The 72,089-nt window shown below is 42.4% G+C and overlaps 1 protein-coding gene and 3 long non-coding RNA genes across 6 annotated transcripts; 2 read left to right on the top strand and 2 right to left on the bottom strand.

The window, feature by feature from the left end:
- The first annotated feature begins 4,279 nt into the window (after positions 1-4,279).
- On the top strand, positions 4,280-6,116 carry LOC109910041 (uncharacterized). The gene is made up of 3 exons (XR_002257822.2): positions 4,280-4,466; positions 5,150-5,280; positions 5,429-6,116. It is a non-coding gene; the product is annotated as an uncharacterized LOC109910041 (long non-coding RNA).
- Positions 6,117-18,122: 12,006 nt separating this feature from the next.
- On the bottom strand, positions 18,123-32,087 carry LOC109864527 (stress-70 protein, mitochondrial). Its single transcript, XM_020452369.2, has 17 exons — positions 31,755-32,087; positions 30,580-30,638; positions 30,389-30,476; positions 30,076-30,257; positions 29,830-29,954; positions 29,635-29,708; positions 24,243-24,349; positions 23,962-24,124; positions 23,761-23,853; positions 20,746-20,955; positions 20,431-20,658; positions 20,218-20,322; positions 20,009-20,126; positions 19,811-19,905; positions 19,569-19,661; positions 19,265-19,405; positions 18,123-19,077 (listed from the first exon to the last, which is right to left on the bottom strand). Exons 1-17 carry the CDS (start codon positions 31,833-31,835, stop codon positions 18,985-18,987), a joined length of 2,055 nt encoding a protein of 684 aa, XP_020307958.1. The 5' UTR covers positions 31,836-32,087; the 3' UTR covers positions 18,123-18,984.
- Positions 26,285-37,954, top strand: LOC116355084 (uncharacterized). Of its 2 annotated transcripts, XR_004204314.1 has the most exons (3): positions 26,285-26,328; positions 37,508-37,615; positions 37,783-37,954. It is a non-coding gene; the product is annotated as an uncharacterized LOC116355084 (long non-coding RNA). The 2 variants fall into 2 exon arrangements; XR_004204313.1 differs by lacking the exon at positions 26,285-26,328 and having other exon boundaries at positions 37,401-37,615.
- An 8,300-nt stretch (positions 37,955-46,254) lies between these two features.
- Positions 46,255-53,494, bottom strand: LOC109864528 (uncharacterized). Of its 2 annotated transcripts, XR_002251461.2 has the most exons (4): positions 49,183-53,494; positions 46,997-47,079; positions 46,742-46,835; positions 46,255-46,395 (listed from the first exon to the last, which is right to left on the bottom strand). It is a non-coding gene; the product is annotated as an uncharacterized LOC109864528 (long non-coding RNA). The 2 variants fall into 2 exon arrangements; XR_002251460.2 differs by having other exon boundaries at positions 46,997-53,494.
- Between the last annotated feature and the right edge of the window lie 18,595 nt (positions 53,495-72,089).

Below are 72,089 nucleotides of genomic sequence, written 5' to 3'. Positions count from 1 at the left end.
TGACACAGTGTTCTCTAGACATAGCCTGGATTGTGGAGTGGCAAAAGAGTTCTGCCATCGCATACGGCTGACTGATGACCGACCATTTCGATGACCTTATCGTAGGCTTTCTCCAGCTCATTACAAAAAACTTAGGGAAACACTGGACGATATGGAGGAAAAGGAAATAGTCAGAAGATCCAGCAGCGAGTATGCCTCACCATTGGTGCTGGTATGGAAAAAGAATGGGGACTTGCGTCTATGCACTGACTTTAGGTGGTTAAAGGATGCTCATCCCCTGCCTCAACAGGGTGATGTTCTGGCTGCGCTGGGAGGTAAAATGCCTTTTTCAGCACAATGGACTTGACGTCAGGGTACTACAATGTGCCACTGCATGAAGAGGATAAGAAATACACTGCCTTTTCCTCTCCTTTAGGTCCGCACGAGTACAATCGTTTACCTCAATGCCTTTGCAACAGCCCAGCTCCTTTTATGAGAATGATGCTGACCATCTTTGGTGACCAAAACTTTCTAAGTCTCCTTTGCTATTTGGATGATCTGATGGTTTTTGCTAAGACGGAGGAAGAGAGTCTGCAGAGACTTGAGATGGTTTTTCAGCGGTTGCAGGAGCACAATCTTAAACGGTCTCAGAGTGCACGTTTTTGAGGAGGGCTGTTAAGTTTTTGGGCCACGTCATTTCTCAGGAGGGTGTAGCCACTGACCCTGCTAAGGTTCAAACCATTTTAAATGTGACTGAGAGTGGGATGATGGAAGCTGATGGTGTCACTCCGTCTCCTAGCAAAATCCGTTCTTTCCTTGGTATGGTAGTATACTATCAACACTACATTGAGAATTGTTCCATGGTTGCTAGGCCATTGTTTCAGCTGACTACAGGTCAGAAGAAGCCTAGGAGAGGCAAGGGCAGAAAGAGGCCTGGTCCCTCTCACAGGCTCACTGCTGCAGACTGGACTGCCGAATGTCAACTCGCTTTTGAAGCTTTGAAAGCAGCACTAGTTGACCAGGCACTGCTGGCTCATCCAGATTTTTCTCAGCCATTTTTACTTTCTGTTGATGCATCTACTAGTGGTTTGGGAGCTGTACTTTCCCAAGTGCAAGATGGGAAGGCCATAGCCAGGCCAATAGCTTTTGCTCGTAAATCTCTTAATCATGCACAATCCAAGTGATGCTCACCGGCTGGAATTTCTAGCCATGAAATGGGCCATTCATGATAAGTCCAGCCATTGGCTGCGAGGGCATAAGTTTACTGTGTGGACCGACAACAATCCACTCAAATATATTCTTACAAAGCCGAGACTTGATGCATGCGAGCAGAGATGGGTTGCAAAGCTGGCACCTTTTGATTTTGATATCCAGTACATACCAGGGACCAAGAATGTCGTTGCTGATGCTTTGAGCAGAGAGCCATTTGTCCGCTCCAAAGTTCTGCACCGACTGACAAGAATTCCATATGATGTCCTGCTGGAGGAAGCCAGAGGTCTTCGAGTGGATGATGTACAAGACATGTTCCGTCTCTCCTGTGAGCAGCCCGAGGCTGGCTGTAGAAGGTCTATGGCTCCTAGGAGTGAGTTGAGTAGAGCTGGAGACGATGTCAGTGGGTTGGTTTCCTGTGAAGAGGTGTCTGCTGTCCTCCATGCCCATCGCCGATGGGATGATGGTGTCACAGTGAGGGCAGTTTCACATGTGCAGCACCTTGAGAAGTTGATGTCCATGGGTCAGAGCCCTTTACCTGTCCTTACACACAAGGAGCTGTATGATAACCAACACTGGATCCTATCATCAGCAGAGTCATGTTCTTTGTAGATAGAGGCCGGCGCCCATATAGGAGAGAGCGAGTCTTTGAAGCTAAAGAAACATTTTATACTCTAAGACAGTGGGGAAAACTCACCACGCGGTTAGGGATTCTGTATTGTGTCTCAAAACACCCAAGTTAGTAAGAAGAAAATATTCCAGTATGTCGTACCCGTGTCTTTGAGAGGCCTTGTGTTGAAGGGAGTTCATGATGATGCTGGTCATCAGGGTCAGCAGTGCACATTGTGGCTCACGAGACAGAGGTTTTACTGGGAATCTATGGAGAAGGATGTCAAGGAATACGTGGCCCACTGTAAGAGATGTGTGTTGAGTAAAGCACCTGAGCCTGAAGCAAGAGCTCCACTTGTCTCCACTGTGACAACGGCACCTTTAGAACTTGTGTGTATTGATTTCTGGACTGCAGAAGATTCAAACAACAAGTCTATTGATGTGTTAGTAGTGACTGATAACTTTACTAAGCTGGCCTGTGCGTATCCATGTCCAAACCAGTCTGCTAAGACTGTTGCTCGTGTTCTCTGGAATATTTTTTTCTGCATTTATGGGTTTGCTGATTGTATCAGGGGTGCTAACTTTGAGAGTTCACTTATTGCAGAATTGCTTCAGTTATCTGGTGTTGAATAGTCCCACACCACACCTTATCATCCCATGGGTAACGGTCAAGCAGAACGTCTGAATCGCACACTGGGCGGGATGATTAGAGCCCTGCCAGCTAGGTCCAAGGCTAAATGGCCTCAGATGTTGAACACATTGACATTCTCCTATAACTGCACTGTTCACGAGACTACTGTGTTTCCACCCTTCTTCTTCATGTTCGGACGCACCCCAAGGTTGCCGGTAGATGTTATGTTTGAAAGTGTGCTGTTGGATGGGGACACAGTAGATGTGGATAAGTATGTCCAGTCTCTGGGTGAGGATCTGAGAGAGGCCATGACATTGGCCCAGCAGCATGCCAGTAAGCAACAAAAGAGACAAGCTGAGGTCTACAACAGACGGTCTAAGGGTCACTCGGTGCAGAAGGGAGACAGAGTTCTACTTGCTAACAAGGGGGAGAGGGGCAAGAAGAAACTGGCTGATCGCTGGGAGAGTGTGGTGTACACAGTGGTTGCGAAGAACAGCTCACTGAACACATGTCGTATCCAACACCCTACCACTGGACGCATCAAAACTGTGCATAGGAACCTGATTATGCCAGTCAACTTTCTGCCTTTGCCTTCGTGGGAGGAACCTGAGGGTCACGGATCTCTATCGAGTGGTGACGTGATCTCTGAGATGTCTGCGGAGTCCAGCCAAATGGATGGGAGTGACGCCAGGACTGTCCACTGGGTAGCAGGCCATCCTGAGTCTTCTGGGAGGATACTCCAAGAGGATGGTGAAGTCCCAGCTGATGGAAGTGAGGTGGAACAACCGTATGAAGTCCCCTTAAGTGATGTGTGCTCAGCAGAAGTGGACCAGAGAGATATCCCTGAAGCCTACAAGAGTTCTGATTGCGAAACTCCATTCAGTGTGGATGATGCTGTGACAGATGATGTTACCTTAGTTGAAGATGCTTCGTCAGTGGGGTCTGTGACAATCTACCAGGATTCTGATCAGTCGTCTGACACTACTAGTGTTGAGTCGGTAACTGAAAGTGTGCTGGCTCCAGATATGCGGATCTGTAATACTCCCCATCCTGAGGTCAGACCTCTGAGCAGGGTTAGTGCTGTCTGTGACATTCCTGCTGGGTTTTTGGGTGAGGGTGCTCGGACTTGACTAGGTAGATTTATTAAGCCAGTGAATAGGCGAATCCAAACTATGTCTACACAGGAAATGAAACAGTTCCTGGTTTCTCGGTGACGGTAGGATATTGCCTACCTTTTCTTTTTTTATATAAATATGTAGTAATCTAAGTGTGTCTTAGAATGATTTGTGGGTTTGTCTAATATACTTGACAATTCATGTAACTTTGTGTGTAGTCCATTGGCATAAAATGTATATGGCATTTTTCGTATACGGTTGAATAAGGGATTAGCTACCCCTTATTTTTCCTAATCCTTCGGGGGATAGTTTTTCAGTTGATCGACCATTTGTGGGTCTAGAATTAAGGGACTACACTGGGTTACTCTGTCACTCTGGGGGTGTGAAATGTTATTTTTTCTTTCTTTGCTTTGTTACCTTCGAGGTCATGTGTTTTGTGCCTATAATCTAGTGTAAAACAGTGGGGGTGAATGTAGCAGTGTGATGTTGTTCCCCTAGATTATACACCAAATTGCACACAAGGACCATTTCAAATAGGCCAGGTCAAAAGGGGATGTTAATAATTTGATAATAATAATAAGAATTCAGTGTATTTTTTAAATGTAATTACAGCTGCATAGCTAATGTTTTTCTTTGGTGTACAAACACTTTTTCATATTAATATTGTACATACAAAAAAGTTTGTATATTTTGGTTTTGCCCATCGCGGGTTAACTGTATTTCCGTACCCCTTTTTGTTGTCTTTTGCCTGTCCTTCGGCTAGCAAGGTGAGCTAGGACTGCGCCAAGGGTTAACATAATGTGTGTAGTCTCTTCGTGTGCAGGGCAAATAAAAATAATTCCACTAGTAGACCTTCAGTTGTGGCAGCGTCCTAATTAAAAGTGCAGAACGAACCACGCTACATTTGTATATGTGGGTGAGGGGTAAGTAGCCTATTTCAAGTACTACTTGACTTGTAGCTACTTTAGCTAGTTGTTTTATTTTGGTCTGGCTTTTTGAGAGGTTTCAGAGATCAACTGATTTGCATCCTCTCTTGAGTCAAGAGTTTGCTTACTGTACTATGGGAAGACTGATCTGTTTTCTGTTACCCTCTGGACAGCAGATCATTAGTATAGCTAGTAGGCAAGGTTATGTAACCTTATTTAGTCCTACCTCCTATGGTGGGTTTTAAATGAAATGGTATTCACGTTGTTTTTTTTAGGTACAATTACTGTTACGTTATTGATGCCAAATTGCAAACCTTAGTTGCACCTTCTGTATTCAAGAACCAATGGGTGTGCCTGTCTTATCACCTCTTAACTAGGTAAACTGTTTCAACCTGGAACACTATTATTTTGCTTTGGTCTGTTTCAGTCATTGAGTGTATGAAGGGTTTTGTCCCTGCCCATCTCTAACACCTGACTTAAATAACCAACATAATTAATCATGGCGATAGGCTATGATTTGTAATCATGTATGAGATGGGATGGAACAAAAGCTTCAGATCTTCTCCATGTGTAGGCTATTGTACTGGCCTGTGTAGTGCAGTCTTTCATATGTGTAGTTTTCCATTTGTGTCAACTTTAAACTCAATCTAAGCCACAGACTAACTTCCTCCATTTTGTAGTTGATCTTTATAGACACAGACCCGAAGACATTCAAGCAGCAAGCATCCCAAGTCTCTAATGGTCCCGGTACTGGTTGATATGCCGGCCTAAGTGACCACACACTCAAATTGACCTACAGCTGTTGGTTGGGGTAAGATTCTTCCATCATTCACACACAGTAGACATAGTGTAAACCACCATGTTATCAACAAAATGCTGTCTTGAATTCTTAATTTGTATTGTGTAAGGCTCAATTTGTTAAAATGCTGTGATCACTCATCTTTAATGTTGTGATTCAGACACACGATGAGCATGATTTGAATGCTGCAACTGAGACTGAATGACGTTGAGGGACACGCGCTGAGACCGTGTGAATGGACATGGGCCGGGTATTTGTGACCACGACCTACAAGGGGTGAAAAAGCACAGCAGCAACCACTTTTTTAATGTTTATTCCATCCCTCTAGCTACCCCTTATTCCACACTATGCCTTTTATGTTCCCTCAACTTCGGACACTTTGGAATGCTCCATCTTCTCTCAATAAACCCACCCTAGCTTCACCCATTTTCCCTATACTGGTTCCTTCACTTGTTCTTCCCCTCATTTGATAACATCTAGACTCAGTAACACATTTAAGTGTTGTGGTGTACTGGTTTGCAAGATTTTTTTTCACCTGTGTAATGCTGTCCTGCTTATTCTGTGGTTCAGACTGAATGTAGTGGTAAATGTGCTTCTCACAATTGATAGCAGCAACATGGAACTGTTAAATTGAGAAGATGAGTGTTGACATTACTTTAGGCATGGCTTCCATGTTTTGAGTATGTTAGATGATTTTCTCATTTGATCTAGTACTTTTTAAAATTAAACCTACCTTAAGCATCCAGTTGTTTTGTCCATTTGTAACTCACCCACCAAAAATCATAATATGCTGTTTTACGTTGTTTTATTTGTGGTGGTCTAATTCCTAAAAATGACAAGCAGAAGACTCTGTCAGCTCCCGCATAGTAATAATAGATTATATGGTGCTTTTCGATGTCACAGGTTTGTGACATTGATTAATAATTTAATCTTTACCTCAAATCAGATCTTTATACAATATGTTATGCATACATTGCTTGCTATTTAGATTTATTAAACAATGCAATTGTTGGAGTTCAGAAGTTTGACTTGATGGCTGGGTGACTAGGTGCATTCTTGTCAAATAAATTATGCTTATTTATTCATGAATATCTGCAATGAGTTAATCTGGCTTTGAATCTGCAACAGAACATGTCAACAAATTCGTTCTGAATTAATACAGCAGTGCATTCGACTCCATTACTTGACATGGATTTCATGTCATTCATATAGTATATAGTTGGCAGAAATGATAAATATATTAAATAAAGTTATGTTGCTAATATCATCTAGGTAGCTAACGTTAGCTTGCTAGCTTCTATGCAAAAACTAACCTAGTATTCGTGGCAAATTGTAAATATCTGGCTGCTACTAGGACAGTATTTTGTACAAGACACAACCAATTGCATAAAAGTTAAGAAATATTGAACAGTAAATTAAAATGTCCTATATCTTTAGTTTTGGATCAAGGTAACGTTAGCTATTAGCTAGATAGCTGACAGCAAAGGTGTCGGCTAGAGATGATGCAGGAGTTTGCAGTCTTGTGTGATGTGTACTTTGCTGCTAATGACCTTTTTTACAATCTGAGAGTAAGTAGAGCCATATATATTGATAAAAGTCACCTTGTCCGAGAGAGAAGTGGTTCTAAAATGAGTGTTAACCACGATTGGAACCATTTTTGTGTTTGACCGCTAGGTTTTATGGGTATTATTTTATTTGTCACATGAGCTGAATATAAATGGCGTAGACTTTACTGTGAAATGCTTGCTTACAGGCCCTTCCCAAAGATGCAGAGTTTAATAATACAAATAAAATAGTAACACAAGGAATAAAATAACCAAGAATGGAGCTATATACAGGGAGTACCAGGTGGCATCCTATGAAGGTGCCATGTTGAAAGTCACTGAGTTCTTCAGTAAAGCCAATGCTCGCTATGGAGATAGCATGGCTGCGTGTTCGATTTTATACTCCTGTCAGCAACAGGGGTCGCTGCAATAGTGGAATCCACTAACTGGAAGGGGTGTCCACATATGTTTGTGTGTATATATAGGGTATGTACATGAAGTGACTAGGTACCAGGATAGATAATGTGAGTAAAATAAACAACCGAGTAGCAGCACATGATGCGTGTAAAAGTGTGTGTGGGAGTGTCAATGTTGTGTGAGCGTGTACTTGTGTGTGTGTGTGTGTATACATAGTGAGTGTGCGAAGGATCAGTGCAAGAGAGTCAGGAGAGGTGTGAGAGAGGGATATAGCAGAAGTCACAATCAGATGAGCTCCTGCATTTTTCAGCATTTTCTTTAAAAAAGATAGATTAGGAGTTAGATAAACTTTGATTTTTTGTCAGGAACACATACTGGATTCTACCCTCTACAACATAACCCCTACTTCAAATCAAAACTTAAAACCTACAACCTGATTTTGGACGGAATTACGGAATCACCTGGAAGGTTCACAACTACCAAGATTTATTTCTCTATACAGCAAATTCTCTGGAAAACAACAGAAACCTGAAAACACCATCCAACCTGGAACTGAGTGAGTAATGCTTAGTCTGAAACTATATATTCTTTTTTCCAAAAGCCAAGAAGAAATATACACAACATTACTTTATAAGGACTGAATTCTAACATACTGAATTCTAACATAATTCTGCCAAGCTTGATACAGCTTCAAATAGCACTGACGTGTCAAGTGAGAGGTGTCAAAGAGACCTCCACTCATCACTGTAAAACGTTCCCTGAAACACTTCTGCGAACAGGCCTTTCTAATCGACCTGGCCGGGGTATCCTGGAAGGATATTGATCTCATCCCGTCAGTAGAGGATGCCTGGATATTTTTTTTAAATGCCTTCCTAACCATCTTAAATAAACATGCCCCACTCAAGAAATTTAGAACCAGGAACAGATATAGCCCTTGGTTCTCCCCAGACCTGACTGCCCTTAACCAACACAAAAACATCCTATGGCGTTCTGCATTAGCATCGAACAGCACCCGTGATATGCAGCTGTTCAGGGAAGCTAGAAATCATTATACACAGGCAGTTAGAAAAGCTAAGGCTAGCTTTTTCAAGCAGAAATTTGCTTCCTGCAACATTAACTCAAAAAAGTTCTGGGACACTGTAAAGTCCATGGAGAATAAGAACACCTCCTCCCAGCTGCCCACTGCACTGAAGATAGGAAACACTGTCACCACTGATAAATCCACCATAATTGAGAATTTCAATAAGCATTTTTCTACGGCTGGCCATGCTTTCCACCTGGCTACTCCTACCCCGGACAACAGCACTGCACCCCCAACAGCAACTCGCCCAAGCCTTCCCCATTTCTCCTTCTCCCAAATCCATTCAGCTGATGTTCTGAAAGAGCTGCAAAATCTGGACCCCTACAAATCAGCCGGGCTAGACAATCTGGACCCTTTCTTTCTAAAATTATCTGCCGAAATTGTTGCCACCCCTATTACTAGCCTGTTCAACCTCTCTTTCGTGTCGTCTGAGATTCCCAAAGATTGGAAAGCAGCTGCGGTCATCCCCCTCTTCAAAGGGGGGGACACTCTTGACCCAAACTGCTACAGACCTATATCTATCCTACCGTGCCTTTCTAAGGTCTTCGAAAGCCAAGTCAACAAACAGATTACCGACCATTTCGAATCTCACCATACCTTCTCTGCTATGCAATCTGGTTTCAGAGCTGGTCATGGGTGCACCTCAGCCACGCTCAAGGTCCTAAACGATATCTTAACCGCCATCGATAAGAAACATTACTGTGCAGCGGTATTCATTGATCTGGCCAAGGCTTTCGACTCTGTCAATCACCATATCCTCATCGGCAGACTCGACAGCCTTGGTTTCTCAAATGATTGCCTCGCCTGGTTCACCAACTACTTCTCTGATAGAGTTCAGTGTGTCAAATCGGAGGGTCTGCTGTCCGGACCTCTGGCAGTCTCTATGGGGGTGCCACAGGGTTCAATTCTTGGACCGACTCTCTTCTCTGTATACATCAATGAGGTCGCTCTTGCTGCTGGTGAGTCCCTGATCCACCTCTACGCAGACGACACCATTCTGTATATTTCCGGCCCTTCTTTGGACACTGTGTTAACAACCCTCCAGGCAAGCTTCAATGCCATACAACTCTCCTTCCGTGGCCTCCAATTGCTCTTAAATACAAGTAAAACTAAATGCATGCTCTTCAACCGATCGCTACCTGCACCTACCCGCCTGTCCAACATCACTACTCTGGACGGCTCTGACTTAGAATACGTGGACAACTACAAATACTTAGGTGTCTGGTTGGACTGTAAACTCTCCTTCCAGACCCATATCAAACATCTCCAATCCAAAGTTAAATCTAGAATTGGCTTCCTATTTCGCAACAAAGCATCCTTCACTCATGCTGCCAAACATACCCTTGTAAAACTGACCATCCTACCAATCCTCGACTTTGGCGATGTCATTTACAAAATAGCCTCCAATACCCTACTCAGCAAATTGGATGCAGTCTATCACAGTGCAATCCGTTTTATCACCAAAGCCCCATATACTACCCACCATTGCGACCTGTACGCTCTCGTTGGCTGGCCCTCGCTTCATACTCGTCGCCAAACCCACTGGCTCCATGTCATCTACAAGACCCTGCTAGGTAAAGTCCCCCCTTATCTCAGCTCGCTGGTCACCATAGCATCTCCCACCTGTAGCACACGCTCCAGCAGGTATATCTCTCTAGTCACCCCCAAAACCAATTCTTTCTTTGGCCGCCTCTCCTTCCAGTTCTCTGCTGCCAATGACTGGAACGAACTACAAAAATCTCTGAAACTGGAAACACTTATCTCCCTCACTAGCTTTAAGCACCAACTGTCAGAGCAGCTCACAGATTACTGCACCTGTACATAGCACACCTATAATTTAGCCCAAACAACTACCTCTTTCCCAACTGTATTTAATTTTTATTTATTTATTTATTTTGCTCCTTTGCACCCCATAATTTTTTTTATTTTTTTTCTACTTTGCACATTCTTCCATTGCAAAACTACCATTCCAGTATTTTACTTGCTATATTGTATTTACTTTGCCATCATGGCCTTTTTTGCCTTTACCTCCCTTCTCACCTCATTTGCTCACATTGTATATAGACTTGTTTATACTGCATTATTGACTGTATGTTTGTTTTTACTCCATGTGTAACTCTGTGTCGTTTTATCTGTCGAACTGCTTTGCTTTATCTTGGCCAGGTCGCAATTGTAAATGAGAACTTGTTCTCAACTTGCCTACCTGGTTAAATAAAGGTAAAATAAATAAATAAATAAATAAATAAAGCCCATTAGCCCAACAATGGCAGGAGAGTCACACAGTCTACCCCAACCAAATGGAGAGGCCTTAGAAGCTCCCTCCCGCTGTTCAGAGGCAATTAAAATACAGTACCCTGTGCATGTAAAGAATGAAAAGGCAAGAAAAGATTACAAAATGAAGCTCCTTATGGAAAATCAAGAGACACTTTTTGCTGACTATTACAAAAATGGGAACATCAGCAACATTATCTTCCACACAAACCATCCCCTGGCATGGCACAGTGCTATATTAGCACACTACCCCTCTGTCACGAGAGGGGGGATTAACGAGGGGTGGAAACTCAGAATACTTGACAACGAGGACTCTGAGTTAAGGAATATAAATATCTATAAGTCCGGAACAGTAATGGTACAGAGTAACCACAAACAGTTTCAGCTGGACTTTCACCTAATCAAAGAATTAGCTCAGCAGGAGAAGCTCTCCCTTGATAAAGATACCCCCACCCCGAGAGGATCAGACCAGACCTCTTCATTATGTAACCCCACAGATGAGCAACCCCCAGCGGAGGGTCAACCTCCCAGCACAGATTACCACTCCCTCATTGAAATGAAGGACAAATTCACCCAGCTGGAGATAAGGCAGGTGGAGCTGGAACAGCAGGTGATTACACTTCAGTCAGCACAGACCCAGACAACAGTCCAGCACAACAACAGCCCCTTAACCAGACCCGGAGAGCTGGAGGTGGACAGAGACATATCTGCACTTTGGACAGTGGTGAGACAAATACAACAGGAGAAAGAGGAGCAGAACAGAGCACTAGAGGAGAGTATCAGACTGCTGGTGGAGGAGAGGTTGAGGGGGGATGGAGGAGAGGGTGAGGGGGATGGAGGAGAAGTTGAGGGGGACGGCATGTGACAGAGAACAACCCACTAGAGAGGTGGCCACCCCCACAGAGAAGCCAGCAGAACAGCCCACCTCAGCACCCAACAAAAGTCTCGACACCTCAGCAGAACAGTCCACACCAGACCCTGACCATAGAGTCGACATCACAGCACAACAGACAAATGAAGAACCCCAAGCCCAGAGGCTCTCACCCCCTCTGAGCACCCCCCCTGATAGCCCTTCTGTGAACCCCCCCACACCCACTGAGGACAAACACAAGACACAGATTGTACTACTTATGGACTCAAATGGGAAATGGGAAATATATAACTTTTTCCCAAACACAGTGTGTCTAAACTCTGGTGTCCAAACACCCAGCGCGCCCTAGACCTTCTGTCTGAGGCCAAACTAGGCTCACCCAGCCACATAATAATACACACAGGCACAAACGACCTGAGAGCACAGCAGGAAAGTGTGGCCACAGCACTGAAGGGAGTGATTGAAAAGGCTTCAACTACTTTCCCCAACGCACAAGTGGTTATCTCCACCCTGCTACCACGAAAAGACTTCCACCCCGCCACAATACAGCGGGTAAATGCAAGTATTTCCCGTGACTGTGCCTCAAAACCAAACGTTTTCCTGGCCCACCACTCCACCCTGGACTTGAACAGCCTCTATGACCAGGTCCACCTCTACAAGGCAGCAGTGCCCACCTTTGCCCGAACTCTAAAGGACATCGCTCTCAAATGTATCCCCAACACTTCACACAGGAGCAACAGATCAATAGACACCCCACCCAGACCACCCAGACCAGCGAGACACCCTCCCAGATCTGCAGGACCCCCCCCTGGACCTACACATAGAGGACCCACACCAAGAGGAATTACATCCAGACCACAGTACACCCAGACACATCCACACCCCCACCCCAACCAATCAACACCCCCCCACGTCAACCATGCCCACACTCCATTTAGGCCCCCTCAGATCAGACCTATGCCACTCCTGCCCACCCCATGCACCCCACCCCCGCAAAGAGGGCCTCAACATGGAAGCCACACATACGCCCAGGTAGTGAGCGGGCAAACAGTCCCAACCCCCACTCTCACACTCGCCCAAGCCAATGGCATGTACCAGATGCTCAGCAGGCTCTGCTCACACTTACTGGCCTGAGGCCAAACCACGACCAACAACATTGGACACTCTATGGAACAAAAAGCCTTCACTATATTATCCTGGAATATCCAAGGCCGGAGGTCATCTGCCTTTGGCCTAAAGAGCAGAAACCCGGACTTCACCAAAGAAATCTGTAATACAGACATTGTCATCCTGCAAGAAACCTGGTATAGAGGAGATGGACCCACTGGTTGCCCTCTAGGTTACAGAGAGCTGGTAGTCCCATCCACCAAACTACCAGGTGTGAAACGGAAGGGACTCAGGGGGTATGCTAATTTGGTATAGAGCAGACCTAACTCACTCCATTAAATTAATCAAAACAGGAACATTCTACATTTGGCTAGAAATTCAAAAAGAAATTATCCTAACAGAGAAAAATGGCCTCCTGTGTGCTACCTATATCCCCCCACTAGAATCCCCATATTTTAATGAAGACAGCTTCTCCATCCTGGAGGGGGAAATCAATCATTTCCAGGCCCAGGGACATGTACTAGTCTGTGGCGACCTAAATGCCAGAACCGGACAAGAACCTGACACCCTCAGCACACAGGGGGACAAACACCTGCCTGGAGGTGACAGCATTCCCTCCCACATATGCCCCCCTAGGCACAACTATGACAACATAACCAACAAAAACGGGTCACAACTCCTGCAGCTCTGTCGCACGCTGGGTATGTACATAGTCAATGGTAGGCTTCGAGGGGACTCCTATGGTAGGTACACCTATAGCTCATCTCTTGGCAGTAGTACTGTAGACTACTTTATCACTGACCTCAACCCAGAGTCTCTCAGAGCGTTCACAGTCAGCCCACTGACACCCCTATCAGACCACAGCAAAATCACAGTCTACTTAAACAGAGCAATACTCAATCATGAGGCATCAAAGCCAAAGGAACTGAGTAACATTAAGAAATGCTATAGATGGAAGGAATGCAGTTTGGAAACCTACCAAAAAACAATTAGGCAACAACAAATTCAATCCCTTTTAGACAATTTCCTGGGTAAAACGTTCCACTGTAATAGTGAAGGTGTAAACTTGGCAGTAGAAAATCTTAACAGTATATTAGACCTCTCAGCTTCCCTATCAAATCAAAAAATCTCAAATAGAAAACCGAAGAAAATTAACAATAATGACAAATGGTTTGATGAAGAATGCAAAAATCTAAGAAAGAAATTGAGAAACCTGTCCAACCAAAAACATAGAGACCCGGAAAACCTGAGTCTACGCCTTCACTATGGTGAATCACTAAAACAATACAGAAATACACTACGGAAAAAGAAGGAACAGCATGTCAGAAATCAGCTCAATGCAATTGAAGAATCCATAGACTCTAACCACTTCTGGGAAAATTGGAAAACACTAAACAAACAACAACACGAAGAATTATCTATCCAAAATGGAGATGTATGGGTAAACCACTTCTCCAATCTTTTTGGCTCTATAACAAAGAATAAAGAGCAAAAACATATACATGATCAAATACAGATCTTAGAATCAACTATTAAAGACTACCAGAACCCACTGGATTCTCCAATACATTGAAAGAGTTACAGGACAAAATAAAAACCCTCCAACCCAAAAAGGCCTGTGGTGTTGATGGTATCCTCAATGAAATTATCAAATATACAGACAACAAATTCCAATTGGCTATACTAAAACTCTTTAACATCATACTTAGCTCTGGCATCTTCCCCAATATTTGGAACCAAGGACTGATCACCCCAATCCACAAAAGTGGAGACAAATTTGACCCCAATAACTACCGTGGAATATGTGTCAACAGTAACCTTGGGAAAATCCTCTGCATTATTATTAACAGCAGACTCGTACATTTCCTCAATGAAAACAATGTACTGAGCAAATGTCAAATTGGCTTTTTACCAAATTACCGTACAACAGACCATGTATTCACCCTGCACACCCTAATTGACAACCAAACAAACCAAAACAAAGGCAAAGTCTTCTCATGCTTTGTTGATTTCAAAAAAGCATTCGACTCAATCTGGCATGAGGGTCTGCTATACAAACTGATGGAAAGTGGTGTTGGGGGTAAAACATACGACATTATAAAATCCATGTACACAAACAACAAGTGTGCGGTTAAAATTGGCAAAAAAACACACACATTTCTTCACACAGGGTCGTGGGGTTAGACAGGGATGCAGCTTAAGCCCCACCCTCTTCAACATATATATCAACGAATTGGCGCGGGCACTAGAAGAGTCTGCAGCACCCGGCCTCCCCCTGCTAGAATCCGAAGTCAAATGTCTGCTGTTTGCTGATGATCTGGTGCTTCTGTCACCAACCAAGGAGGGCCTACAGCAGCACCTAGATCTTATGCACAGATTCTGTCAGACCTGGGCCCTGACAGTAAATCTCAGCAAGACCAAAATAATGGTGTTCCAAAAAAGGTCCAGTCACCAGGACCACAAATACAAATTCCATCTAGACACTGTTGCCCTAGAGCACACAAAAAACTATACATACCTTGGCCTAAACATCAGCGCCACAGGTAACTTCCACAAAGCTGTGAACGATCTGAGAGACAAGGCAAGAAGGGCATTCTATGCCATCAAAAGAAACATAAATTTCAACATACCAATTAGGATTTGGCTAAAAATACTTGAATCAGTCATAGAGCCCATTGCCCTTTATGGTTGTGAGGTCTGGGGTCCGCTCACCAACCAAGACTTGACAAAATTGGACAAACACCAAATTGAGACTCTGCACGCAGAATTCTGCAAAAATATCCTCCGTGTACAACGTAGAACACCAAATAATGCATGCAGAGCAGAATTAGGCCGATACCCACTAATGATCAAAATCCAGAAAAGAGCTGTTAAATTCTACAACCACCTAAAAGGAAGCGATTCACAAACCTTCCATAACAAAGCCATCACCTACAGAGAGATTAACCTGGAGAAGAGTCCCCTAAGCAAGCTGGTCCTGGGGCTCTGTTCACAAACACAAACACACACTACAGAGCCCCAGGACAGCAGCACAATTAGACCCAACCAAATCATGAGAAAACAAAAAGATAATTACTTGACACATTGGAAAGAATTAACAAAAAACAGAGCAAACTAGAATGCTATTTGGCCCTAAACAGAGAGTACACAGCGGCAGAATACCTGACCACTGTGACTGACCCAAAATTAAGGAAAGCTTTGACTATGTACAGACTCAGTGAGCATAGCCTTGCTATTGAGAAAGGCCACCGTAGGCAGACATGGCTCTCAAGAGAAGACAGGCTATGTGCTCACTGCCCACAAAATGAGGTGGAAACTGAGCTGCACTTCCTAACCTCCTGCCCAATGTATGACCATATTAGAGAGACATATTTCCCTCAGATTACACAGATCCACAAAGAATTCGAAAACAAATCCAAGTTTGAAAAACTCCCGTATCTACTGGGTGAAATTCCACAGTGTGCCATCACAGCAGCAAGATTTGTGACCTGTTGCCACGAGAAAAGGGCAACCAGTGAAGAACAAACACCATTGTAAATACAACCCATATTTATGCTTATTTATTTTATCTTGTGTCCTTTAACCATTTGTACATTGTTAAAACACTGTATATATATATAATATGACATTTGTAATGTCTTTACTGTTTTGAAACTTCTGTATGTGTAATGTTTACTGTTAATTTTTGTTGTTTTTCACTTTATATATTCACTTTGTATGTTGTCTACCTCACTTGCTTTGGCAACACATGTTTCCCATGCCAATAAAGCCCTTGAATTGAATTGAATTGAGTCAGTGCAGCTAGTTTGGGTACCAATCTGGCTACTTGGCAATTTTATGGCTTGGGGGTAGAAGCTGTCTCGGAGCCTGTTGGTCCGAGAGACGATGCTACGGTACCATTTGCCGGACGGTAGCAGAATGAACATACTAAGGCTTGGGCGATGGGAGCCTGGCAGATTTTCGGGCTTTCCTCTGACACCGCCTGGATAGAGGTCCTGGATGGTAGGTAGCTCGGCCCCAGTCATGTACTGGGCTGCCTGCATCACCCTCTGTGGATCTGCACTTGGATCTGCATTAAGTAGTAATGATATCTTTCGCCACTATTGTCTTACAACACAACAGTTCGAACTAGTCATGATAATTCAACAATACATGATTTTCAAGTTTCTCTCCAGCAAAGGTCTTAGTTACATGATTGTTTAAATAGCAAAGGAGTTTTGAAGTTGAGGGTGCAGTATCTATGAAGTTTAGCAATGAGGACGAAAACAACCATAGTTCAGCTAGCCAGGTACAAGGAAGGAATACAAGGAATACCGGGGGAAATTTTTGGGACGGCATATAGCTGGGCGGCCATGGCACTAGTCTAATTCAGGACACAGATTGTAGTTTTTCTTATCAACGGGCCAGAGTTCATGTCTAAGAAGCACGGCTTCGACTGCTCCTACTGTTTTGGTTCGGTACTGCAGTTTAACTGACGCCCTGCCCAGAAAGACAATTTCCATATATGGCAACATAGCGATGTCAGATTTGAACATTCGTAATAAGACACTTTAGTCAGCAACTTTGAGCACAAAACATTCATTGAATTATTCAAATGTTTTTTTGCTAAGGACGATTTTTTTTACCAATCACGCACAGCCAAAGATGTCAACAATGCTCCCTGTGCACGTGATGTTGGTCCATATAAACTAGATTTTTTTATATTTTTTTGTAGGGTACGAAAATGTGGTTTTCTGTTTGTAAATTTACATTTGTGTATATGAAATTTGGACAAAAGAATAATGAAATTAATTACATAAAAATGATATAAACTAGATGCAAGCCGGATATGCACTGTCCATGAATCGGCATATGCACACGTGAGTAGATTACACTGAGTTATAAGAACTGGACACTGTGTCCAAGATGTCCACCCGTTGTTTTGAAGGTAATATACCCAAATGCTGATTCATGAACTGTCTATATCCTGGTTTATATATATCGCATACGCGCCAGCACTCACAGGGAGCAGTGCAAACAGCAAAGCATTCCCCAAAAAACATGGCAGACAATGGATGAATATAAAATGTTAATATCTTCGGCCGTGAATGAAAATTACACTTGGCTTAAGCATTAAATATTTGAACAATTCAATGGATGTTTTGTGCACAAAACGGGATGATTAAACGGTCTTATTACAGTACATTTTCCAATCTGGCCATGTATGGAAATGCTCTTTCCAGGCTGGGTGTCAATTAATCTGCAGTACTGAAACAACTGTAGGAGCAGTCACAACGGTGCTTTTAGACCGGAACCGCTGGGCCCTTGGTGATTACATTGAAAACGGTTGAACATCTTGGATGCAGTCTCCCGTTATTATACTTCAGTGGTTTTTATGCCCTGAAGCAAAAACAATTACATATTTATGGAGAGCAAATCCAAATACAATCCTGAAGTCAAGCTGTAACTAAGTCGTAAACAAAGCTTAAAAGGATGTTTGAGTCACTTCCAGACACGGTAGACTTAGTCACCGATTGCCAAAGGAACAAATTCCTAATTTAAAAAGGAGACCAACACAACACCATTGAAATTTATTATTTTATTAGAAAAATGAGCAACAGCACAACCTCCTGGCTCACAAACCCACCACATACCAGACGTATTTTTCCCCTCTTCCACTGCGGTCAACTTTGTCTGATAGCTGTCCTGTGCGAAATGCTGCCTCTGGCAAAACAAAATCTCCAGGGCAATGACTTACATTCTTAACAAAGTGAGATGTGTTACTAATGTGCATCCTCATCCAATTACACTCATTGGTATAGTCCACATTACCGATGTAAAAACAAATGCATCATACGTCGATGTTTCTATTTGTATGCAAAGTATTCTCTCCCAGTTCAGACCCATGATAATGTCAAGAATGAGCCAACTCGGGGCTCCTCTGTACTGAAAGGAATACCAGCATTTAAGGATTCAAATGTCTAAGAACAGAAATAAAATGATACATCTTTAACCACACCTATGTGACTTAACTCGTATCACTGTACATATATATATATATACTGTTTTCATAGAGCAAATAGACTTGAGAAACAGGATGAAACTAGAGAATATCCAAGCTTCTTCTATTGCATTTCCACTGGAGTCGTCAGTTGACCGGACAGAAGCAGAGCTACATGTACAAATGAAACCCAAATGACATCACGGTACGACAAACAAATAATTGCTATAAACAGATGCAAATAAATGTTTTTAAAATGGACAGGATATTGTTTTTGACAATTAAATTAATAGGGGTCGAAGAACATACATTATACTGTATATTTTACTGCAAAAACACAGTATGTGAGAATGACTTGAAGGCAATAGCCGCCGTTCAGAACATGTATACGCTCCCAAGCCCATCAGTCCATGTTCCCATTGTCTCCATGACAATCGCAAAGGTTTTACTGCTGGCCTTCCTTCTTCTCTCCAGCTCCACCTTCAGACGATGATGATCCAGAGCTGTTGCCGCTGCTGCCTTCCCTCTCTGATGCCATCTAGGAAGAAATTGACAAATATTCAGTTAATAAATACGTAATATTTCAATTTACCCATTGTAAAAAAAAAAGTATGTTGGGCTCTTGATTGACAAGCTAAGCAAACAATCCAGGCTTATTCCAACTCTGTTAGAACTGCAAGTTAACAAAAAAAGATTTGACAATATTGGGGTGTTGAGACAATTACCTTCTTGTAAGCAATTTCAAAGAGTTTGAGTGATGCCTGCTGGAGGGTGGTGGCAGCCTGTTTGATATTCTCGCCAGTCTCTTCGTCCTTCCGTGACAGCAAGTCTCTCACTTTGGTAATCTCTTCCTTCAGTTTGTTGCACTGAAAGATGGGGGAAGAAAGTCAAATACTGGGACTATGGAATTTCCTGATATTTGGGATGTTTCAGATGCATATCTGTTCTTGTCAATTGTTGTTCAGTGTTTGTTTTTTTTAAAAAGCCCTTTAAAACCAATGTCTTAATATAATAAAATGTCCGACATGCCTCATCAGCAGGGAGCTGATCCTTGAACTCTTCCATCTTGGACTCAGTGTCATGGACGATGCCCTCGGCCTGGTTAACAGCCTCAACACGGTCCTGGGCAAAAACAAACGGATTCAAGGACAACTGTCAGCATTCACAGTCACACGGTTATCAAAACACACAACTCCAGCTGGGAGTAGCCTGCAGTTGATGTAACTGATAAAAGTTTAATGGATGCTTGATAAGAAAATTGTCAACCCTACCTTTCGCCTCCTGTCCTCCTCGGCATACTTCTCTGCATTCTTAACCATGTTCTCAATGTCATCCTTGCTGAGGCCACCGGAGGACTGGATAACAACTGGAGAAGTGAGGGAAATGGCAGTTAGACAAAGTAAATTCATACTATTTGAAGACCTACTATAAGTTAACATGTATTTCAAGGGCAGGTTGTTAGATCTTACTCTGCTGTTCACGGCCTGTGCCTTTGTCTTTGGCAGACACGTGCACGATTCCGTTGGCGTCAATGTCGAAGCAGACCTCGATCTGAGGTACTCCACGTGGGGCAGGTGGTATTCCAACCTGCATGAGAGAAACACCAGTAAGACAGTATCCTTCAGAGACTTAAAAGATACTATACTTAGTGTAAGTATGAATCAGCTAGGACACTTACCAGAGTGAACTGTCCCAGGATCTTGTTATCTGCTGCCATCTCTCTTTCTCCCTGGCATACTTTGATCTCCACCTGGGTCTGGCCATCAGCTGCTGTAGAGAACACCTAAGCACAAGGAAAAATGAATCAGTACCACTGATGAAGTACATACAATTAATATTAGGTTTCACCAGACTGCTTCAGACAGAACAAAATCTGACGTTTGTCCCTCACCTGGCCCTTCTTGGTGGGAATGGTTGTGTTCCTGTTGATAAGTTTGGTGAACACCCCTCCAAGGGTCTCTATACCAAGAGACAGGGGTGTGACGTCCAGAAGGAGCACATCAGTAACATCTCCAGCCAGCACACCTCCCTGGATGGCAGCTCCAATGGCCACAGCCTCATCTGGGTTGACTGACTTGCTGGGGGCACGGCCAAACAGGTCCTGGACTGTCTGCTGGACCTGGGAGAGAAGACAACAGGATGGGTGGTCAGACGGGGGCAGAGCATGATGAAGAGGTGGGATAGAACCAGGGAGAGATCTGCTCACCTTGGGCATACGAGACATACCACCGACCAGAAGCACCTCGCCGATGTCCCCCTTGGAGACCTCTGCATCCTGCATGGCCTTCTGGCAGGGGGCCACTGTCCTGCGGATCAGGTCAGACACGATGCCCTCAAACTGGGAGCGGGTCATCTTCATGTTCAAGTGCTTGGGGCCAGAGGCATCCATGGTCAGGTAGGGCAGGTTGATGTCAGTCTGTGGGAGAACCAAGGATCTATGAGTGTTTTTTTTCCATCGTCACTGAAAATGGGGTAACCTACAGTGAGCTCCAGAACTATTGGGACAGTGACGCACACATTGTTGTTTTGGCTCTGTACTCCAGAACCTTGGAGGGTATTTTCATCCATTTCCGGTAAACAGTTTCATTAAGGGTTTGGTCACATTCATAGCACGCAATGACTACAAATTTGTTGGATGCATTTACAGCTTGTTTTGGTTGTTTCTGTAGTCGAATTGTCCCTACCCTGACCGACAGTCAGCAACGACCATCCCCTGTCCAATCCCACTCCAGAGGCGGGACTCCAGCCCCTTCATCACCTTTAAATACCCACACCTGTCACTAATCAGTGTGGCAGACCTTAACGTTTTAGCTTGTAACCCTGTGTATTTTTTGGATGAGTTTAAGTAAGATTGTTCTTAATTCATACACTCGTTTGATTGAGCCAGTTGCTTTATGCATTTCCTTTACTCATGTTTAAACATCACTTAAGTTACTTCACTAATATTATTTTATTGTTGAGATTCATGTACATTTGTTTCCTTTGCATCCTTGTTAACCAGCCCATCCTTACATCCTCAACCTTATCTTCAACAATTCAACTGAAATAATAAACTGGGCAACAGCCCTTTGAACTCCACATCCCCATTAGTGTTTTAAAAAATGTACACAACCACAATAGCCCCAACTCAAACCAACAGTTACAGCAAGGTAGTCCTTTTATCACAACTCTGATCAGTTTTCACATTTCAGATTGTGCCCAATAGAAATGTTAAATAAATGCCATTTGAGTTAGTTTATTTTGAGAATACAATGTTTCTAAACACTTCTACACTGAACAAAAATATAAATAAAAAAATGCAAATTTCAAAGACTTGACCGAGTTAATTCATAAGGAAATCAGTCAACTGAAATAAATTCATGTGGCCCTAATCTATGGATTTCACATGACAGGGAATAAAGATATGCAGCGGTTGATCACATACCTTAAAACAAAAAAAAGGTAGGGGCGGCGTGGATCAGAAAACCAGTCAGTATCTGGTGTGACCACCATTTGTCTCATGCAGCGCAACATCTCCTTCGCATAGACTTGATCAGGATGACGATAGTGTCGGGAACTGGAACAAGCTGTCGTACACGTCAATCCAGAGCATCTCAAACATACTCAACGGGTGACATGTCTGGGAGAGCAGGCCATTGAAGAACTGGGACATTCAGCTTCCAGAAAATCCAAGTGTTCGTTTTCCGTAGCTTAAGCCTGCCCATACCATAACCCCACCATGAGACAGTGTTCACAACATTGACATCAGCAAACCGCTCACCACACAACGCCATCTGCCCGGTACAGTTGAAACTGGGATTCATCCGTGAAGAGCCTACTTCTCCAGCGTGCCATTGAAAGTGAGCATTTGCACACTGAAGTGAATTACTGCGCTGAATTGCAGTCAAGTTAAGACCCTGGTGAGGATGACAAGCATGCAGAGAAGCTTCCCTGAGACTGTTTGAGCAGAAATGTTTTGATTGTGCAAACCCAGTTTCCTCAGCTGTCCGGGTGGTTGGTCTCAGATGATCCCACAGGTGAAGAAGCCAGATGTGGAGGTTATGGGCTGGTGTGGTTACATGTGGTCTGCAGTTGGGAGGCCATACAGCCAAATTCTCTAAAACGACGTTGGAGGTGGCTTTTGGTCGAGACAAGACAGTCTGTACTTTTAACATCACAACAATTGTATCATTTCAAATCCAAAGTGCTGGAGTACAGAGCCAAAACAACAAATGTGTCACTGTCTCAATACTTGGAGCTCAATGTATATCAGTCTTACATACTATTACAACCTCCATATAGACAACATCTTAATTTGGTGTTAAGGTTTACTCGAGCTCCGTAGGGCTGGCCGATGTAGTCTAAAAATCTGAATTGTTGTTGGCAATTTTATGGTCGATTCACAATATAACTTTTTTTTTTAAAGTTATCTAAATAAGCTGTTGTACAAAGGTAAAATATTCTGCATTTCAAACAGTCAGCAATAATCTCATGAATTGAGGGTTTGTGAAATTATACCCAGGCTAAATATAAGCCTTCCATAGGGGTTGATATCTATACAAGCATTATACTCTGATTTGTACCTCTACATAGTGTACAATACACAAACAATAGCCTAAACTAATTAGCTGGGTGGCTATAGAGATTAGCCTTGAATCACTACGAATAGTGCTGTGCAGACCAATTTATTGAGTGTTTATGTACAGCTCCCTGAAGTGCAAGTAGTATGAATGTTCTGACTTCTGCAGAGGATGCATCACAGTAAATGCTGTATGGCCACTGCAGAGCCTTTAAAATGGGAACGTGCAGCCACAGCAGAAAGAGCATAAAACATGACTTGATTCTTACGATACAGACATTTGGAATATCGCGCAAAACCACATTTTAATATCGCCACGCCCTAGAGCTCTGCATTGCATGTTTGTTAGCCCTTTGAGTAGGGCTGCCCCAGTGTGCAGGTACAGCAGCTCTGCTACAGCTCATCATCCACTAAAACAGTTGCTCTAATGTGGCCTGGGCCAGAAGACTTCCTCACTCAGCAGTGTAGCTAGCTCAGGCATAGGGCTGGCCTGTACAGCCCACTACTGCTGTGGGATTACAGATTTTCAAATAAAGACAGAGTCCAGGGACTGTATAAATGACAAACAAGTTACTTCTGTTGACAATGGTCTTGTTTAGACTAATCATTAGCCTACCAAATAGGTAATGAGAGAAATGTCTGCTGTGGGATGATGAAACTCACCTGCAGGGATGATGACAGTTCACATTTGGCTTTCTCAGCTGCCTCCCTCACTCGCTGCAGAGCCATGCTGTCTTTGGTCAGATCAACTCCAGACTGAAAAGAAAAATCAAAGGTTTGATCAAAATGGTTGGCTTACGTGAATATGGCAGATGCGCTTGGTCATAGAACGGTGTGTATCCAGGATATTTTCCCCCTTCTCACCTCTCGCTTGAACTCCTTCACAATGTGGGTTAGTAGGTGCTGGTCAAAGTCCTCTCCACCCAGAAAAGTGTCTCCGTTGGTGGACTTCACCTCAAACACACCCTTCTGGATCTCCAGGACAGAGATGTCAAAGGTGCCACCTCCCAGGTCATAGACTGCGATGCTACAAATCAGGGACAGGTATGAAATATGAGCCAAAACACCTTTAGGCATGGATTTAAAAAAAAGTTAGGGTCATGGTCTCATAAGTTAAAAGCAGTTTGTAGGGTTGTTGTAGTTACATTCTGTCCTGAGTCTTGTCCAAACCATAGGCCAGAGCAGCAGCAGTGGGCTCATTGATGACTCGCAGCACATTCAGCCCAGCAATCTGACCGGCATCCTTTGTGGCCTGTAAACAAAATTAGCTACTCATTATACAACATCAAATAAAATGTTATTCGTCACATGCGCCAAATACAACAGGTGAACTTAGTGAAATGCTTACAAGCCCTTAACCAACAAAGCAGTTAAGTACTTACTAAAATAAATATAAAAACAAATAATTAAAAAGAGCAACAATAAAATAGCGAGCCTATATACAGGGGGGGGTACCAGCACAGAGTCAATGTGCAGGGGCACAGGTTAGTCGAGGTAATATGTACAGTACCAGTCAAGTTTGGACACACCTACTCACTCAAGGGTTTCTTTATTTATTTATACTATTTTCTACATTGTAGAGTAATAGTGAAGACATCAAAACTATTTTTTATTTATTTATCCTTTAACTAGGCAAGTCAGTTAAGAATAAATTCTTATTTACAATGACGGCCTAGGAACAGTGGTTTAACTGCCTTGTTCAGGGGCAGAGCGACAGACTCTTGTCAGCTCTGGGATTCGATCTAGCAACCTTTCGGTTACTGGCCCAACACCCTAACCATTAGGCTACCCGTCGCCCCAAGGTAGCCATGTGAGATAACACATGGAATCATGTAGTAATCAAAAGCATGTTAAACATATCAAAATATATTTTAGATTCTTCAAAGTAGCCACCCTTTGCCTTGATGACAGCTTTGCACAGTCTTGGCACTCTTAACCAGCTTCATTAGGAATGCTTTCCCAATAATCCTGATGAAGTTCACACATATGCTGAGCAGTTGATGGCAGCTTTTTTTTTTTTTTTTACAAAGACATGGCGGTTGGAACCAAATATCTCAAATTTGGACTCATCAGACCAAAGGACAGATTTCCTCCGGTCTAATATCCATTGCTTGTGTTTCTTGGCCAAAGCAAGTCTTCTTACAGGAGTCCTTTTGTAGTGATTTCTTTGTAGCAATTTGACCATAAAGACCCGATTCACGCAGTTTCCTCTGAACAGTTAATGTTGAGTTGTAAAAAAACAAAAACATTTTTTTATGTCAAGTTGTGTTACTTGAACTCTGAATTTCTGAGGCTGGTAACTAATGAACTTATCCTCTGCAGTAGAAGTAACTCTGGGTCTTCCAATCCCGTGGCGGTCCTCATGAGTTTCATCATAGCGCTTGATGGTTTTTGCGACTGCACTTGAAGAAACTTTCAATGTTTAACTTTTACGAATTGACTGACCTTTGTCTTAAAGTAATGGACTCTTTGCTTATTTGAGCGGTTCTTGCCCTAATATGGACTTGGTATTTTACCAAATAGGGCTATCTTCTGTATACCACACCTACCTTGTCACAACAACTGATTGGCTCAAACACATTAAGGTAAGTAATTCCACAAATTAACTTAAGGCACACCGTTTAATTGAAATGCATTTCAGGTGACTACCTCATGAAGCTGGTTGAAAGAATGCCAAGTGTGCAAAGCTGTCAAGGCAAAGGGTGGCTACTTTGAAGATTCTCAAATATCTTTTGATTTAACACTTTCAGTTACTACATGATTCCATATGTTATTTCCAGTATTATTCTACAATGTAGAAAATAGTACAAATAAAGAAAATCCCTTTTGACTGGTACTGTATATTTAGGTAGAGGTAAAGTGATTATGCATAGATAGAGGTCGACCGATTATGATTTTTCAACGCCGATAATTGGAGGACCAAAAAAGCCGATACCGATTAATCTGACGATTTTTTAATTTTATTTTTTAATAATGACAATTACAACAAAACTGAATGAACACTTATTTCAACTTAATACATCAATAAAATCAATAAAATCAATTTAGCCTCAAATAAATAATGAAACATGTTCAATTTGGTTTAAATAATGCAAAAACAAAGTGTTGGAGAAGAAAGTAAAAGTGCAATATGTGCTATGTAAAAAAGCTAACGTTTCTGTTCCTTCCTCAGAACATGAGAACATACGAAAGCTGGTGGTTCCTTTTAACATGAGTCTTCAATATTCCCAGGTAAGAAATTTTAGGTTGTAGTTATTATAGGACTAATTCCCTCTATACCATTTGTATTTCATTAACCTTTGACTATTGGATGTTCTTATATGCACTTTAGTATTGCCAGTGTAACAGTATAGCTTCCGTCCCTCTAGTTAGTGCACGCTAACTAGCTAGCCATTTCACTTAGGTTACACCAGCCTCATCTCAGGAGTTGATAGGCTTGAAGTCATAAACAGCGCAATGCTTGACACACAACGAAGAGCTGCTGGCAAAACGCACGAAAGTGCTGTTTGAATGAATGTTCACGTGCCCGCTTCTGCCTACCACCGCTCAGTCAGATACGTGTATGTTCAGTCAGATGATATACAGCGCAGGACACGCTAGATAAGATCTTGTAATAACTACACATGGTTGATGCTAACTTGTGATTATAATTGTTTTTTTATAAGATAAGTTTAATGCTAGCTAGGAACTTACCTTGGCTTACTGCATTCACGTAACAGGCAGTCTCCTTGTGGAGTGCAATGAGAGAGGCAGGTCGTTATTGCGTTGGACTAGTTAACTGTAAGGTTGCAAGATTGGATCCCCCGAATTGACACGGTGAAAATCTGTCATTTATTTTTTATTTAACTAGTAAGTCAGTTAAGAACAACTTTTTATTTTCAATGACGGCCTAGGAACAGTGGGTTCAGTGCCTGTTCCGGGGCAGAACGGTTAGCCTAGTGGTTAGAGCGTTGGACTAGTAACCGGAAGGTTGCAAGTTCAAATCCCCGAGCTGCCTAAAAACAAGAATGTGTTCTTAACCGACTTGCCTAGGTATATAAAGCTATAAAATGATATAATTTTTTAAATTTTTTTATTGGCACATCGGCACCCAAAAATACAGATTTCTGATTTTGAAAACTTGAAATTGGCCCTAATTAAATTGGTCGACCTCTAATAGATAATAAACAGAGCAGCAGCGTATGCAGATAGTCCTGGTAGGCATTTGATTAGCTGTTCAGGAGTCTTATGGCTTGGGGGTAGAAGCTGTTAAGAAGCCTTTTGGACCTAGACTTGGCAGCCCGGTACCACTTGCCGTGCAGTAGCAGAGAGAACAATCTATGAAAAGGGTGGCTGGAGTTTGACAATTCTTCAGAGGGCATAGCAGGATGTCTTATAAGTGTCCGGGATAGAGTCCCGCTCCTTGAAAGCTTCTCAATTCCATCGGAAGAATACCAGAATATATTCCAGTCTGCAAGCAAAACAGTCCTGTAGCGTAGCATCTGCTTCATCTGACCACTTTCATATTGAGCGAGTCACTGGTACTTCCTGCTTTAGTTTTTGCATGTAAGCAGGAACCTGGAGGATTGAATTATGGTCCGATTTGCCAAATGGAGGGTGAGCTTTGTACTCGTCTCTGTGTGTGGAGTAAAGATGGTCTAGTTTTTGTCCCCCTGGTTGCACATTTAACACACTGATAGAAATGAGGTAAAACAGATGTAAGTTTGCCTGCATTAAAGTATCTGGCCATTAGGAACGCCGCCTCTGGATGAGCATTTTCTTGTTTGCTTATGGCCTTTTGCAGCACGTTGAGTGAAATCTTATTGCCAGCATCGGTTTGTGGTGGTAAATAGACCCCTATGAAAAATAGATAAACTCCTGGTAAATAGTGTGGTCTACAGCCTCAGGCGAGCAAAACCTAGAGACTTCCTTAATATTAGACTTCAGCTGTTATTTACAAACAGACAGACCGCCATCCCGTCTTACCGGAAGCAGCTGTTCCATCTTGCCAATGCACAGAAAACCCAACCAGCTGTATGTTATCCATTTCCTAGTTCAACCACGACTCGGTGAAACATAAGATACAGTTAATGCCCCGTTGCTAGGTTAGTCTTGATCGGAGCTCATCCAGTTCTCCACTGATTGCACGTTGGCTAATAGGACTGATAGTAGAGGCGGATTACCCACTTGCCGTCGGATCCGTACAAGGCACCCCGACCTACACTACCGTTCAAAAGATTGAGGTCACTCAGAAATGTTCTTGTTGTTGAACGAACACCACATTTTGTCCATTAAAATATCAAATTGATCAGAAATACCATGTAGACATTGTTAATGTTGTAAATTACTATTGTAGCTGGAAACAGCATGTATTTTTATATATATATATATATATATATATATATATATATATATATATATATATATATATATATATATATATATATATATATATATATCTCTACCTACATAGGCCCATTATCAGCAACCATCACTCCTGTGTTCCAATGGCATGTTGTGTTCGCTTATCATTTAAAAAAGGCTAATTGATCATTAGAAAAACATTTTGTAATTATATTTCCTGAAAACTGTTGTACTGATTATAGAAGCAATAAAACCGACCTTTAGAGGACAAGTACATTAGTGTCTAGTTTGAGAAACAGACACCTCAAGTCCTCAACTGGCAGCTTCATTAAATACTACCCACAAAACACCAGTCTCAACTTCAAAAGTGAAGAGGCAACTCCGGGATGCTGGCCTTCTAGGCAGAGTTGCAAAAAAAAGTCATCTCAGACTGGCCAATAAAAAGAAAAAATTAAGAGATGGGCAAAAGAACAGACACTGGACAGAGGAACTCTGCCTAGAAGGCAGCATCCCGAAGTAGCATCTTCACTGTTTAACTTTGAGACCAGTGTTTTGCGGGTACTATTAGCCTTCTAAAATTATAAACTTGGATTAGCTAAGACGTGCCATTGAAACACAGGAGTGATGGTTGCTGATAATGGGCCTCTGTAGATATTCCATTAACTTAAAAAAAAAATGTTTCCAGCTACAATAGTCATTTAAAACAACTATGTCTACACTGTATTTATGATCAATTTCATGTTATTTTAACAAAAACGTGCCTTTCTTTCAAAAACAAAAACATTTCTACGTGACCCCAAACTTTTGAACGGTAGTGTACGTCCGATATTTCTCTTTTCCATGCGAATGACGGGGATTTGGATCTTGTTCGGTGTCTGAAGTAAATCCTTTGCGTCCGACTTGTTAAATAATCTTTGTCCAGTACGAGGTGAATAATCGATGTTCTGATATCCAGAAGCTCTTTTTGGTCACAAGAGACAGTGGCAGAAACATTATGTACAAAATAAGTTACAAATAATGCAAAATAAAAAAATAAAGGAGGAGCCCGTTAGGAGCCCGTAAAACGGCAGCCATTACATGTACTGATCAGTTGAGAGGCTTGCTAGATCACCATTCTGTGAGTCAATGGCAAAGGAATAGCTTTTGGCCACCCGTGTGTTCCAGTCAAATGATTTAGCAGACAAAGGCTCTTACCTGTCTCTGGGAGTCATTGAAGTAGGCTGGCACGGTGACAACGGCATTCTTCACACTGTGACCCATGTAGTTCTCTAAAACCAAGACAATTTTACAATGAGCAAGGTTTTTAGAACACAGGCAGGCGTAGTTGGGAACAGGATTGACATGCTAGTTTTCCCCCCCGGGGGCAATAAAGATTGATTGGTAGTTTACCTGCAGTCTCCTTCATCTTCATCAGCACGAAGGCACCGACTTGGCTGGGGGAGTATAGCTTTTCGTGGGCCTCCACCCAGGCATCACCATTGGAAGCACGAACAATTTTGTAGGGCACGTTCTTCCTGTAAAGCCACAACAATAACCATGTCATACATTCATCTCAAACGACAAAATATTTTCCAACTAATGATGCGTTACAATGGCTAGTACGGTCTGAGGCCTAATTTAACAAAACACACTCACAGGTCCTTCTGAACCTCTGCGTCATCGTAACGGCGACCGATGAGACGCTTGGTGGCATAGAGGGTGTTGTTAGGGTTGGTGACTGCCTGTCTTTTAGCTGGCATGCCCACCAGTCTCTCCCCATCAGCTGTGAAGGCCACCACTGAAGGAGTTGTCCTTGCTCCCTCTGCATTCTCCAGTACCTGTCACACAACAAACTAATCAGTAACAATCTAGAAAAGGAACTATAAGGAGGAGAATTTCAAAGGGATCTACGGTCTTTTCATTACACAGGTCACACAAACATAAAATGACTGGTAAAACTTCAACCGACCTTTGCTTGTTTGCCCTCCATGACTGCCACACAGGAGTTTGTAGTTCCCAGGTCAATTCCAATCACGGATCCTTTGATCGCCTCCGATCTGTAAAACAATGTCAAACAGTAAGTACAAATGCTAAGAGCTGCTCATGGATGTTAAAGGAATAAATGTTGTATAGTAACATTAAATAACTAACAATACTTACGCATAGTCACGTCTGGACATCGCTCTGAAAGCATCTTGTTGGAATCCATTCCAGCAAGCCTGGCAAAAAAAACAACATTGATTAGCTACCATGACTACTTAGTGAAATCTGTTTAACTTCTTCAACCAATATGAGAAGAAACTCAAACAATCTAGTTTCAATTCACACAGGGCATAGACACGACGCACAGTAATCCACATTTGGTATAAAGAAACGCAAAGGTGTCCATGAGTGAAATAGTTACATAGATAAGCGTGTGTAACAACATGTTTGGTTATGATATTTGAACAGTATGCCATAGGACTGCGGTGTACTAGGGTGGGTGGACAGGAACACCACAATGAAGGTCACAGATGTTCTCTTCACATAAAACAATGAATGACACCCCCATTCACAACAAGACCGGTAAACTTCAGCAGCTTGCTAATGCTAACATTATCTTGCGCAATAAAAATAACCGTGTCTATAACCAGCTAAAGGTGTTGACACCCCGCTTAAGTCAGTTTAAACCAACTTACTGATTGAGGATTTAGCTAAAATACATTGAAATAACACGAGGTGGTTATACAAACATCCATGTTAGGTAACGTTAGCTAGATGGCATTAGCTTGCCTGAGAGGACTAGCCTCTGCTGCAGTCTTCAAATTCAATCAGACTATACGAGGGAAGCTAGCCAACTAACGTTAGTTACTTACTTAACTTATCCCCACTGTGATCGTTAATGAACATGACTTAGTATGTTTAGTTCAGACGAAGGACACATGAATGAGAAAACATTCTGGCTAATCTAAAAGTGAACTTGTTAGCTAACATTAGTTAGTTACTACTAGTTGCGTCATAGCTAACGTTAGCTGGCTAGTTAGTCTACCTGACCAGGCTCAAGCCCAGGAACATAGTTAACAAGCTAGATAATTATTTAACAGTTACTTACCTACCATGACTTGACAATTGTTAACTAGCTAGTTATTCGTTTTATCCACTACCAGACGCTAGTTAACTTACGTTAGTAGCTAGCTAGTGTGGTAGCCAACTGCGACATTTATGTAACGTTTTTAGTTAGCAAGCGAGCTAACGCTTAGCCATCAGTTATCCTTCATTTCTTGTTACACCTCTTGGAAACATTTAATTAACCTAACATATTGGATATATTTGGGGGACAATTTTAACTGACTTACCTTCTTTATCAAGGAGGACACGCTTCTTGAGCAGTTCGGAGAGGGGAGAGACCTTGAAGCTGTTCTTGCAACACTTAACATTTTTGACAATTCTGGTAGCAAGCTAGTTGGCTTTAAAATGGAGGCCGCAATGATCAAATTCAAACTGTTGAGCTTTTGTCGATTTTAGCGAGGACCCAGGTATAGATATCTTATTTCGTTGGAGTGATGTAATTTCCACGACAAATCTAGGAATATATTTAGCCTGTCAGAACCGGTATTGCAGCACGGCTACTCTCCAACAATGCAGTTGAACTTCCGATTTTCTCGAATTAACTGACACATGAGTTGCTCCATGCATTGAGAAACGGACCCATTTTAGAAACTTAAAGATTGCCTGGGTAAAATTACATCCTTCAAAAATAAATTACAACGTTATCCAAGTATTATATTACATAATTATAGACTATATACTTACAAACAACATGTAGTTTATGTTTAGGGTGCAGTATAATTATTTAACACAATAAATTATGCTAAAACAAAATCATGCCCAGACCGGGGCATCACACACCACTGGGCTTTTGAAGGTCATTTTGAAAAAGCGGTGAAAATTCTCACGTGAGTTTCATCAGCGATGCCGGCACTGTACTGTTTTTGATGACAGTGTCTGGCCTGATGAAACATCTAGCTAAATGTGGACAAATTAGCTACATATTTAATTTATTTTGTATATATATTTTTAAATACATTAAATTACCAAATAAAGGGATCAGTCGACCATTTTGCTCATCGGCATATTGCTACTCAGTTTGATTCTATTGGACTTTGCCTCTCACTCATGTCATCTGTATGTCATTGCAGCTCATCAATTTGGCAGCTTGCTGCATTTAATTAATTGTTTTTACACCCTATCTAATGTAGTGGCAACATGGCAACATTATATATTGTAACGACCCTGGTTTTATAAATTGGATATCGACTGCCACTTGAGCTTGCTTTTGTGCCACAGTTGATAGTGGGCTGGAAAGTTGAGGGTTCGAGACCTGCTCCCTGCCAGTTTCATTACATTATGTTCCACCTTGGCAGCACTATCAGAAAGTACAGCATTGATTATGACTGTTATGCAGCTGATACACAACTTTTCATTTCCGTGTCACCAAAGGATTTTAGCTCCATGGATAAATTATTAGACTGTATTAGTGATTGAATTACTGTGATGGATCATAACTTCCAGCAGCTAAATCAAGACAAGACTGAGGTACTTATTGTTGGAGCCAAAACACAGAGAGAGAATCTGGCCACATATTTTAATTCACAAGCAATAAAGATAAAACACATGGTAAAAAAAACCTAGGTGTTATTTTAGACTGAAGTCAATTTTGAATCACACATTAGGAATGTGACCAAATGAGCTTTTTACCACCTGAGGAACATTGCCACTGTGCGACCATTTCTCTCTGAGGCTGATACAGAGGGACTCATCCATGCTTTTATTACAAGCAGGCTTGATTACTCTAATGCTCCCCTGTCTGGTTTACCCAAGAAAGCCATTGGTCAACAGCAAAACATACAGAATGCTGCAGCATGGGTACTGACCAAGGTCTCCGCACTGGCTGCCTGTGAGTTAAAATACATTTTAAGTTTCTTCTATTGGTTTTTAAATCAATCCACGATTGTGCACCCCAATACATGTCAGACATGCTTTTAAGTTATGTACCCAGTAGGTCCCTCAGGTCCTCTGGCACTGGCATTTTAACTATCCCAAAGCCTAGGACCAAGAGGCATGGAGAGGCAGCCTTTAGTTACCATGCCTTCAGCCTCTAGAATAGCCTGCCATGGAACCTGAGGGAGGCTGAAACTGTGATTAAAAACACACCTTTTTAGCTTTGTTTTTCCTTAGGGTGCTTTTTAGTCATTCAGTTTTGTTATTATTTAGTTTATCCTCTTGTGTTTGTGTAGTAAATATTTCAGTTTCTTTTTTCCTTGTTTTTATTCATTTTTTCCTGTAATGCACATTGTATTGCATTCCATGTCTGTCTATAAATAAAGCTTGATTTGAACACATAAAACCCAACATATGCCAGAGATATAAAACCCTAAACAAGAAAGCATTATTGGACATCTTCAGTAATTCCACTACTATGCCAAAAGATGGAGCCCAATTTATGCTGTGCGATCTTTCTGCAGCAGTCTATTTATGGCCCCACTCACCAACAACATGTAACATTGGCCTCTCCACAGGAAACAGTAACAGCAAAGCAAATGGATATAGGGTGACAGTGAACTTCCATGCCAAATAGGCTACAACTGATTTATTTTTTATTTTTTACATGTCCATTCACTACATCCTATTCAATGGAAATACTGGAACTTGACTCTCCATCCTGGTCCAGATGGGTGCTGAAATACATTGGGTCTATCACAACTTAGGATATGACCCAGATGCAGACATGGGAGGCAGATAGTACAGTTCTCAGAGTATTTATTAATAACACAGGGAAGGCAAAGGTTTGTGATCAGGTCAGAGTCAGGCAGGTACAGGACAGCAGGCAGAATGGTCAGAACCAGGAAAAACTAGGAAACAGAACTAGCGCAACAGGAAGGCGGGAAAGACCACTGGTAAGACCTGACCAGACGAACTGGCAACAGACAAACATAGAACACAGGTATAAATACACAGGGGATAATGGGAAGATGGGTGACACCTGGAGGGGTGGAGACAAGCACAAAGAAAGGTAAAACAGATCAGGATGTGACAGGGTCCTTAGGGCAGAGAAAACACATCTACTGTACCTTACTTATACCTTTTGAAAGATTTCATCATTTTAAGATTCAAGCATTTATATAATGAGAACAAAAACGCTGCACCTTTCTCTATAGCTATAGAGAAAGGTGCGTGATTTTACCCACGCCCCACTACTGAACACATTACAGGCAGTGGAGGCTCCTCAGAGGAGGATGGGGAGGACCATCCTCCTCAGTGAAATTTCATAAAAATAAAATTGTGAAACATTAAAACTATACTAAATATATTCATATGTCACCAAATAATTTATTAAAATACACTGTTTTTGTCACACACAGATCTGTTTCACCTGTCTTTGTGCTTGTCTCCACCCCCTTCCAGGTGTTGCCCATCTTCTCCATTATCCCCTGTGTATTTATACCTGTGTTTGTCTTGTTTGCCAAATCAACCAGCAGTTTTCTCCTAGCTCCTGGTTTTCCCCAATCTCTCTTTTTTCTCATCCTCCTGGTTCTGACCCTTGCCTGTCTTGACTCTGAGCCCTCCTGCCTGCCACCCTGTACTGTTTTGGACTCTGACCTGGTTATGAACTCTTACCTGTCCCCAACCTGCCTTTTGCCAACCCCTTGGAGTATAATAAATATCAGAGCTCAAACCATCTGCTTCCCGTGTCTGCATCTGGGTCTCGCCTTGTGTCGTTATATATCAGTTTTATTATGACATGAAAAGGTGAGGGCGTTCAACACTAACTCGAATCAAAAGTATAGCTGTTGAACAGGGAGCCTTTCATCAGGCGGCCTGTACTGCTGGCCTTACCTGCTTTTTGGAAAGTCTGAGCCTTGGTTGAAAGGTGGGTGGGTGCAATGACCTGAAGATAGGGCTGGGCGGTATAAAGTAATTTACTATATACCGGTATTGATGCGCGGACCGGTTTGGCTTTTGACTTGACCTTCTATAACGGTATTTGAATGTTTGGTTTGTTACATGTGATACGCCGTGTGTAACGTCCATTTAAAATAGTTTACTCCGTTACTTGAGCCTCCTCCTTCTCTCCATGCCGCTTACCACATAGACCGAGTCCCACCCCGTCACTCAAGGAGCGCATTTGTTGTTGCTTGACCACGAGACACTTTCGGTCAGTCTGCATGGTCAATGCAGCACATGCAACAATGTTGATGACAACGATGTTGTTTCCAATTTTATCTTAATATAAATCCACAAGCGTTCTATAATTACAATATTAGTTTGTGTGTCTTACATCTGCAAACAGCTAGTTTTTTATTTTCTTAGCAAGTTAAGCTAAATTGTGTTAGCTGGCTAATACAAGTACCGAGTCAGAGCAAACGTTGCTAGCTAATACAGCCTGTTACCAGTGCTGATGGAGGCCTAAATCAGCATGTAGTTTGTGCAACAGTATCTTCTAAATCAAAGAGGAATAGGCGAAGCATGAATATGTTGGCTACATGAATAAAGATTTCATGTAGGTAAAGATTATATGGTCCCCTAGGAAACACTGAACATCACTTTTGTTCCTAACCTGTCACAACTCGTCCATGGCATTTTCATTCGTTGTCATGTCAAACAACACTGTATTCAAAGTGGCCACTATTATTTATATTCTAACTATAGAATAAGAATAAACATTGATGATTCCAAAAGTTCACCCAAGTGTTTTGATCTAAATCGCAATTGCAACATTTGGTTAAAAATTACATTTTGGCCATATCGCCCAGCCCTACCCGAAGAACATTGATGGTTCAGCTAAACGAAAAAACAAAAGCAGGGAATGCAATAATTTTATTTTAGGTGGACACTACGATATGAAAAGTTCGGTTAACAAGAGCTTGCAGAGGTAATTGCACATTATGATGCTTTACTTGCTGAACATATGGAACTTTCGACTGTCTTTTCTGGGATGTTGAAAACCATTCCGAATGATTTGATAGCTTCCATCGCCTCGTCCATTAAAAGTTATATTACAGAGAAGTTGACCCAGGGCTTTTTTTCGCGTGCGCTCAGGTAGGCTTTCCACTTTCTTCCGGTATTTATTTAGCAAAGAGGATAACACATAATCACTCCGGACAGACACAAGCAAACATTCATGACATAGATGTTGCAGCAGCCTAGGCTACACCTAAACATTAGGAATCTGACATGCTGTATCGGATGAAAACGAGAAAATCTTTCAGTTTCTTCAACTGTTAAAAATTGCCCCACCGTTCTGGGACCTGCACCAGTTTTGCTTGCAGTTGTCAGTTATCTTCAGATATGTGGATGGTCAGGGCTTTATTCAGGAACGTTTCTTGGGCTACTTTAATGTGTCAAGTGGGCGACATGCGCAATCTGTGTTTGACTTTATGAATTTTGAGATGTCTGAGTTTAAGTTGGAGACTTTTATCTCCCTCACCAACTTTAAACATCTGCTATCCGTGCTTCTACACCTGCATTGCTTGCTGTTTGGGGTTTTAGGCTGGGTTTCTGTACAGCACACTGAGATATCAGCTGATGTACGAAGGGCTATATAAATAAATTTGATTTGATTTGATTTGATCTGAGCAGATAACCGATGCTGCAGCTGTATAGTCCATCGGTAAATAGCCCACCCAATTCACCTACCTCTTCCCCATACTGTTTTTATTTACTTTTCTGCTCTTTTGCACACCAGTATCTCTACCTGCACATGACCATCTGATCATTTATCACTCCAGTGTTAATCTGCTAAATTGTAATTATTCGCCTACCTCCTCATGCCTTTTGCACACAATGTATATAGACTCTTTCTTTTTTTTTCTACTGTGTTATTGACTTGTTTATTGTTTACTCCATGTATAACTCTGTGTTGTTATCTGTTCACACTGCTATGCTTTATCTTGGCCAGGTTGCAGTTGTAAATGAGAACTTGTTCTCAACTAGCCTACCTGGTTAAATAAAGGTGAAATAAAAAATACAAAAGTTCATAGAGAAACTCGTTGTCCAAATCTATGATGGCGCTGCTGTAATGGAATGTATCTGCCATTTGTATTTACAGCTAAGTCCCCTCCACTACCATTGTCAACTTTCTTTTGGCATGAACTGAAGCCAAGTCTCATGTGCCTGCTCATCCACTGGCACATTGAATGTTTCCCCTCCAAGCACTGTGAGTACCCTATCAATTTTCTCTCATTACTGCATGTAGAGTCAATCACTTACACAGTCACATTATTACACATCAATGATTTTACTCCTTGCTTTGGACTAATTCATTCTTAGCTCTTTTGTCTAACTGTATAGTGTGTTGTCTTATATATATTTTTGTCTTCCCAGTCAAATCCTGTCCTGCATTGGTCAAGCCTCTGAACACCTCAACTCATGCCTCATACCGTCATTCAATCACTGCTGTGATCCCTTTCCAAAATGGTGTAAGACGACCTCTCATTCCTATTCCCCATAATATTGTATTTTAAATGTCTTTATTAAATGCTTTAGGTTAAAATAATTAGTCTTTGTCTATTTTTGAAATACACTTTGTCATCTCTGTGCATTCCGCCCCTATACTGTGGGTACTCTGCTGACACTGACAAACATAATTATAAAAACGACATTGTCTGGTCACTATAATAGGTTGACGAGAAGGGGAGACACAAATACAGTATGATGTCCATCCAAAAACAAACTTTCATGTGGCACTGACCCAACAATGATATAGAATGAATATGAGTGCTCACCGGGGATATGACCGATGCGCTTTGCTGCATGGTGCCAGTATGATAGGCTATAGCCTACTGTTCGCTAAATTAAGTTGAGAAGAGGAATAGGTATTTCCATTGTCTTCTCTTTACCATTTTCCCTCTAGCCATTTGCATTCTGAACTATGCTTTCCCGCGATTGTATTTTGAAATATTGCAATATGCCAGGCTTGGCCTCTACTTTTCACTGACAGTCGCAACAATCATCTATTTCAGGGATGGGGAAACGTCAGTCCTCCGGGGCCTGTAGGGTGTCACACATTTGCCCCAGCCCCAGCTAACACACTGGAGTTGTCCATCCCTGATCCACACCAAGGGGCTCGGGTTCCCGTCTAGAAGCACTGTTTCGACTGCTTCTTTAGTCTTGCTTCGGTACTGCAGTTTGACTGATGCCCGGGCCAGAAAGCAAATGTCCATACATTTACCTGGAAGATGTAAATTGGGTGGTTATTTAACCTGACATGCTTATGGTCCTCTTTTTAGCTGGTTCTTTGTAGAATTTTGACCTAGAGTCATACAAAGCTGTGCTTCTCTACTCCAACGATTAATCTACAGATAAAAGAGGGAAAAAGTACGTTTTTAGTTTAGTTATCTTTAATTAATCTCTCCTTGATTGTCTTTCAAGCATCCATGTGGGTTTGTATCTTCCTGATATCCAGTAAGGAGTGGACTTGCTATCCAATAAGGAGGGGACTTGCAGCGCCTCAAATAAAAACCAAGTTCTATTTTAGCCCTTGGTTACGCATACACGAGCGCAAGCGGTGTGGGTGAAATTATTGAATAACATGTCAACTTATTTTGCAATGCTCATGCACGCATACTTATCAGGTGACCCAGTGGGCAGAACCTGGTTGAAAAGATGTCAGTCGCAAACTGGTTGAAAAATGAAGTTTTTATGAAGTCTTTCTCTAACCACCATATGACCAGTCATAATTGTGACCTCTATCTGACAAAAATGGTCATCATCCTGACCACTTTATTATGGGCTATATGATATACTGGTCATAGTTAAAACCTCATCATAACCTGGTAATGACCACCTGACTACAGCTTATTACTCAGTGGTGTAAAGTACTTAAGTACTACTTAAGTCGTTTTTTGGGGTATCTGTACTTTACTATTTATATTTGTAACTACTTTTAATTTTACTTCACTACATTCCTAAAGAAAATTATGTACTTTTTACTAGTATTAGTTACAATTTGAATGCTTAGAATAAAGGTCAAATTCACACACTTATCAAAATAATGTCCCTTGTAAATTATGTTTGAGTGTTGCAGTGTGCCCTTGGCTTTCAAAAAAATTAATAAAAAAGGAAATTGTGCCGACTGGTTATAAGGAATGTGATGTTTAGCATTTACTTTTACCTTGTACTTTTACTCATGCATGAAAATGTAGTTATTTTTCCACCACTGTACCTAAGTACATTTTAAATCTGATACTTTTACTCAAGTAGTATCTTACTGGGTTACTTTCACTTTAGTCATTTTATATTAAAGTATCTTTACATTCTCAAGAATGGCAATTGAGAACTTTTTCCACCTCTGTTATTACCTACTGTAAAAAGTATTGCAGAGGATAAAGTTGGATATTGAAAACATTATTCATTACATTTCACATTTTTTTCATAGGCACCAATTCAACTTAAAAGTGCAACATATTCTCACATTTAAAATATATCAAGCAATGGCAAAAACAAATCTACAGCACAATATTTTTGCACATCTGCATACATTAATGGTTTCATAATTCACCCACAGACATTACATCCATAGAAAGACTGGGACACAGAGTGTATTAAAGGCCTAGCCCAATATTGGACTAAAGGAGCCTAACTTTACTCCTTACAGGCTGACTACACCACTCGCGTTGCGTGCGTTGCAAAATAAATGTGGAAATCTATATTATTCAATTATTGCACCCACACTGCTCGTTCGTGCCAACGAGCGTCTGCGTTGCCAACGGTTAAAATAGAAGTCAGTTCTATTTGTGACGCAGATCGCGCTGCAAGTCCTGCCTCTCCCATCTCCTCATTGGTTTATAGAAGTAGGTACCCACGTGCAATCTCCTCATTGGTTATACCCACGTGGGTGACTGAAAGATGAATGAGGTCAGTGGCGGTAATGCAGCTAATTTATGAAAGTTGCCAATCGCAATATAAAGTTAAGAGAAGAAAAAGCCTAGAAGGAGGAGAGGTGACTAGAAACGATTCGGTTCAATTAATGATCGTAGAGGACCTTGTACATTTCAGGTAAAATAACAACTTAATGTTTATATCCCAGGACATATTAGCTAGCAACAGCAAGCTAGCTAAATCGGACAAATTAGCAAGCTAGCTAGCTAAATTGCCATAAATGTTTAATGCTTTTCGACCTGTCCCCAAATTAATGTAATTGGTTCAGAGTTTGTTTTGATATTTTAAGCTGCGTGTCGTGATTGCGTTTGGTGTGGGTTGACAAAATACATTTATGCATGGGCACACGCGCGCAGCCGGTTTCGGTTCGGTGTTAGTCCAAGGACCTTACATGTTCTGTTTAAAGGGCGAATTGGCTCTAGTAGCCAAAAAAGCGAAACACTCCATCTAAACTTGAATTGATTCTCAATTGTGGTATGATTCTAGTCATAAATCCCTCTACTTTCATATATCAAAATGATTTCACAAACGCAAAATACACGCTTACTGTACACTGTTTTAACCGGTTTTAACACAGTTGCAGCCAACAGTATTTTTCAGTGACAACACATTTGTGGTGTCTGTCTTCCATTTAAACACAGGTGTTCATAGATGCAGATAGCTGCACTGAACACAAATATAAACGATACATGCAAATAAAATCAAATCAAATGCATTTATATAGCTCTTCGTACATCAGCTGATATCTCAAAGTGCTGTACAGAAACCCAGCCTAAAACCCCAAACAGCAAGCAATGCAGGTGTAGAAGCACGGTGGCTAGGAAAAACTCCCTAGAAAGGCCAAAACCTAGGAAGAAACCTAGAGAGGAACCAGGCTATGTGGGGTGGCCAGTCCTCTTCTGGCTGTGCCGGGTGGAGATTATAACAGAACATGGCCAAGATGTTCAAATGTTCATAAATGACCAGCATGGTCAAATAATAATAATCACAGGCAGAATAGTTGAAACTGGAGCAGCAGCACGGTCAGGTGGACTGGGGACAGCAATAAGTCATCATGTCAGGTAGTCCTGAGACAGGGTCCTAGGGCTCAGTATAGCCGAGTATAGCCCACAAAGATCTCCTCCACGGCATGAGGGTAAAAAAAAACACGCCCTGTTAAGAACTCTTTTCTTAATTTCATTTTTTATATATATTGACTTTCAATGCCAACCCAGACAGGAAGATCACATCAGTGACTCAACCCACTCAAGTGACGCACCCCTCCTAGGGACGGTATGAAAGAGCCCTAGTAAGCCAGTGACTCAGAACCTGTAATAGCGTTAGAGGCAGAGAATCCCAGTGGAAAGAGGGGAACCAGCCAGGCAGAGACAGCAAGGGCGGTTAGTTGCTCCAGAGCCTTTCCGTTCACCTTCACACTCCTGGGCCAGACTACACTCAATCATATGACCCACTGAAGAGATGAGTCTTCAGTAAAGACTTAAAGGTTGAGACCAAGTTTACGTCTCTCACATGGGTAGGCAGACCATTCCATAAAAATGGAGCTCTATAGGAGAAAGCCCTGCCTCCAGCTGTTTGCATAGAAATTCTAGGGACATTTAGGAGGCCTGTGTCTTGTGACCGTAGCGTACGTGTAGGTATGTATGGCAGGACCAAATCAGAGAGATAGGTAGGAGCAAGCCCATGTAATGCTTTGTAGGTTAGCAGTAAAACCTTGAAATCAGCCCTGGCCTTGACAGGAAGCCAGTGTAGGGAGGCTAGCACTGGAGTAATATGATCAAATTTTTTGGTTCTAGTCAGGATTCTAGCAGCCGTATTTAGCACTAACGGAAGTTTTTTTAGTGCTTTATCCGGGTAGCCAGAAAGTAGAGCATTGCAGTAGTCCAACCTAGAAGTGACAAAAGCATGGATTAATTTTTCTGCATAATATTTGGACAGAAAGTTTCAGATTTTTGCAATGTTACGTAGATGGAAAAAAAAGCTGTCCTTGAAACAGTCTTGATATGTTCTTCAAAAGAGAGATCAGGGTCCAGAGTAACGCCCAAGGTCCTTCACCATTAAGATTGATTGTCAGATTCAACAGAAGATCTCTTTGTTTCTTGGGACCTAGAGTTTAAAAGTAGAAAAAAGTAGAACGTTTGCAGCCATCCACTTCCTTATATCTGAAATACATGCTTCTAGCGAGGGCAATTTTGAGGCTTCACCAACAATTTCAAAGATTTTACTGAGTTGAGGCGGCAGATAGCCTAATGGTTATAGCATTGGACCAGTAGCCAAAAGGTTGCTAGATCGAATCCCTGAGCTGACAAGGTAAAAATCTGTCACTATGTCCCTGAACAAGGCAGTTAACCCACTGTTCCTAGGCCGTCACTGTAAATAAGAATTTATTCTTAACTGACTTGCCTAGTTAAACAAAGGTTAAATAAAAAAATATATAAAAAAACTGTTCATATCAGGAAATCAGTCAATTGAAATAAATTCATTGGGCCCTAATCTATGAATTTCACATGACTGGGAGTCTGTTGGTCACAAATACTGTACCTTAAAAAAAGAGGTAGGGGCGTTGATCAGAAAACCAGTCAGTATCTGGTGTAACCACTATTTTCCACATGCAGTGCGACACATTTCCTTCTTACAGAGTTGATCAGGCTGTTGATTGTGGCCTGTGAAAATTTTTCCAACTCCTCTTCAATGGCTGTGCGAGGGAGGCAGAAGGATGGATGAACCCTGCAGAACCCTCAATGTAGGTCTCCATAGCCTTGGTCTCCGGACCCAACAGAGAGTACAGTTGTCCCCGGGGCGGAGTGGTGCCTGGGACAAGGTCAATCCCGCAGTCATAGGGTCTGTGCGGCGGAAGCGAGGTGGCCCAGGCCTTACTGAACACCATCCGGAGGTCCTGGTATTCCGTGGGAATGGCAGAGAGGTCCGGGGCAACTTCCGAGCCCCCAGGAAAACATCCCGTGGCAGGCAGCGCTGACTTCAGGCAGTGAGCGTGGCAGAACGGGATCCAATCCATGATGGCACCAGCAGACCAGTCTAAGGGGATTGGGTTGTTGGAGCCAAGATAATCCCAATACCACGGGAACCTGAGGCAACTTAATATGCAGGAATTGGATCATCTCGCTGTGGTTCCCTGACACCTGTAGGTTGATGGGGGTGGTATTGTGGGTGACCTGGCCTATAGAGCGCCCGTCCAGCGCTCTAACGTCCATGGGAATGGAGAGGGGCTGAGTGGGAATGCCTAGCTCAGATGCCAGAGTAGTGTCCATAAAGCTCTCATCAGCCACAGAGTCGATGAGTACCCGGAGAGATTTTGTCTGGTTTCCCCACAGCAAAAGTTAAAGGGAGAGGAGAAGTTCTCTGTATGGCCCACCAGAGCACTCGGTCCTACCGGTGAGCCTGGTCTTTTAGTGGACAAGTCTTCATTTGTAATTGTTTGTTTTGTCTTCTTAATTGATGTTTGACCCCATGAAGATTAGCTAACGTTACATCATTAACTAATTGGGATCCTAATAAAAATTCACTAAATTTACATGAGATGTCTCATCACGGTATCTCTGTACATTCAAATTGCCATTGATAAAATACAGTTGTGTTCGTTGTCCGTAGGTTATGCCTGCCCATACCATAACCCCACCGCCACCATGAGGCACTCGGTTCACAACGTTGACATCAACATACAGCTCCCCCACACGGCGCCATACATGATGCCATAACGCGTGTCTGCCATCTGCCCTGATAGTTGAAACCGGGTTTCATCAATGAAGATCACACTTCTCCCGCATACCAGTGGCCATCGAAGGTGAGCATTTGCCCACTGAATTTCGGTTACAAAGCCAAACTGCAGTCAGGTCAAGACCCTGGTGAGGACAACAAGCACGCAGATGAGCTTCCATGAGACGGTTTCTGTGCAAACCCACAGTTTCATCAGCTGTCCGGGTGGCTGCTCTCAGACCATCCTGCATGCAAAGAAGCCGGATGTGGAGGTACTGGGCTGGCGTGGTTACACGGCATCTGCGGTTGTCAGGCCGGTTGGACGTACTGCCAACTTCTCTAAAACAAAGTTGGAGGTGGCTTACGGTAGAGAAATTAACATTAAATTCCTGCAGTCAGCATGCCAATCGCGCGCTTCCTCAAAACGTGAGACAATTTGTGGCATTGTGTTTTGTGACAAAATTGCATATTTTAGAGTGGCCTTTTTATTGTCTCCAGCACAAGGTGCACGTGTGTAATGATCATGCTGTTTAATTAGATTATTGATATGCCACACCTGTCAGGTGGATGGTAAACACATTTCTGCACAGAATTTGAGAGAAATAATCTTTTTGTGCATATGGAACATTTCTGGGATCTTTTATTTCAGCTCATGAAACATGGGACCAACACTTTACATGTTGCGTTTATATTTTTCATACTTCATATTGAAGTGGGACATTAAATCATTGGTCATCAATCTGAAACATTTTAAGAAAGAGGCAGTGGTGTAAAGTACTTAAGTAAAAATACTTTAAAGTACTACTGTTACTGTAATTTAATTATACCAATGTGTTTTCATTAATTGAATTCCCTTAATTTATTTCGTGAGAATTTGTAAGACTCTTGTTTGTATAAAATAGACGGAGACCAGTCTTATCAATAATAGGTAACATAATTTATTCTCGGAGCGCGCTGCCACGTTACCACGAGCAACAGTTTATATACAATAACATGACGTCATTTCATTGCTCCTAAAATGAATCTCCTCCTCCAGACCGGGTCAAAGGGAACTTTAAAAGTTCATTCTGAGTTAATTCGGAGTTCATTCTGACCCCCTAGCACATACACAGGACACACAACACAACTGAATTAACTTTTGACTACTCACCATTATCAATCACCACTTAGCTGGCAGTTCTAATTAACAGAAAACCTAGGAATGCACTCACTGTCTTATCTAAAACACCCCAGAGCTAAGTTTCGTCAGTTCAACCATAGGTTAACTACCTTATCTGTTTACTTAATCCACAGCTCATTTCTTTCTTCCTAGTTGGAATGGTGTTCATTAACTTTAATTACTCCTTGTCTGTGTCACACAATCCCTTCTTATGAACTCATATTGTTAATCAGATATAATAAAACAGAGTATAAGTTTACTTAGTTACAGTTCTATTTAAAATGAGGATATTGTTTATTCATTTATTCATAATATTTCTAACAACTACGTAAGTATTTTTTGGGGGCATCTGTACTCCACTATTTTTATTTTTGACAACTTTTACTTTCACTTCATTACATTCCTAAAGAAAAGTATGTACTTTTTCCCTGACACCCAAAAGTACTAGTTACATTTTGAATGCTTAGCAAGACAGGAAGTTGGTCCAATTCACACACATTCCTGGCATCTCTACTGCTTCTGATCTAACGGATTCAATAAACACAAATGCTTTGTTTGTAAGTTATGTCTGAGTTGGAGTAGGCCCCTGGATATCCGTAAAGAAAATAAATAAGAAAATGGTGCCATCTGGTTTGCTTTATGTAAGGATTTTGAAATCATTTATGCTTTGACTTTTGATACTTAAGTATATTTTAGCAATTACATTTACTTTAGATACTTTTAAGTATATTTAAAACCAAATACTTTTAGACTTTTACTCAAGTAGTATTTTACTGGATGACTTTCACTTTTAGTTGAGTCATTTTCTATTAAGGTATCGTTACTTTTACTCAAGTATGACAATTGAGTACTTTTTACACCACTGGAAAGAGGATATCAAAATTTTACAGTTGGACAATTTTTATCTCATCTTTAAATGGTAAAGTTTTGTTTTATCCTAATACATGTTGTAAGATTCAAACAACATTTTATAAACAAACTGTTCCATAATCCTGAGGACATTGTCCCGGACAGATGTTCAACCAATTGAGGACAGCTTGGCAGTCTTAAGAGTCAAGTTACCTTTATTTTTTATTTGAGACAATTCACACACTGCAAGACGCCTCCTTGTTGGATATTTGCACTAAGATCAGGCAATCATGGGGAGCTGAATAGCATGTCTTTTGGGAATCCAGTCTCAGTGAGATCTGATGCAGTGAAAAAAAACATTCATGACCATCAGCATAGCTAGTGTAACAGCAACAGTCACCCACGAAGCATCGTTACCCATTGCGCCACAAAAGGGGAACAACTACTTCAGGTCTCAGAGCGAGTGACGTCACCGATTGAAACGCTATTAGCATGCACCACCGCTAACTATCTAGCCATTTCACATCGGTTACACTAGTACAAACCTAGCTGTTACCAGGCTGGTTAGTAGGAACCAATACACATTTAACATCAGAGTATCAAAGAGAAAAAAACTAATTTTTCACACAAAACCTACGGTCAATGACAATGGATTTAAGGAGGGGTGTTTCTGCTTATCCTTACCCTAGGATGTAGCAGAATAGGTCACTGGTAACCAAGTGGGTGGCCAGGCACTGCTGTAAAGGCCATGCATCAGGACATTGACATGTTTTAGGAACTGTAAAGACAGAGACAACTCATGATTAACCATTACCTAAGGACTTCACTAAGTTAGATTTATTCTAGCAAGTACATTGACAATGTTGCCTCAGTAATATGGCAGTCAGGCAGACAGACCGGAGAGGGATAGAGAGAGACCACAAAACATAAGCTATTTACATTTCTTAGTCAGCAGGTTGAATAACTTCTGTACTCCTTCCCTTTGTTCCCTCCTCCATCCTTCCATCCAAGCTAGAAGATTCCTGCAAAAAAAGAGAATCATGAATTGAAAAATGCAGTTGAGAGATATAACATTAGAATGAGTGTTGAGGGGGAGTAGGGATAGGCAAAATGTATCATATTGTCAAATACAAAAATACAAGGATTCCTGATAGATTAAGAAAAACGGATTGCACATTTTGGTCAACCTCCACAGAAAAGGGGAATGAGATAATCTTAAATTGCACCATCTAACCCCGCACCTATGCACTATCCCCTTAGTGTAAATTGACAAATTATGTGACTAAACTCAGCAAAAAGAAGAAGCTGTATTATGAAGCCAAGATCAATGATATAAAAAAACTTTGGAGTACTTTAAATGAAATTATGGGCAGAAAGACAAATTCAACTCCATCTTTCATTGAATCAGATGGCTTATTAATCACAAAACCATCTTCCATATTGTGGATTCAGAGCTATCTATCTAATAGAACTCAGAGGGTTTTCTTTAATAGTGTACCGCAGGACAGCTCTTTAAGCCCTCTATTTTTACCAATGACCTGCCACTAGCATTAAACAAAGCCTGTGTGTCCATGTATGCTAATGAAGTCACTGAAACCCTTAACAAGGAGTTGCAGTCTGTTTTGGAATGGGTGACCAGTAATAAATTGGTTCTGAACATCTCAAAAGCTAGGAGCATTGTATTTGGTACAAATCATTCCATAAGCTCTAGACTTCAGCTGAATCTGCCAATGGTGTGGCTGTTGAACAGTTGAGGAGACTGAATTACTTTGTGTTACCTTAGATTGTAAATTGTCATGGTCAAAACATATAGATTCAATGGTTGTAAAGATGGGAGGTACACTACATGGCGAGGTAGACTATATGGAGAGGTACACTACAAAAGTGTGTGGACACCTGCTTGTCGAACATCACATTCCAAAATCATGGACATTAATATGGAGTTGGTCCCACCTTTACTTTTGTAACAGCCTCCACTCTTCTGGGGAAGCTCTCCACTAGATGTTGGAACATTGCTGTGGGGACTTGCCTCCAGCCACAAACGAGACTATTAGTGAGGTTGGGAACTAATGTTGGTCGATTAGGCCTGGCTCACAGTCGGCATTACAATTCATCCCAAAGGTGTTAGAATGGGGTTCCAGTCAGGGGTCTATGTAGGCCAGTCATGTTCTTCCTCACCGATCTTGACATACCATGGACCTCAATTTGCCATGCTGAAACAGGAAAGGGCCTTCCCCAAACTGTTGCCACAAAGTTGGAAGCACAGAATCGTCTCAAATTTCATTGTATGCTGTATTGTTAAGATTTCCCTTCACTGGAACTAAGGGGCCTAGCCCAAACCTTGAAATACAGCCCCAGACCATTATTCCTCCTGAACGTGAATCAATTCTCAACTGCTAAAAACATGAATCCCTTTACTTTCATATCACAAGAAAATAATTTCATAAATGCAAAATACCCACTTACTGTACACTGTTTTAACACAGTTGCAGCCGACAGTATTTTTCAATGACAACACGTTTGTGGTGGGGCCTTCCCCAAACTGTTGCCACAAATTTGGAGTCACAGAATCAAGTAATTAGCACAGGTAGTTGACTGTGTCTTCTGTCTGTTTACTGTAAACACGAGCTGTAACATGGCGATATGGCTGTGTGGGAACACTAACCCTGTAAAGGTGTATATAAATGTAACTATTTCTTATTATTATTCATAGCTGGTATTAAAGAAAATGTCCTAATGCTTCCAAAACCGTACCACAAGAGATGCGTGTCAATGTTCAGACTGCAGGTTGGGGCACGTTGGGACATATAAGAGGACTTAGTTCAATGACTTACATTATGTGTAAATGTAATGGAACTGAGATTCATGATCAAGGGCTAGCAGCTCATTAATTTACACACAGCTAGCTAGCTAGCTAATAATACAAGTCATTTCAAAATGTATTTACTAACTTGAATAGGTTCATGTGTATGCCCACTAAGCGGCCAATCGTTTGTAGTGAAGAGCCGGGCTGCCGGGCTGCCGGTTCTGGTGAAAACCATCTGAATTGTTGTGCATTGACCGCTTGTCAGAATGTATGTTTTCCTCCCTATGGCTCTCGTCATTTTAATGCACCTTGAGAGTACCTGGTTTACTGGAAGGGGTACGGTCCAGAGGAGTGGTGTTGGGTTCCGGTGGATGATATTCTAGATCCCCACAACGTCATCTGAGAATTCCACCTTCGCCGTCCAGACCGGCCCGATCCTCGCCCTCAGGGCCGTCCTCCTGGCCAGAGTCGTCCTATTGCTGGAGCTGCGCATCGGGGGGTGGGGGGGTTTACTGTCACGTCTACTCCCGATCCCCCCCTCCGGGGCTCGACGTTGTCGGTCTACTAACCATAGGTCCTGGTGTAACAGTTGTTAAAGTACTATGTGAATTTCACCAGGTTCATATATTAATATGTCGTGTTGATTTGTTATTATGCATACCTGCATCCTGGGAGAAGGGGAGTGTGTACTTACGTTTTGCCCTGCGTGCTCGTGCTCGTGCTCAAATCATTTTGATGCACTGAGAGAGGTAGGCACGCTTTTTCTGTCTTCAGAAAAGTTTGATTCTTTTAAGTACAAAGTCAAACACAGTGTTTTGTTCATGAATAAACAAACATAAACGCCGCAGGAAGGCCACCATGTGTCAATCTACCTCTGTATCCTCAAAGCAAGTAACAGTACATCCCCAGATAACTCCGTGTGAAGGCGGGGCCGATGCTGGTGCGTGCAGTGACACTTCTCTCACATCAAGCGCCAAACAAGATGGGCAGAGTGCAAGTATCGAGAGACTCATTCACCTGCTTGAACGTACCTTAGAGAAGAGCATACCACCCGTTATGGTTTCACAGGCCAAGGCAACATCTTTAACCGCCCAACCCTTCAGGCGTAGGGAATGCAGGGTTTGTGGCTCAACAGATCACTCCACTGTGATGCACTGTAGACATGAGAACCTGTGCCTCTGGTGCTTTTCCGCAGATCATTGGAAGTCAAATTGTCCAAAACCGTGGGAACGCTATGCCAATCCCGGTGGTTAGAGACGCCCACCACAACAGCAGAGAAACTCACCACCACAGCAGCAACCATTAAAACTGACACACCCACAGGTGAAGGGGGGGAATGTGGGTGTTCAACTGTCTACCCCCAAGAAAGAATTTGATGATCTCGAGAAAACGTATGAGATTTTGTGCTCTGATGCGAAAGAAGGAGAGAAAATTGTTATGTTAGGTTCACAAGAGGTTGAGGCTTTTTCAGATTTGTTTTACACCTCTGTGTCTGTACATGGGAAAGTACAGCTTAAGGGCATGCTTGACACTGGGTCTATGGCCTGTACATTGAGTGAACATGCGGAGCAGAGACTTTTGGAAGCAGGTGCCCTTCCTCAGCATTAACAGCCTCCCACAGAGTTAGTATTAGTGGGGTGTAGGGGGAAGAAGACCTCAACAAAGTGTTTCTATGATTTGGAGATGCAAATCTATGGGATTGATGTTAAAGTGCCCACCCTAGTTGTTCCTGGACAGCGTGATGATCTCATCCTGGGATCGAACGTCATTAAGCATCTATTGCATGAGATGAAAGGCACTGATGAATACTGGAAGCTTGTCAACAACATGGATGGCCAGACCCACTCACCAGAGGGTGAGCAGTTTCTGCAGATGATGACAAGTGTCGGTATGGAAGGGACAGCAAGTCAATGGCAAGATTGGGACAGTGAAGCTCACTCAAGCTGTGACTCTTTCGCCCAAGACTGAACACTTAGTTTGGGGTAAACTTCCTAAAAATGTGGCATTGTCTCCAGGCAGCACTGTAATAGTCGAACCTACCAGGTCAAAGGTCATGCCCAGAAACATACTCGTGGGTAGAGTTATTACACCCATGTGGGGAGATGGCTGGGTCCCTTTAAAGGTAGTAAACTGTTCTGACAAACATCTCACCCTAAGACGTAACATGAAGTTGGCCGATGTGTCTACATGCTTGGCTGTCGAGGATGCAACAATCTTTCAGGGCCTTCATGAAGTGAGGAAAACCCCAATGGAACAGAGGCAGGATGACAATGGCTGCCACAATCTGAAACAAAGACGGTCTGATCTAGGATTAGTAGACATTGACATTGATGGATGCCAGGTAACTGACCAGTGGAAGGAGAAGCTTGTGAATACCATCACAAAATATGAAGACATCTTCTCAAGACATAATCTGGACTGCGGAGAAGCCAGGGGTTATGTTCACCGTATCCACCTGGTTGATGACAGACCCTTCCGGCTACCATACAGAAGAGTCCCGCTTGCTCAATACCTGAAGCTGAGGAAGGTATTGACAGACATGGAAGAAGTAGGTCTTATACACAAGTCGGTTAGTGAGTATGTCTCCCCTTTCGTCATGGTATGTAAGAAAGACGGGAGTCTGAGGTTATGCACTGACTTCAGGTGGATGAATGCACGAACGGTGAAGGACGCTCATCCCCTTCCTCATCAAGAGATTTTTCTGGCCTGCAATGGAGAGAGACATCAAGGAGTATGTGCGCTGCTGCCAGAGATGCGTTCTAGCAAAGACTCCAGAGCCAGCGGCTAGAGCCCCGTTAGAGAGCATCAAAACTTGCTCTCCCATGGAGTTGGTGTGTTTGGAGTTTTGGACAGCGGAAGACAGTAAGAAGAACTCAGTATGTTCTGGTGGTGACTGACCACTTCACTAAACTTGCCCATGCATGGCCATGCAGAAACCAGACAGCCAAGCAAGTAGCTCGTAAACTGTGGGATCATGTCTTCTGTGTCTACGGATTTGCATCAAGGATCCATACTGATCAGGGCGCAAATTTTGAGAGTGAGCTAATAGCAGAACTGCTTAAGCTCTCCGGTGTCCAAAAGTCAAGAACCACAGCATATCACCCAATGGGGAATGGAGAAATTGAACGCTTCAACAGGACTTTAGGTAGCATGCTCAGGAGTCTGCCCTTGAAAACCAAAGAACATTGGCCTGAACAAATCCAGTCATTAACATTTGCCTACAATGCCACTGTTCACAAGACTACGGGCTATGCTCCATTCTTTCTCATGTTTGGTAGAGTCCCTCGGCTACCAGTGGATGTTATGTTCCTCAATGTTTTGGACGACTCCAGTGTTGTGGATTGCAACAAGTATGTCGAGACTCTGATCACTGGGCTGAAGGAAGCTATGACTGTTGCCCAAAGGCACACTGACAAGCAACAGAGACGACAAGGTCGGGAGTATGACAAGCGGGTTAAAGGCATCAGTTTGTCCATGGGGGATCGTGTCCTCATCGCAAACAAGGGTGAAAGGGGCCGCCGCAAGTTGGCTGACAAGTGGAACCCCGAGATTTTCACAGTGACTTCAGTCAATCCACAAACTCACACATACATAATCCAAGACCGTTACGGCAGAGAGAAAGTGGTTCACAGGAATCTACTGCTGCAGGTGAATTTCCTGCCATTTGAAATGGATGATTCAGTGCACTTCAATGACAGTGATGCTGCAGGGCCATCAATCAATGTAGATGCAGGAGAGGTCACCCACTCTGGCGATGGACTGGACAGGGAAGACATGGAAGACTCTGGGGAGGAAAGTGCATCTTGGCTGGCAGAGGATTCAAGCGATTACTCCGAGCTCTGGACATCGGCTGGAAAGTCAGAGCCAGAAGAACCTTGTTTGCTTGAGGAAAATGACCTGGGAAGCACCTCTGAGATTCTGGAGCTGATTCCTTCAAACCCACCTCTGATCAATGATCTAAGGCCAGAGCCACTGTTAGTCACCATGGCCCCTAGCCCAGTGGCAGGTCGCACAAGGGCGGGGAGGGTAGTTAAACCAGTCAAGAGACTAATAGAGTCAATCCACCAGAAGGTGTAAGTTTAACATAGTACAGAGAGATGATTTAGTACAGAATTACTTTTTTTTAAGGCTAAGAAGGTAGGTATAGTGTAAGAGGAACTATGCATCTAGGGGCAGTTGAAGGCCTGGCCAACTTTCACTTGCCCTGAACCCTATGGGTAGCTTTGAAGCTGAATTCAGAATTAAGAATTGAGCTTGGTAGGTTATTTTGTTGTTTTACAAGGTTGGTGAAATTCAGGAGGGTTGAATGTAACAGTTGTTAAAGTACTATGTGAATTTCACCAGGTTCATATATTAATATGTCGTGTTGATTTGTTATTATGCATGCCTGCATCCTGAGAGAAGGGGAGTGTGTACTTACATTTTTCCCTGCGTGCTCGTGCTCAAATCATGTTGATGCACTGAGAGAGGTAGGCACGCTTTTTCTGTCTTCAGAAAAGTTTGATTCTTTTAAGTACAATACACACAGTGTTTTGTTCATGAATAATCAAATCAAATCAAATTGATTTATATAGCCCTTCGTACATCAGCTGATATCTCAAAGTGCTGTACAGAAACCCAGCCTAAAACCCCAAACAGCAAGCAATGCAGGTGTAGAAGCACAGTGGCTAGGAAAAACTCCCTAGAAAGGCCAAAACCTAGGAAGAAACCTAGAGAGGAACCAGGCTATGTGGGGTGGCCAGTCCTCTTCTGGCTGTGCCGGGTGGAGATTATAACAGAACATGGCCAAGATGTTCAAATGTTCATAAATGACCAGCATGGTCGAATAAAAATAAGGCAGAACAGTTGAAACTGGAGCAGCAGCACAGTCAGGTGGAAGTTGAAACTGGAGCAGCAGCATGGCCAGGTGGACTGGGGACAGCAAGGAGTCATCATGTCAGGTAGTCCTGGGGCATGGTCCTAGGGCTCAGGTCAGTTGAAACTGGAACAGCAGCATGGCCAGGTGGACTGGGGACAGCAAGGAGTCATCATGTCAGGTAGTCCTGGGGCATGGTCCTAGGGCTCAGGTCCTCCGAGAGAGAGAAAGAAAGAGAGAAGGAGAGAATTAGAGAACGCACACTTAGATTCACACAGGACACCGAATAGGACAGGAGAAGTACTCCAGTTATAACAAACTGACCCCAGCCCCCCGACACATAAACTACTGCAGCATAAATACTGGAGGCTGAGACAGGAGGGGTCAGGAGACACTGTGGCCCCATCCGAGGACACCCCCCGGACAGGGCCAAACAGGAAGGATATAACCCCACAATGATAACCCCATAATGATGTATATTTAGAGGTTACTCATAAGTGGATGATATCAACATTCTGAATTCAACATGTGGTTAATAGCTAGCTAAGGTATTAGCAGGCTATTGTATGTGTGAACGATGGCTAGCTCCTCAAATGATCCCAGTCCCTCCTAATGTGCATCTGTTGTAGAAAGAGGCAACGATTCTCAGAACATATGTGCTCTACAAATGTTTTATTTCCTTTTGGATGCAGGTATGTGGTTTTATCTATGTAAAATATGTTATGTATAATAAGGAGAGAGTGTATTAATTTTTGTATTCAAAAATCATTTTGTTGCACTGAGAGAGAAAGAGGCGACGATTCTCAGAACATATGTGCTCTACAAATGTTTTATTTCCTTTTGGATGCAGATGCAGGATGCAGAGAGTGAGTTCTGCTTGATTAAAACTACCTGATCTCCAAAGTCCACGTCTATAGTCTCAATCAACCACACACAACGCAGAGTTACAGCGGTGCAGTATAGCACCGGTTACACTGGCAACCCATCATTACGCACACCTGGCAACCTTCATTATGCACACCTGCGCCTCATCATTAGACACACCTTTATCGAGCACTCCGTTTTAATCACCCATCAGGCAGTATTGTTTCTGTGTTCATGTTCAGACGATACGCTTGTTTGTGTATTCACTCTGTTTGTTCTTATTAAACTCACTGACTGCACTTGCTTCCTGACTGCCTGCATCCTGACTGCCTGCATCTTCGTTACAATAACTGTAACAGGATGATGGCTTCAAATGAATTATTTTAATTTTTGTACAAATTTTTGCATAAAGTCAACGAGTCAAATAACCTTTTCACCCCAAGTTCTAATCTTTACTTTTTCCTACCTAGTGTGTCAGTAATTCTCTGGTTGATGTGTAGATTAACCTCGTTTGAAAGCAATGTTGTGGGCTTCAGTATTGTCTGTACACGGCTCATCACGGGGAAAGCCAAGTGTTGTGCATGATGTGGTTACGATGTTTCGATTGATAACTATTTGACCTTCTATCAGCATGCATTGTAAAATATAAAAATATTGTTTATAGCCAACGGTAAGGGCATTTTATGTTAAATGGGCAATCTGCTATTGCTACATCCATTTTTGTATTAATGATATTCAGCCATTGATTTAAGAATATAACTTATAAATGCCTTAGGAGTTTAGTTTAACTGTATAGTCCCATCAGAACCCAAAATATGAGTTTGCTTTTACTAATCCATCCAATAGGTCAGTTCTTGCATCCATCGATGAATTTGAGAGTGGTTCCATTTTTCCAGCCCAATTCCTCAACAATTTACCCAAAAAGGTGGTGGGGTGGCCGCTTTGCTGTTTGAACTGCAGATTGCCCCTGACATTTAATTGTGTTAGCCAATGAAGCGGAACATGGTGGTGAGAGAGGCTACTGCCAATAACAGGAACAAGACCAACAGGTTAATCTTATGATTTTCCTCTACCTTCTGCATTTTGTCAATATATTCCATTTGTTATGCGAAGTATGTTTTGAAATTATATTGAGAGGATGCTGTCCTTAAAATGATATGGGAAAATGTATGGGGCACTGATTTTATTAGTCTGTAAGATTGTCAAAGGCTCGTTATTGCACATTAATTGATAGTTGAGATAATAAAAGTACAACACAATTACTGTTTCTATATTCCTAGCAGAATGGAAGATCACTCTAGGAAATACCACAAAAAACAATGAGATTTCAGTGATATGTGGTTGATAGTAGCGCACATCGCACTCATTGCTTTGGCATCTGACTAAAGTGGCCTGTGTGGGAAAATAGTCTGACAAATAATTATAGTGAGAAAACTGGCATCAGGGATTCCCCAGTTGTTTGGAAATGTCAATAATGGGCCTTAAAAGCTGCCACACAGGTCCAGAATCAAATCATTGGGAACCAGTTGTTTATTCGGGTTTATCAATAGAGAAATGGCAATGCACAAACGCATAATGCTTCTTCTGCTGCTCTCAATGATGATTAGTTTGGCCACCTCATCTCCAGCACCACTTCAAGGAAGAACTGAATATGATAATGATATCAATACAATTAAAAATGTACTTAAGGTAAGGTAGTTATTATTACACTAAAACCTTTTTAACAAATGTTCAAGTCCAGACTTGTTGTAGCGATTAAAGTAATGTAACTAATGTCACCTGTGTTTCCTGAACAACAGAACTGTCATGAAGGCTGCAGCACATCTGGAATGGTGAGTCCATAACAATCTCAGATAATTGGCTTAATCTTTTCTTCACTTCATTACACTCTATCTTTAAAAAAACGTCTCAGTGCCAGTCTGATTCTTGTGTACACTGTACACTTCATGAAACACCCCTTTTGAGCAAAGAGCTAAATAATCTCTAATCTGTCTTGTGACATTGCTAATCTTAATCAGAATACACACAGCTACAACAGCCGACCACAGCAGGCTGCCCTAACTTCCTCTGTTGTGTTATTTCAATCTGCAAAGCATATTTCATATCTTAGTATATTCAGTCCTAATGTAATGCATTGCTCTCTGATAGAGGAATATTGACCTAAATGTATGTTTTGTATTGCAATACAGTGGTTATAGTAAACAGTTCTGTACCGGCAGTGATACAATTCTGTATCCAATTGTCATACTTGAGTAAAAGTAAAGACCTTAATAGAGAGTGACTCAAGTAAAAGTCACCCAGTAAAATATGACTTGAGTAAAGTCTAAAAGTATTTGCTTTTAAATATACTTAAGTATCAAAAATACATGTAATTTCTCAAATATACTTAAGTATCAAAAGTAAAAGTATAAATAATTGAAAATGTCTTATATTAAGCAAACCAGACAGCCTCATTTTCTTGTTTTTTAAAATTACGGATAGCCAGGGGCACACTCCAACACTAACAAAGCATTTGCTTAGTGGGTCCGCCATATCAGAGGCAGTAGGGATGACCAGGGGTGTTCTCTTGATAAGTGCGTGAATTGAACAATTTTCCTGTCTTGACAAGCATAAAAAAGGTAACTAGTACTTTTGGGTGTCCTGGAAAATGTATGGAGTAAAAAGTACATTATTTTCTTTAGGAAGTCAAAGTAAAAGTTGTCAAAAATATAAATAGTAAAGTACAGATACCCCCCAAAACGACTTAAGTAGTACTTTTTTGACACTTACTTTTCTCTGCAGGATCTAAAATGCCAGTGTCTCCGAATCCCCATCACATTAGTGGTAAGCGACGCATAAATATGTACATTGGAATTTATACAGTAGTCATTTCATTCAATGTGTACCTTTATAACCCTTTTCTTCCGTTACTTTGAATAGGAAACGTGCACACCAGACTACTTCAAACAGGGACTTGCGTCACTGAGTAGTGTGCATCCTGTTGCACGCTTACTGATTAGAAGATTGAATTTTTGGTCCAAGGTAAGTTATTTTCCTTAAACATGCACAGAATTGCTCTTAGACTATAATGCCATTCTGAATATGGCAGAGATAACTGAAGAGCCATGAAATTACCATTACATTGCTTACATTTACAACGATCTTAACGGATGTATATGTTATTCTCTCTCATAGCCGGGCTTTCAGCAGCTGGCCCCTCATTGTGAACCAGTGGTGTCTCCACGGGTGTTTCTGGAGCAGCTGAGACAAGTGTTCCAAGGACTGAACAGCTTCAAACCATAACAAAATGATTTAAATATTCTATATGTATAATGTATTTATTTACTATTTATCAATTTGAAATTGTACGGCTAAATGGTTGAATAAACACCTGAAACATATCTACTCCTGAGTTTGATTTTTCTCTATTGACCTGATTGGGAAAGGACCAGTAAATTAAATAGTGTAGGTCTATGTATGGCAAAGTGCATCACAGATAAATCTGTCTAAAGAATGTTATGGCCATATATTTGATTGACCTTTCAATCATGATTATTGGCTGAATCAAACAACACTTCTTTATGATTAGAAACGAAGATAGGCTATTACATTTTTTCAAATAATAATCTTAACCCAAAACCATAATGCTACAAATCATGTAACACATAATAAAGACAACACGGGATGTTTTTGGACATTGAGCTAAAATACCAAGGTATGCCACCTTTTGGAGTTCTCCTGACCTAGGCTCTCCAACAATACAGTGTACAGGCTATTGTCAATCAAACGTGACACTCTTGGGGACAGCATTAGAAGTATACATTCAGGAAGGAGCCTATTGCACAAAAGGGAGAGGCTATACAGACACTCCTGGAGCCAAAATTGATAACCTATGTCGCACAGCTGAGAGTCGAGACGAATGGATTTGGTTTAGTCAGTCATCCCGATGAGCCCTTACCAGCTAGCTGGTTTACGCTGGCTATCTGGCAACAACAGCTTGGCTCTAGTTAAAACTTGTAAAAGAAAGTGATGTTTATTTCAATGGGCAAGGGAGAAATAACTTGTAGTGTTGTTCACCATCTGGAATCTGGATATCACCATGACATGCCAATTAGCTAACCTAACGACAAGCCAGTGTGAATGACCAATGCAACGGTGTTGTACCGAGGTGCTTCCCACTGTTGCTTCCCACAGCACAGAAAGAGTCCGATGGTGCGGAGTACATAAAAGCCCTTTAACCAAATTCAGTTTGGAATTTAAGTATGCTCCCTCTAATTCTCTCTCCCTCCATTCCCGGAGGACCTGAGCCCTGGGACCATGCCTCAGGACTACCTGGCCTGTTGACTCCTTGCTGTCCCCAGTCCACCTTGTCGTGCTGCTGCTCCAGTTTCAACTGTTCTGCCTGCTGCTATGGAACCCTGATCTGTTCACCGGACGTGCTACCTTGTCTCGGACCTGCTGTTTTCAACTCTTTCTCTACCGCACCTGCTGTCTAACTCTGAATGCTCGGCTGTGATAAGCCAACTGACATTTACTCCTGAGATGCTGACCTGTTGCACCCTCTACAACCACTGTGATTATTATTATTATTTGACCCTGCTGGTCATCTATAAACGTTTGAACATCTTGACCATGTATACTCTCAACCCGGCACAGCAAGAAGAGGACTGGCCACGCCTCAGAGCCTGGTTCTTCTCTAGGTTTCTTCCTAGGTTCCTGCCTTTCTAGGAAGTTTTACTTAGCCACCGTGCTTCTACATCTGCATTTCTTGCTGTTTGGTGTTTTAGGCTGGGTTTCTGTACAGCACTTTGTGACATCGACTGATGTAAAAAGGGCTTTATAAATACATTTGATTGATTGATACCCACCACATTTCTGAACAATACAAATGCCTACATAAAATGGTAGTAAACCCAAAATGGCTTTGTAAATAAAAGTATACCAGTGACTGAGCCTACGATTGACTAGAGAAGGCCAGCCAACCCTTGTATATAACGTGCAATGGTGCGTAAGGGTTTTGCAGTTTAAAATAAATCTCAATGCGCCATGGTAAAGGGGTGTCAATTGATCTCAAACACAGAGCGGAAGCATTCATATACAAAATATCCTCATAGTCTAGTATTGGCATAAATGTAGCCGATACTAGCCTCCTTATGGCTTCAAAAGAAAAGGAGGCCTTATTCTTAAAATAAAATTATTGATGATTGATTATTGAAAATTGTTGATAATGCAATTTTGGACTCTGATCTGGATTACTGACCTCTGTTTGCCCTTTACCTGTTGTATTGTCTGCCCCCTGTTCTACTAATAAACTTTTGTTACGTCGACAATGTCTAGATATGAGTCTTCCCTAAAACGTGATAGTAATAGTGAACAGTAGCAGGATAAATACTAATGGTAATGGCAATCAATAATCAATGACAGCAGCGTAATGAAGTAATACATTTAAGAATTTTTGAAATGATTATTGATTAGAACTGGTAGCGATGATATTCAAAATGATCCAACCTACGGAATAAACCAACAGATGACTTAAACTACAATAACATTCTTAGTAAGGGTTACAGAAATATATTTTCCTTGCTATGACTGTGATACACTATATATACAAAAGTATGTGGACACCCCTTCAAATGAGTGGATTCAGCTATTTCAGCCACACCCGTTGCTGACAGGTATATAAACTTGACCACACAGCCATGCAATCTCCATAGACAAATATTGGCAGTATAATGGCCTTACTGAAGAATTCAGTGACTTTACAAGTCAGCTCATCACATTCTGTATACTTCTGGCCCTTCTTTGGACACTGTGTTAACAACCCTCCAGGCAAGCTTCAATGCCATACAACTCTCCTTCTGTGGCCTCCAATTGCTCTTAAATACAAGTAAAACTAAATGCATGCTCTTCAACCAATCGCTACCTGCACCTGCCCGCCTGTCCAACATCACTACTCTGGACGGCTCTGACTTAGAATACGTGGACAACTACAAATACTTAGGTGTCTGGTTAGACTGTAAACTCTCCTTCCAGACCCATATCAAACATCTCCAATCCAAAGTTAAATCTAGAATTGGCTTCCTATTTCGCAACAAAGCATCCTTCACTCATGCTGCCAAACATACCCTTGTAAAACTGACCATCCTACCAATCCTCGACTTTGCGATGTCATTTACAAAATAGCCTCCAATACCCTACTCAACAAATTGGATGCAGTCTATCACAGTGCAATCCGTTTTGTCACCAAAGCCCCATATACTACCCACCATTGCGACCTGTACGCTCTCGTTGGCTGGCCCTCGCTTCATACTCGTCGCCAAACCCACTGGCTCCATGTCATCTACAAGACCCTGCTAGGTCCCCCCTTATCTCAGCTCGCTGGTCACCATAGCATCTCCCACCTGTAGCACACGCTCCAGCAGGTATATCTCTCTAGTCACCCCCAAAACCAATTCTTTCTTTGGCCGCTTCTCCTTCCAGTTCTCTGCTGCCAATGACTGTAACGAACTACAAAAATCTCTGAAACTGGAAACACTTATCTCCCTCACTAGCTTTAAGCACCAACTGTCAGAGCAGCTCACAGATTACTGCACCTGTACATAGCCCACCTATAATTTAGCCCAAACAACTACCTCTTTCCCTACTGTATTTAATTAATTTATTTATTTTGCTCCTTTGCAACCCATTATTTTTTTTCTACTTTGCACATTCTTCCATTGCAAATATACCATTCCAGTGTTTTACTTGCTATATTGTATTTACTTTGCCACCATGGCCTTTTTTTGCCTTTACCTCCCTTATCTCACCTCATTTGCTCACATCGTATATTTATTTATTTTATTTTTATTTTACCTTTATTTAACCAGGTAGGCAAGTTGAGAACAAGTTCTCATTTACAATTGCGACCTGGCCAAGATAAAGCAAAGCAGTTCGACAGATAAAACGACACAGAGTTACACATGGAGTAAAAACAAACATACAGTCAATAATGCAGTATAAACAAGTCTATATACAATGTGAGCAAATGAGGTGAGAAGGGAGGTAAAGGCAAAAAAGGCCAAGATGGCAAAGTAAATACAATATAGCAAGTAAAATACTGGAATGGTAGTTTTGCAATGGAAGAATGTGCAAAGTAGAAATAAAAAAAATAATGGGGTGCAAAGGAGCAAAATAAATAAATAAATTAAAATTAAATACAGTTGGGAAAGAGGTAGTTGTTTGGGCTAAATTATAGGTGGGCTATGTACAGGTGCAGTAATCTGTGAGCTGCTCTGACAGTTGGTGCTTAAAGCTAGTGAGGGAGATAAGTGTTTCCAGTTTCAGAGATTTTTGTAGTTCGTTCCAGTCATTGGCAGCAGAGAACTGGAAGGAGAGGCGGCCAAAGAAAGAATTGGTTTTGGGGGTGACTAGAGAGATATACCTGCTGGAGCGTGTGCTACAGGTGGGAGATGCTATGGTGACCAGCGAGCTGAGATAAGGGGGGACTTTACCTAGCAGGGTCTTGTAGATGACATGGAGCCAGTGGGTTTGGCGACGAGTATGAAGCGAGGGCCAGCCAACGAGAGCGTACAGGTCGCAATGGTGGGTAGTATATGGGGCTTTGGTGATAAAACGGATTGCACTGTGATAGACTGCATCCAATTTGTTGAGTAGGGTATTGGAGGCTATTTTGTAAATGACATCGCCAAAGTCGAGGATTGGTAGGATGGTCAGTTTTACAAGGGTATGTTTGGCAGCATGAGTGAAGGATGCTTTGTTGCGAAATAGGAAGCCAATTCTAGATTTAACTTTGGATTGGAGATGTTTGATATGGGTCTGGAAGGAGAGTTTACAATCTAACCAGACACCTAAGTATTTGTAGTTGTCCACGTATTCTAAGTCAGAGCCGTCCAGAGTAGTGATGTTGGACAGGCGGGTAGGTGCAGGCAGCGATCGGTTGAAGAGCATGCATTTAGTTTTACTTGCATTCAAGAGCAATTGGAGGCCACGGAAGGAGAGTTGTATGGCATTGAAGCTTGCCTGGAGGGTTGTTAACACAGTGTCCAGAGAAGGGCCGGAAGTATACAGAATGGTGTCGTCTGCGTAGAGGTGGATCAGGGACTCACCAGCAGCAAGAGCGACCTCATTGATGTATACAGAGAAGAGAGTCGGTCCAAGAATTGAACCCTGTGGCACCCCCATAGAGACTGCCAGAGGTCCGGACAGCAGACCCTCCGATTTGACACACTGAACTCTATCAGAGAAGTAGTTGGTGAACCAGGCGAGGCAATCATTTGAGAAACCAAGGCTGTCGAGTCTGCCGATGAGGATATGGTGATTGACAGAGTCGAAAGCCTTGGCCAGATCAATGAATACGGCTGCACAGTAATGTTTCTTATCGATGGCGGTTAAGATATCGTTTAGGACCTTGAGCGTGGCTGAGGTGCACCCATGACCAGCTCTGAAACCAGATTGCATAGCAGAGAAGGTATGGTGAGATTCGAAATGGTCGGTAATCTGTTTGTTGACTTGGCTTTCGAAGACCTTAGAAAGGCACGGTAGGATAGATATAGGTCTGTAGCAGTTTGGGTCAAGAGTGTCCCCCCCTTTGAAGAGGGGGATGACCGCAGCTGCTTTCCAATCTTTGGGAATCTCAGACGACACGAAAGAGAGGTTGAACAGGCTAGTAATAGGGTTGGCAACAATTTCGGCAGATAATTTTAGAAAGAAAGGGTCCAGATTGTCTAGCCCGGCTGATTTGTAGGGGTCCAGATTTTGCAGCTCTTTCAGAACATCAGCTGAATGGATTTGGGAGAAGGAGAAATGGGGAAGGCTTGGGCGAGTTGCTGTTGGGGGTGCAGTGCTGTTGTCCGGGGTAGGAGTAGCCAGGTGGAAAGCATGGCCAGCCGTAGAAAAATGCTTATTGAAATTCTCAATTATGGTGGATTTATCAGTGGTGACAGTGTTTCCTATCTTCAGTGCAGTGGGCAGCTGGGAGGAGGTGTTCTTATTCTCCATGGACTTTACAGTGTCCCAGAACTTTTTTGAGTTAGTGTTGCAGGAAGCAAATTTCTGCTTGAAAAAGCTAGCCTTGGCTTTTCTAACTGCCTGTGTATAATGATTTCTAGCTTCCCTGAACAGCTGCATATCACGGGGGCTGTTCGATGCTAATGCAGAACGCCATAGGATGTTTTTGTGTTGGTTAAGGGCAGTCAGGTCTGGGGAGAACCAAGGGCTATATCTGTTCCTGGTTCTAAATTTCTTGAATGGGGCATGTTTATTTAGGATGGTTAGGAAGGCATTTAAAAAAAATATCCAGGCATCCTCTACTGACGGGATGAGATCAATATCCTTCCAGGATACCCCGGCCAGGTCGATTAGAAAGGCCTGCTCGCAGAAGTGTTTCAGGGAGCGTTTTACAGTGATGAGTGGCGGTCGTTTGACCGCTGACCCATTACGGATGCAGGCAATGAGGCAGTGATCGCTGAGATCTTGGTTGAAGACAGCAGAGGTGTATTTAGAGGGGAAGTTGGTTAGGATGATATCTATGAGGGTGCCCGTGTTTAAGGTTTTGGGGAGGTACCTGGTAGGTTCATTGATAATTTGTGTGAGATTGAGGGCATCAAGTTTAGATTGTAGGATGGCTGGGGTGTTAAGCATGTTCCAGTTTAGGTCGCCTAGCAGCACGAACTCTGAAGATAGATGGGGGGCAATCAGTTCACATATGGTGTCCAGAGCACAGCTGGGGGCAGAGGGTGGTCTATAGCAGGCGGCAACGGTGAGAGACTTGTTTTTAGAGAGGTGGATTTTTAAAAGTAGAAGTTCAAATTGTTTGGGTACAGACCTGGATAGTAGGACAGAACTCTGCAGGCTATCTTTGCAGTAGATTGCAACACCGCCCCCTTTGGCAGTTCTATCTTGTCTGAAAATGTTGTAGTTTGGAATTAAAATGTCTGAGTTTTTGGTGGTCTTCCTAAGCCAGGATTCAGACACAGCTAGAACATCCGGGTTGGCAGAGTGTGCTAAAGCAGTGAATAGAACAAACTTAGGGAGGAGGCTTCTAATGTTAACATGCATGAAACCAAGGCTATTACGGTTACAGAAGTCGTCAAAAGAGAGCGCCTGGGGAATAGGAGTGGAGCTAGGCACTGCAGGGCCTGGATTCACCTCTACATCGCCAGAGGAACATAGGAGGAGTAGAATAAGGGTACGGCTAAAAGCTATGAGAATTGGTCGTCTAGAACGTCTGGAACATAGAGTAAAAGGAGGTTTCTGGGGGCGATAAAAAAGCATCAAGGTATAATGTACAGACAAATGTATGGTAGGATGTGAATACAGTGGAGGTAAACCTAGGTATTGAGTGATGAAGAGAGAGATATTGTCTCTAGAAACATCGTTGAAACCAGGAGATGTCATTGCATGTGTGGGTGGTGGAACTAATAGGTTGGATAAGGTATAGTGAGCAGGACTAGAGGCTCTACAGTGAAATAAGCCAATAAACACTAACCAGAACAGAAATGGACAAGACATATTGACATTAAGGAGAGGCATGCTTAGTCGAGTGATCAAAAGGGTCCGGTGAGTGGAGAGGTTGGTTGGTGATTTAGACAGCTAGCCAGGGCATCGGTAGCAAGCTAGCATAGGATGGAGGTCTGTTGTTAGCTACCTCTTGCATTCCGTCAGTAGATTAGTGGGGTTCCGTGTGGTAGAGGGGATTAATCCAAATCACACAACAACAACAAAAATAAAAACAATAGATATAGTTATAGAGGCCCAAGAAGAAAACATAATAATAATAATAAAAAATAAAAATAAATATATATAAAAAAAATTGTCCGATTGTCTATTCAGATAGCAGCCGGTAAGACAGCTAACGGTTAGCAGGCCGCAGATGGGCGTTCAGGTAACGTCGCGACGGAGGAGCCAGCCGAATAACTCCTTCGGGTAGATAACGTCGGCAGTCCAGTTGTGAAGGCCCGGTGGGGCTCCGCGAAAGCAGTAAAACGGGTCCGGATAGGTGACTGCAGCCCAGGTGTGATTGATGGAACTCAGGAGTGATTGACGGAGCTTGCTAGCTCCGGAATAATTGATGTTTGCTCCGGAATCGACGAAGGCCGATAGTCACACGGATAGCAGCTAGCTAGCTGTGAGATCCGGGTATGAATGTCCAGAGAGCAGTCGAAATCCAGGGACATGGAGAGAAAAATTGGTCCGGTATGTTCCGTTCCGAGCCGCGCTGCGCCGTACAGAACTGGCGATAGATTTTCGAGCTAAAGGATAGCTGATGACCACAAACCGTGGTTAGCTGAATACTAACGATTTGCCAGTAAAGGAGCTAACTAGCTTCTGAACTAGCTTCTGGATTAGCTTCTGGCTAGTTTCAGGCTAGCTTCTTGGAGTTTCTGGCTAGCTTCTTGGAGGATTACAGATCTGAGGTAAATAATACTTTTTTATAAATATACATTGGTGAGGCGGGTTGCAGGAGAGTGTTTTGAAGATGAGTTGATGGAAAATAAAAATAAAATGTATGTGAAAAAGTTGTAAATATATATATATACAGGACACGACAAGACGAGGACAAAAGACGTCTGAACTGCTATGCCACCTTGGTTATGCCACCTTGGTATATAGACTTGTTTATACTGTGTTATTGACCGTATGTTTGTTTTACTCCATGTGTAACTCTATGTTGTTGTATGTGTCGAACTGCTTTGCTTTATCTTGGCCAGGTCGCACTTGTAAATGAGAACTTGTTCTCATCTTGCCCACCTGGTTAAATAAAGGGGAAATAAAATAAAATAAATCAAAAACACGTATGCCCTGCTAGAGCTGCCATTTTTCCTTGGTTGCAACACTCACTACTGAGTTCAAAACTGACTCTGGAAGCAACCTCAGCACAAGAACAAGAACTGTTGGTTGGGAGCTTCATGAAATGGATTTCCACAGCCACACACAAGCTTAAGATCACCATGCACAATGCCAAGCATCGGCTGGAGTGGTGTAAAGCTAGCCGACCCTGGATTAGTGGAAACTCTTTCTCTGGAGGGATGAATCACGCTTCACCATCTGGCAGTTCGACAGACGAATCTGGGTTTGGCGGATGCCAGAAGAACGATACCTGCCCGAATGAATGCATAATGCCATCTGTAAAGTTTTGTGAAGTAGGAATAATGGTCTGGGGCTGTTTTTCATGGGTCGGGCTAGGCCCCTTAGTTCCAGGGAAATCTTAACAATACAATGACATTCTACACAATTCTGTGCTTCCAACTTTGTGGCAACAGTTTGGGGAAGGCCCTTTCCTGTTTCAGCATGACAAATTGAGGTCGATACAGAAATGGTTTGTTGAGATCAGTGTGGAAGAACTTGACTGGCCTTCACAGAGCCCTGACCTCAACCCCATCAAACACCTTTGGGATGAATTGGAACGCCGACTGCAAGCCAGGCCTAATTGCCCAACATCAGTGCCCTACCTCACTAATGCTCTTGTGGCTGAATGGAAGCAAGTCCCCACAGCAATGTTACTACGTCTCGTGGAAAGCCTTCCCAGAAGAGTGGAGGCTATTATAGCAGCAAAGGGGGGACCAACTCCATATTAATGCCCATGATTTTGGAATGAGATGTTCATGTAGTGTAGATAATAAACAGAGTAGAAGCAATGTATGTGAAGAGTATGAAAGAATCAAAATCAAATCAAATGTTATTTGACAAATGCTCCGAATACAACAGGTGTAGACCTTAACGTGAAACTTGAACAGTGCAGAAGCTTCTAAAGCCATGACATTTCTGGAATTGTCCAAGCTGTTTAAAGGCACAGTCAACTTAGTGTATGTAAACTTCTGACCCACTGGAATTGTGATACAGTGAATTATAAGTTAAATAATCTGTCTGTAAACAATTTTTGCATGCATAAAGTAGATGTCCTAACCGACTTGCCAAAACTATAGTTTGTTAACAAGAAATTTGTGGAGTTGGCGAAAATGTGTTTTATGTGTAAACTCCCAACTGTACATACCTGATAAGTATGGCTGTATATGGCCCCAGTATGGCTGCAATTTGCATTGTAGACATCACAAGAACCATTAGATACACTAAGGATGCTGAGTATGTGAAACAGAATGATCTATGGCTGAGCTTTCAGCTCCAGTCTAGCATCTGATCAATGTTTAGAGATATTAGCTTTCAAGGTATGTGCTGTGAGCCTATTTCTTTCTGCCAATTATTGTATCTTAGGGAGCGAGAGGGAGGGCTAGAGGGGGATATAATTACAGCCTAAATGCAGTTCACTGACATATCCTGGATGAAACTGTGTCTCTATGTGATGTTGATTTTTCTTAGCCCAGGTCTTTCAGTAAACAATGGGTTGCCATAGAGAAAGAGTACGGTCAGGTGAGAGGACTCTCATCCTACTAATGCTAAATGAGAAGCTGTGGTCGGGTGTGTGTGTGTGTGTGTTATAATGTACCCTTATATGTTCTGTACCACGTCACCCTCTCCAGCCATGGTGGGCAGTACACCCTGTGATACGACCTGCCATATCGTAGAGTGGCATATCATTGAGCTAAAATTGGTTTGGAATATCCCCTGGACACTTACCTGCCCTCTCAGGGTCTGTTTTTGTTAGCATCATTTCTACAACTACTTTAACCAACACTCTCACAGCCCTCCATACATTAAGGGCATTACTGGGTTAACACTGAGATGCATGCTAAGCTAAAGGACAGAGCTACCACTCACAGGGCTATCACAGCCATCTCTGTGGCTCCGCGTACAAGAAGTCCCTCAACCACCTCCGCAGAGCAATCAAACAGGCAAAATACCGGCTCAGATGTTCAATGTATGTGGCAGTGGCTACAGTACATTACGGACTAGAAAGGAAGCCCTATCCATGATCTGCCCAATGATGCTTCTCTACCAGACGAACTCAATGCCTTTTACACACACTTCGACAAAACAACACAGAGCCCTGCATGAAGGCCCCTGCTGATCCGGAGGACTGGGGGGGGATCTCTCTCCGAGGCTGACGTGAGTAAGGTTTTTAAACAGATCAACACTTGTAAGGCCGCAGAGCCAGACGGTATTCCAGGGCGTGACGTCAGGGCATGTGCAGACCAGCTGGCAGGCGTCTTCACGAACTTTTTAAACCTCTCCTTCTAATCCCCACGTTTCAAACCGACTACCATCATTCCTTTTCCCATAAACTCTTAAGGCATCCTGCCACAATGACTACCACCCTGTAGCACTAGCATCTGTAATAATGAAGTGCTTTAAAAGGCTGGTCCTGGCACACATCAACTCTATCATCGCAGACACCCTGGACCCACTGCAATTTGCGTACCACAGAAGATGCAATCTCTATTGCACTCCACACTGCCCTCTCTCACCTTGAAAAGAGGAATACCTATGTGAGGATGCTGTTCATCAACTACAGCTCAGCGTTCAACACCATAGTGCCTTCCAAGCACGTCACCAAGCTCAGGACCCTGGGACTGAACACCTCCCTTTGCAACTGGATCCTGGACTTCCGGACGGGCCGCCCCCAGGTGGTGAGGGTAGGCAACAACACCTCTGCCACTCTGACCCTCAACACGAGGGCACCTTAGGGGTGTGTGCTTAGCCCCCTCCTGTATTCCCTGTTCACCCATGGCTGTGTGGCCACGCACGAGTGCAACTGATGACACAGCAGTGGTAGGCCTGATCACCAATGGCGATGAGACAGCCTACAGGGAGGAGGTCAAAGACCTGGGAGTGTGGTGCCAGGACAACAACCTCCCCCTTAACGTCAGTAAGACCAAGGAGCTGATCGTGAACCACAGGAAACATGGGTGGATACACACCCTCATCCACATCAAAGGTACCACAGTGCACAAGCTCAAGAGCTTCAAGTTCCTCTGTGTCCACATCACTGAGAACTTAAAATTGTTCTCTCACATCAGCACAGTCATGAAGAAGGCATGGCAGTGTCTCTTCTCCCTCCGGAGTCTGAAATGATTTGGCATGGCCCCTCAGATCCTTAAGAACTTATACGGCTGCACCATTGAGAGCATCCTAACTGGTTGTATCACCGTCTGGTATGGCAACTGCACCGCCCTCGACCAGAAGGCCCTACAGAGGGTGGAGCGGACGACCCAGCAAATCACTGGGGCTCCCAGCCATCCAGGACGTCCATGCCAGGCGGTGTCTGAGAAAGGCCCAAAAGATTACTAGACTCCAGCCACCCAAGACATGGACTGTTCTCAATGCTCCCGTCCGGCAGGCAGTACCAGTGCATCAATGTTCAGAGCAACAGACTCCTATAAACAGCTTCTATCCCCTGGCCATAAGACTGTTTTATGGCTAACAACTACTGACCCCCCTCACACCAACGCTGCTAAAATAAATATTTATTATATTTAATACTACCGCTACACTTCTGTTAATTGATTATTGATTGCCATTACCATTCGTATCTATCTATTTATCCTGCTAATGGTCACTATTACTCCTGTTTACATATTACCATAAGTATTTATATATTCCTGCTACCAGTCACTTTTGCCCTGTTTACATGTATATCCACCTATCACTCACACACCCACCCACCACGTATGTTGCTGCCATACTGTTTACTATTATTATTATAATTTATCCTACTATCAGTCACTTTCTCCTAATCCCTACATACAGTACTCAAATACTCCAGTATCCATGCTCATTGTAAATTTGGTACTGGCATTGACCCTGTATATTGTGTAGCGGTTTCAGGGCTTGTGTGGTAGATGGACATTATGTGCCTGTGAGGTTTCTTTGTTTTTTGGCTGCCAGGGCCACGGACAGCAATGTGAAGTATTCCCCAGAGGCAGGACCAGGGGAAAACTTTGAGACTGCATCAGAACAGCCACACCTGTCTCCACTTGTAATCAGAGCCAAACTGCAGACAGGTGAAACCAATCAGTGCCTCTACTGAACCTCGCCCTGGGTTGTCTTTCTTTGTCTTTCTTTGTCTTTCTTTGTCTTTCTTTGTCTTTCTTTGTCTTTCTTTGTCTTTCTTTGTCTTTCTTTTCTTTATTATTATTATTATTTTCTTTTTTTGACCCTGGCAGGTGAAGGCGTAGGAGGTTATTGGAAAGACAGAGCATATGGTGAAGGAGGTTTTTAAGAAAAAAGGAAATTGTGATTTCAATTTGAACCCCCAAAGACGAAGATTAGAGGACCTTCCACTAGTGACAAAGTGTTTACTCTGTTTGTTTTGAGTTTTGGTATATTAGCCATGTTGCTTTAGCCTGATATTAAAAAACTGTTTCAACCCTTCACTTGGACTGGTGGTGTGTGTTTGCCTGCCTTACAAAGACCTTCGCCACAATATCTTCCTCTCTTATTTCTCTTGTTTTCTTTTAAATAGATTATTTTATCAGTTATACTATTTTGATATTGAATACTTCACTGTTGGATATGGCTTGCAAGTTAAGCTTGTCACTGTACTTGTGCATGTGACATACAACTTGAAACTACTCAAAACACTCATATTGAATGTTTTCATAGAATGTATTCAGATATTGAGTTGGTGACTTTCAGGGACCTTGGTGTTGTCTATGTCCTTAAGCAAGGCAGGAGAATACAGCACACATTGTGCATTTGTTTCAGGAACCAGGGAAACAGTTCTAGTTGTGTCATACAGTAGTGCTGATTTCCAATTGGATGTTTCCCCATGGAGCAATATGGATGGTGTAGGTCATTCTGTAAGATTTGCATAATAGGGTTTTTGATTATCTGATATCTTCATTAAATGATTGAATGGCTGTGTCTGCTTTAGATGTACTGAACTGACCTAATCCTATTAATTTTCTAACATTAGGACTGGCTGCGTTATAGTGTAGTAACTTCCTATAGTGCCAGACTTAATAGCATTCCTAATGAGTCTTCTATCGACATGTTGCCATGGACATTGAACTTGCCTCTGACCATTGTGGTTTCTAGTTTGTTTCCATAGTGAAATAACTGTCCTGTTGTGCTTTTCCTGGTGTTTGTGCTTTTGGCTCTGCTGGTAGTTAGCATCAGTATTGCACCTACAGAGTAGGTCTAACAGTTATAATAATTTTCACATAAACACTCAGGCAAGTCTTTTCCACCCCATAGACTGTGAGACTTTGTCCATCTCAGACCCTAGCATCATGGAGAATGTAGCAGGGTGGTGATGGTGAAATAAGGGCCTGTGAACCAATCCCTCCACGTCTGAACATTTCAGAATAAAAGCGGTCTGTGGCTTCAGTACTACTGGTGGCTAGCCCGTAGCGGATCTGCTATTTGATGTCTGGGTGTGAAGGAGACAGTTTGTTTCTGAGCCAGGCTCCTGGATCAGTTCTCTGACGTCGGCAGTGAGTTCACCTGAAACAGGAAGTGAACACTGGACAGGCCTGTTTTCACTGGGGTGTTGACTTTCCACCAAGTGTTTCGCCGGCAGAGCTTCAAGTATTGATAGCAAACCTCTGCCTTTAGCTCCAAACATCTGCAAGTTCTCCCGTACACAAAAACAAGACGTGTTTACTTTAAATTGGGCTCTGCACTTGCATTAC

The sequence above is a fragment of the Oncorhynchus kisutch genome, linkage group LG19 (assembly GCF_002021735.2).
Source record: "Oncorhynchus kisutch isolate 150728-3 linkage group LG19, Okis_V2, whole genome shotgun sequence".
Lineage (NCBI taxonomy): Eukaryota > Metazoa > Chordata > Actinopteri > Salmoniformes > Salmonidae > Oncorhynchus > Oncorhynchus kisutch.
The sequence above is the reverse complement of the archived record's forward strand: the minus strand, read 5'-3'. Positions and strand labels throughout refer to the sequence as shown.

Bases quoted from the DNA above. Each gene is read 5' to 3' on its own strand.
- LOC109864527 (XM_020452369.2), bottom strand. From the start codon at position 31,835: ATGTTAAGTGTTGCAAGAACAGCTTCAAGGTCTCTCCCCTCTCCGAAC. The intron at 30,258-30,388 runs GTCGGTTGAAGT...GTTGTGTGACAG, and splicing joins TGGAGGGCAAACAAGCAAAG to GTACTGGAGAATGCAGAGGG. The intron at 20,127-20,217 runs GTAAGTGTCCTA...TCTCTCATGCAG, and splicing joins TCCTGGGACAGTTCACTCTG to GTTGGAATACCACCTGCCCC.